The sequence below is a fragment of the Diadema setosum genome, chromosome 2 (assembly GCF_964275005.1).
Source record: "Diadema setosum chromosome 2, eeDiaSeto1, whole genome shotgun sequence".
NCBI classification, from domain to species: domain Eukaryota; kingdom Metazoa; phylum Echinodermata; class Echinoidea; order Diadematoida; family Diadematidae; genus Diadema; species Diadema setosum.
Genome location: NC_092686.1, coordinates 2,170,467 through 2,242,555, shown reverse-complemented (window position 1 = coordinate 2,242,555; position 72,089 = coordinate 2,170,467). Strand labels below are relative to the sequence as shown.

Below are 72,089 nucleotides of genomic sequence, written 5' to 3'. Positions count from 1 at the left end.
AACTTTGCAAGTTGTGTATAATGGTAGCTCCTAGGGTGTGCACAAGCTTCCCTGAGTTTCTTGGTAGCACCATGTCATTACTATGCCTGTAGCAAATGAGGTAAAGGGTGTGTACAGTTATGATTGAGGTGAGGATTTAGCTTTTAATGTTTTGCGAGATATTAGATGTCAAAGAGCATGCAACCCTAAGGGGTCTCAAAAGTTTATTTGATGAAAATCGGTTTTGAAATGGTGGAGATATCCCAAAACAAGGTGAAACAAAGAGATAATAAAAGACGTGGCCTGTCACCTTTTATTGTTATCACTTTTTTTGATATCTCAACCATTTGAAAGCCATTATTTGTTGGATTCTACATCACTGTTTGAATCCATCTATTCCTTAGTTTCTATGGAGGAGTATGTCTGACCACTGATTTTAAACCTTCATATCTTAAACCTTCATTATCAAAATGTCCTGAACAGCAGTTCAAGACTCTCAGTGCTGCTTGTATGTGCATGTTTGTTTGTTTGCTTTTTCCTTGTTGAAGGGCATCATTGTTCAGCCATAGTTCAGATCATAACATCTGGCAAGACATTTGCCTACATAGATTTTCTAGGATTGTTTGTACAGCTTTCAACATCATGTCATTACATGGTAGAAATTCAAGTGAACAGCAGACGACCAGGTATTAATGGCACAGCCAACCTGATCTGCCAGAGCTTTGGAGGAAGTTTTGTAGGTCATTCCCTTATCAGAGGCAACTGAAAGGTGAAGCAATAAATAGTCATGGGGCGGTCCAAAACTTCCAAGATTTCTTCCACGTTAGACTGATCCTTGCTCCTTCATGTTCTCTAGGGCTGCTGGGATCGAAACTCCGTAATCTCTACAGAGTCGTGTATTTAGACGTAAATATCATATTTATGCCCCCGAGGTACTCCAGAAGGGGGATGTGAATTCGGTGAGGCCTGAATAAAAGAAAACCAAGATAATCTGCTGAGAGAGGGTTATGAAGTTAGATAATAATATCATACGGCACCTGTTTGGGGGCTGAGAGATACATGTATGTCTTTACATCGTCAGAGATTACGGAGGCAGACAATGGAAAGAATTTAGACCAGGTTGCTGTCGTCCCTCTATAGTGTCCAGGTTACTGGATGGTGGCTGAAAGGGAAGGAGAGATCCGAAGAGAGGAAGAATTGAGCGAGGATGGGAGGAAGGGAAGAAGTCAAGTACATCCTGTCTGTCTGCGGTCCCTCTGCAGCCAACATGGACTCGCTTTCCCATCACAAGGCATTGAGTACAGTCATTATAAATAGTTTAGCATGGGGAGTTTGGTGATTTGAAATGACTTCAGTATGTATTATGCATGGTAATATGAAAAGACATACTAGTAGTATGCTCAGACCTTGTAATCTCATAACAATTTAATAGGAATATATGACTAAGTGTTTCAGATGGTGAATATCATTACTGTCTGATGCTACTCCTTGCACTGCTGCCAAATACTAAGTTTTTAAATGTATTTAGTATTTTTGTCTTCATTAAAAGTAGGAAGCATGTTTTTGAAATAATCTGTATTTCTAAAATTTGATGTGTCATGCTGAATATGTGCAACTGCCCCATTTTTAAACCATTTTTTTTTCTGTTTGTCAGTGTGCTTTTTCATCTGTCCATGTTTATAACCAAGTCTCTGTGTAAAAAAATACAGCTTTCCTGTAAATTTGTTCAAAGATTGTAAGAGATCTCCAGTACTACACAAATGATATTAGCAGGGAAACTTTAGGCTTTTGACATTGATGTGGCAAATTCCAACATGATGACATCATTGAGAAGCTCTTTACAATAGGCATCTCGTTTCTGTCCTTCGCTAAGAATAAAGTGACTCAACCTTAGCTGTCATCTTACATTCAACATGTGCTGTATTCTCATTTGATAGTCTATTGATGTTGTATTCATCATGAGTTCAAGATTTGTTTTGTTGTTTCATTGGGGCTTGGGGGGGGGGGGGGCAAGAGGATGACATATTGACCACTTGTTTGAAACTTGTTCCCATGCACACAAATTATTTTAAAGGCATTGTTTACCATTGGGAGCAGTGCTTTAAAAAAAATGTTGAGTTATCCTACTTGATGCATATGTGTAGGTATCACAAAACATCACCATATAAAAATTTTGTAATGAAGCCTAAAATATAAGAAGACATCACTGTTTTTCTTATTAAACCATATTTAACTGCAGACAGTTTGTCTAGAAACAATGTTATTACAACTATTGTTCACAGTTTGTATATTTAACAATACTTAACATGGATTGTAATGAATACAATTTCTACATTGGTTGTTTCTATCTGTAATTCACAATTTAGAACTATTTTGAAGCACTTAAGCTGGGTTTTTGTTTTATCTACAAATTGCAAGTAATGCCTTTAAGTGGAATACTGAGGTATAATATGCATAAGAGCCTCCCCCATAAAGAAATCCCTAACAAACAGGAGATATTTCATGTACTGAGCAAGATTAGATAAAAATTGTACATTGACAGTCTGATGTCAAGGTCAGATGACTGGTCAGTTGACTGGCCAGAGACCACTCATTCCTATTGCTTGGTCATATTTCTATCAAATAATCCAGGGTGCTTTTTCATGAAAGTTATCAGTCCTGACAAGTTGTCAGTCTCTGACAGTTACCATAGTAACCATCAGTAACCAATGGAGGATGTTGAGGAGAATGAGGAGGAGTAGGAAAAGAAAGATAAGGAGGAGAACAAAGAGGAGGAAAGGATGAGAAGAAGGAGGAAGAAAGGAAGGGGAGGAAGAGGAGAAAGAAGATGGTGAAGAGGAAGAAAAGGAAAGAGGAAGAGGAGGGCAAAGGAAGAAAAGAAGAGAAGAGGGAAGAAGGTGAAGGAAGAGAAAGATACAAAGAAGATGGAGAAGAGAAAATGAGGACAAGGAGCAGGATGAAGAAAGAAAGGAGGGGAAAGATGATGATTAGGAGGAAAATATCTGTGTGGTAGTGTTTAGTGAATCAGAAGGAGTGTATGAATTCAGCGATAATCGAAGAATAGTTTATCATGCAACTTGTACTGTGAGGATGGTAAAATAGGACAAAATATAGAGTGCAATGACTCAGAATGGTAATAGCAAGGGGGTCAAGAAAGAATGTACTAGAAATATATGTGAGAATAGATAAAATGATGAGGTAGGCTGGTATCACCCACCTGTTCTGCAGTTGGTATGCCAATAACACGTCTTACAATGCAGTGTGCCCGACAGATTTTGATGTAGTGGTCTTACAGTCCACTATGAAATCCTAGCACTAGCAGAACCCTGTATATCAAATGTCTCAGGACTAATCGGATTGAAAAGGTAGTTAGGAGGCAGTTACGAGTTAATGGTTGAGTGGATGTCAAAATGAAGGCTAACATTGTAAGAGCCATCTGATTCATAGCAGACTGGGACTGGACTTCTCCTCATCAGTTGAGGAAATTGGTGCTCTCAAGGGAGACAGTTTAAACTTGACCTTTGACCCTGGCTGTTCCAATGCCATTAGCAACATACAGATGAAGTCTTTGATGCCTTAGTTTTGCAAAAGCAAGGCTACTTATTCATTGATTGAAGAAACCCTGTTAATCTTTAATCTGAAATCATGATCACTTACAGGGTTACATGGGAGGAAGTTGTGATGTGGCTTTTCTGCCACAATTCTTGTGTCAGGTTTTATGGATTAGTTGGTTTTTGTTGCTGACTTTCTTTGTATTATCAGAAGTACAGAATTGGCACAAGAAAAAAAACACTGAATGAGAATGTAGAATGTAGTCAGTGACAGCAGATGTTTTATATATTTATATATGTGCTTGTATAATACAATGAAAAAAAAAGAAACATGCAGGAAATTGCCACTCTGACTCCAGTCTGTTTGGATGGAGCCATGTTTTATTGCAAATATGCTGTGTCATTTCATCGAAATGCCTTTTCTTCTATCACCTCATTGCTAAGCGTATGTTAACCTGATGTGACCTGTATGAAGTGTAGAGGGTAAGTTTGAGTCAGGAGGATATGTAGAGGATTTTCTCATTTCATGGGAAATGGGTTCAGACACAAGTCTCTTTTCAAGTAGCAGAACAATGTTTGGAGAGTCTGGTTTGTTACCAGATGTTAGCTCTCCAGGGGATATTTGACATCTCACAATTTATGAATAATATCTGTAAAAATGTCAGGCATTTATGAGCATTTCTTAAAGATCAAACAATATCATTTTAGACACTGTATGTATGTAGCCTGTGGTAGTGTTTTATTCATTCTTTTTTGTTGTTCATGAATATGTAGTTGTTGTTTTTTTCTACCCTATTTTGATAACTCCTATTCATAACAGATTTATTTGATATGACCATTGATAGGTTTGTGTAAAGTTTTAATGAGATTGGTAAAGAGATTAACAAATTCTTTATAAAAACATGCGTAATGCCCCTTTTAGGAATCCCAAATGCATTGATATTTTTGAAGTGAGGAGTGCAAGTTATTGCTTATAAAAGACAGTTTTTACAATATCCATATCATTAAATATACCCTTACGATGAATTCATCAACCTTCTTGAATTCTTAAAATAATGTTTTTATATCCATGTACTCTTATCACAGGATAGGAAGGCTACAAAATATGTGATGTTACAATAGGGGAATTAGTTTAACAAAAAATATAAAGAGAATTCCTCATATTTTTATTTTTTCTCATATTATGAAGGAGCTCATGACTTGCCTAATAAAATCAAACTGAAATGGGCTAAACCTCCTTCAGAAGGCAGGGGGTAATATTACCCCTAACATATGTCAGCAATAAATGAAGGGAATCCATAATTTTCATTTTGATAAAGATCAATTTTGTAGAATTCTGTTTATATTATCTTTATATCCTTCCAACCACTGTGGCATCATATATTTTGGTAATCCTTGATATCAGTGCATGGATTTGACCATTGAAAGCTCAAAACTTAAAATGGATTGTCTGATATCATTCCTCCAACTTCTTTAATGTGTTCTTCTAATATTTCTGCATTCACTGCGTCCGCAGACATGTACGTAAATCTCCCTTTAAGATGGCATTGGCACTCTGTACTATACAGCTGGCTGAGCTTCGAACCACCATGTCTGTTTGACAATTCCGCTTCACACTCTCTCTCCCTCTTTTCCCTCCCTTTCTGTCACTTCTCCTGACCTTGTCACTGATCTTCCAAGGTCTTTTCAAAGTCTCCCACTGACAGAAAATCCCTTGGTCTGCCAGGAAGATGCTTTCTCTCGCTAATTTTCACATTTTCCGTCAAAACCGATTTGCCTTTCCATGAAATTGTGCCAAGATTAGCAGAGGGTAGTTGTTATGAAGACTCCCTCTTCCTATCCCAATCCCCCCCCCCCCCCCCATAGCACACACTCACACACACTCTCTCTCTCTCACACACACACACACACACTCAAACAAACAAACAAACAACAGCTGAAAAAAAAAACTGTCTTTGAAATATATATGAAGGGTATAAATGCAAAAAAGCAGTATTTCCATTTTGAAAAAAAATGAAACATTTGAGATTGAATCTGTTGAAAAGCAGAGAAAACATATGTATTGAAATACATGTAATAATGTTGATGACATCTTCAAAAATATTTTTTGTATAGGAATGGAGGAGTATCAATGGCAGATATTCATCTGTATTTGAAATGACCTTACTTCAGAAACTTTGAAAATGGCATTTATTTGTTTTTGCATTCAAACTCTTCATATGCTTTTCTAAAGTAAGCCAATGTAAAGCAAGTTTTTAAATTTCTTCTCATTTTTGCACAATCTTTCTTTCTGACACTTAGCATGAAAACTTTTGCCATTGATTATTGTGCAGATGATATGATTTATGATTGTTGCAATTCATTAAAAAAAAAGAAAATCTGCAAAAATTGTGTTTAGTATGCCTTGATGTGGCTTGCACAGATCATTATTATGTCCATCTTTGTTGGATCGGTGTGATTTTCTGTCTAGAACTGAAATATTTTTCCTGAAAGATCATATCATGTCCATCTGATTTCAAAAAGTTAATGCCCATCAGTTTGTTGAGTGCAAAACAGAAGATTCTTGGCCAACTCTCAAACGAGTTGAGTCTCCACGATTTCCTATCATTATCTTCAACTCCAACAGCTACAGCATCATTTTCTTTCTTTTTTTTAAAGCATGAGGGAACCCGTTACATCGGCATGAAAAACAGCTCTCCTGGATAATAGGAATATTTGTTAAACGATGCGATTCCTGGCACGGTGTCAACCATTGTCAATCAAGCTGTACCCATGAGGTGATTTGTAGAAATGCTGACCACTTGAACTATTTATTTGATTACTTTATTGGCTCATGTAGGGCAGGAAGCCATTACCTTCTCAGCTGGCAAAAATAGCTGTAGAACAACTTTTTGGCAATGCCATTCTATGCAAAACAGAAGTATGTTAAAAGATATGGATATTTGTGAGAAATATGTTGCAGAACTTAGTGCATAAATGAAATGAAATGACATGAAGTCATGTCAAGTGAGGTCAAGTGAATTGTAAGAATACAAAGTGGTTTGAGACTTAACTTTTTACAGTGAAATATCAAACATGCTGTTACAATACTGCTGAAAAATTCACAGACCTAATATGTGCTTCAGTAGGAAACAGCTAAGCAGGAATTAACATGTTGAAGGCTGGTCCTGAGTAAAATTGGCAGGTGTCTGTGAGAAATATGTGTTATAGCAAAATAAACATGTCCTCAACAGGTTAAGACTCTATTCTAGTTTCATGGCATCTGATGAAAGCTTCATTGTAGTTGTAATGGTATGATATGAGTGTGTAATATGATCATAGTTATTAACTTATTGCCATCATCTTACAGTATAGGTCCTATATGGTTTCCATGTCAAGCACCTTGAAATATTTTGTGTGCAGGGCTTTATAAAATAATGATCATTGTCAAATTTATATCATGATTGCATCTTTATACTTACAGCAACGAGTATCCCAACAACACAACAAATACTCCTGGCTTTACTTTTGGATCTGTCAACTCTTTTCTTCGGTGTTCCATGTTATGCAGCCATGGGTGTTGCATTTCATCATTTTGTGGTTTTTCAGCTCATCTTGCTGCAAATTTAAGTCTAATAGGGAGAATTTTGTAACTCAGATGTGCCATTTGGTCATAATTATTACGTTCAGACGACAAGCCTTAACCTCGAGGTTAAGCCTGTAGTTAGGGACCGTAGCCACGAGAAATCTTATGGTTTGTGCTCTAACCACAGGCCGGGGGGGGGGGGGGGGGGGGGGGGTCCCACTTGTAGTTAAGCACCATGTGGACACAAAAATCAACGAACTCAAAGGGGCAGGAGCTTAACCTCGAGGTTAAGATTCGTCGTGTGTCCACACGTCGAAATTAGGGGGCAAGAGCCTTACCTCGAGGTTAGGTCCTGTCGTCTGAACGTAACTAATATTAACCAACAGTGCGTCATGGCCCCAGGCGTAGCAACTTACATCATAACCAGTATGCTGAGTCATCCATAGAACAATAGCAATTCATCTGCCTCTGTTGAGAATTTGCCTCTGCCTTCATTCAGTAACACAGTTTAAGGAATGCCAGCTGGATAATGCTTTACAATCCAATTGTCTAACATTCAAGTTGAGGTCTCGGAGCCTCTGGATGCACCCGGCTTAAAAGTTAGGATAACAGGAAGTGACAGCCCCATGCTTGTCTAGTCTTTCTGTCTTTGTGTTTGTTTATTTCAGCAGAGGAAAATGTTACTAAAGAAGAAACTTGGAAGTAGGAAAAAAAAGTGAAACAAAAGCAAGGGACAAGGGTTAAGGAGAGTAAGAGAAATGGATTAATATGACAAAAATTATTGTTGTTATATTGCCAGTGACAAAAAGCAAGAGAATTCAATTCAGTTCAGTTCATTTATTTCATTCTTCTTTTTCCAACAAAACATAACACATAAGAAATCAGGAATTATATCATAAACATAAACATTCAACTTTGCAAAAGATAAACGATACAGATAAACATAAGAATGCTTACTGGCAAAAAAAAAATGCAAAGTTATGCTTCAGTTGAGAAAAAAAAGAATTGAGAGGTCCACTAAAAAGCAAGCTTGTATATTGTGAACCACTCAAGAGTGAGAGAGAGAGAGAGAGAGAGAAATGGCTAAGTATGCAAAAAATTATTGCTGTTATATAAATTCTGTGAATGTATTGTTTATTAAAGCATTCAACAAACACCTCAAAATATTTATGTAAGTGGTATGACTGTAATATCCTGGTGTTAAGGATCTTTGCTTATCTTTTCTGTGCATGTGTGTAAAGAAATTTTTGTCACAAGACATGAACAAAGATATATGCATATTCATGCAAAAATTTGATTGAAAAATGGTACATGTATTGATTAATTTCTTTTGATTCAACCTGGCAACAATGATGCAAGGAATCCAGGGCTGGCTTGATAATCATACTTGAGGAGATGTAAAAGCTAACAATTTGTGTTGTAAATATTGTTTATGATTCCCATAATAATACAGTCACTTTTACTGCCTGTAGTTTAGTCTGAGAAATAGAAATTACCATTAAGAATTTGACAAACCCAAGGCAGTTGATTCAATAAATCATTAGTGGCACCAGACCAAAGTATGTATGTTGGGAGATGATATCAGCATGTAGATAGTGGGAATGTTTTGTCATTAGCGAATAATTGTAATAATGAATGGCCCTTTAAATATAGTTGTATAAAACAGTACCTACAACAAAAACAGTACCTGTTGTATACAGTACCTGTTTGCATTTTGACTAGCACTTTGTGTACTTCTGTCTACATTTTTTTTAAAAAAAAAAAACCATCTCAGCATGCTTTATATCCTACAGTGTAGGCATCCACAGCTCCAGAGAGGACAGTTATTCATGTAATAGTCAAAGCTCATTAATTGTCTCAATGATTTTTGTCCAGAAATGAGAAACAAACTGGTATGGAATCAAAGAAGTAGTCCTCAGCTGAGATCTCTGAGAATTCAAGGAGAGGCAGAATTAACCCATTGAGGACGGTTTGATGTTGCTACAACACGCATTTCCCATAGACGCTTGTCCGAGTATACTCGGGACTCGTCCTCAATGGGTTAAAGGGATGGTAAAGTATTGGTAGAGATGAGAATTGGGCTTTTAACTATTTGCAAGATATCAAGAAACCACTTGTGAAATAGTACAAGCATACCATTCTAAGAGGAATTCAAAGTTTATTTGATGAAAATCAGTTTTAGAATGGCTGAGACATCCAAAAACAAAGTAAAACAAAGGGATCGTAATAAAAGGTGGGTCCCACCTATCATTAGGATTGCTCTATTTTGGGTATTTCAGCCATTTCGAAACCAATTTTCATCAAACAAACGTTGAATTCCTCTTGGAATTATATGTTCTTTCATATGTCCTGAAAGGCTCCTCATTATCCCACCCAAAAATGTTAGAAACCTGAAGTTAAGTCTCAACCAACACTATACAATCCCTTTAAAGGGATGGTACAGTATTGGTGGAGATGAGAATTGGGCTTTTAACTTTTTGCAAGATACCAAGAAAACACTTACGAAATAGTACAGTGCATACCATTTTAGGAGGAATTAAAAGTTTATTTGATGATAATCGGGTTTGGAATGACTGAAACATCCAAAAACAAAGTAAAACAAAGCGATCGTAATAAAGTGTGGGTCCCACACTTTACTAGAATCGCTCTGTTTTGGATATCTCAGCCATTTCAATTTTCGTCAAATAAACATTGAATTTCTTGTGGGATTACATGCTCTTTCATATTTCACAAGAGGTTTCTCATTATCTCATAATTTATGAGATAATGAGAAACCTCTTGTGAAATATGAAAGAGCATGTTAGAAACCTGAAATTAGGTCTCAACCAAAACTATACGATCACTTTAAAATAGAGTATTCAGCTTCTAAATTTCTCTGAGGTCAACAGTGACTCAAAGTACCTTTGTTATAGTATCATTACCTGAGAGGGACATCCGTGAGCTAGAGTTCGTGACAGGTAGCAGATTTTCTCTTCACTCCACTTGAAACCTTGAAGGTATTGTCTCTTCATTGCCAAAGGGATTTAGATGAGACATCTGACCTTCTTAACCTCTAGACCGTTTAAGTATTGGTATTGTAATTTACCAGGATTATCCTCTGTCAATTATGTTGGGAGATGAAGAGAAAAGTGTATAAATTGACTAGTTCATTTTTTTTTTCTGTGGATGATAGAATTCTGTCTTCGTCCATTTATCTCTAGGGAAATTGTTTCAACAAAGCATTATGAGTTATCATGCCGCTCATCTTTCTTCCTGCCATATACCACATCAAACATTGTGGATAGTTGCTGGAAAGAACAGACAATGCCCTAGTGGGCGTCATGATAATGGATCATCCAGTGCAATAACACGTCGTCGATGCCTGTACCTGGGGAACCAATCGCTTTCCCTCAACAATGGCAGGCAAAGTTAATTGTGTTCTCTGGCTCCATGGTTTGACGAAATAGGAAAATGTAGGAAAGCAAGTCGTCTGATACTCAACGGTTGTATAAATCTGTTACACCATGAACAGACACAAACAGCTGGTGTTCATTTAGAGGGGACAATGTAGTACATAAAGATAACAAAATCATTTTAAATATAGTCTTAAAGATAAAATCTATGCCATTATTACATCACTTTGTATGAAAGTGAAAAATACATATTGGTGAATTTTTATGTATAAATGGAATGGAAAGTTGCTCAACGCCTATATAGAAAGTGCAGAGTAGTCAATTTGCTTAAAATTTGATTCAGTCGTATATTAAGAATATATGCCTTGTTTTTTGTTATAATCTGATGTTATGAAAATTAAAAAAGATATATCAGTGATTTAATCTTGTGTAATTGTAAATATGTATGTCAATTGTCTGCATATTTGTCTTGTTCGTGACCTTCCAAAATCTCCCAGTAAAGAAGATGAAAAAAACAAACACATTTGTGAAAGCTGTGAACTTGAAAATTACGAATGGAGATATGGAGATTGTTAGCTCTTGGAGTGGGTTAGAAATTTGTAACTGATTTCAAATTCCACTCACATCACACACAAAAATTGAACGAATGCAGTTACGAATTAAAGTTTTATCATATATATATGATGTCTTCTTTTAGAATCACCAATGGAAACACAACGTGAATGTTTGAATTCTATGTTTTATGACTTCACCAAAATTTTGCAGAGGAGTTTATCACTGTTAAAATGCTTGTCACAGCAAGAAAACTGCTGCAGTAGGCTACATTTCAGTCTTGAAAGTTAAAAAAAAAAATGGTTCTTGATGTGAAAGTATCCCTGATTCCATGACGATAGCTAAAAACTTGTCCTGCTGGTCAAAAACATCCTCTCCAAGTGGAGAAATCGAACCTGGCCCTACTCCCATGGGTTATTTGTGGCATTGTAATTTGAGAATTGAAAATTTCCTGAGATAAGGTTTCATATGTCAGTAATGATTGGTTACAAGAAGTAGAACGGGATCAAGAAGAGTTTGGTCAGCCCAGACATAGTGAAACAAAAGGAGGAAAGGATGACATGATATCTGTGACTGTTGGAAAAGTCTTGAGCAAAAAATAATTGGCTCATGTAAGGCCATTAAATTATTAGAAAAAAAACAAACAAACATGATAAAGAAAATCATATTTAGATTATTAACTTTAATGACTGTTAGATATTTTTTGATGTATCCTTAGTGAGGTAAATAGACATAGCAAATGCCTTTAACTTTGCCCTATTTTTTCCTTTGTGGAAAGGAAATTTTCCTTTGTGGAAAGGAAATTTTCAGCAATTTTAGTTTCAGCCAAACTCTTTTTGTTTTTCTTCATGGATAGTCTATATTATGATGGAGCTAGAGATCTGTAGTAGATGACAGAAGATAAAAATAATGATGCAGCTTTTTTTGTTGTTGTTGTTTGATAACCATGCCAAGTTCCGCATTACTCTGTTGACGTCAAGCGTTACCCCAAGCGTCACCAAAATGATGTAGCTTTTCTCATGCTGTTGCCATGGCATTTTGTCATCATGCAGGTGTGAACCAGACTTTTTTGATGAAACTGACTAATTCCAGTGATGAGCGTGTATCCAATCTTCAAATCTTCTCTTATGATATGTTCTCTCTTGTATCAAAAACTTAATGGGAAAATGGCATCACTTGTAACTCATCACTGTGTAGTGATGATAAATGATCTTCCTCGTGTCAGTCGAGGCCTGAAAATAACATCAGCATTATCTTCCTTACAATCGACAAACAAGATTGTTTTTTTCTTTGTTACCATCATCTTATCTTGTCATGGGAAGTGGGTCCATGATTTTAGCTCATTTTTCTGGCACAAAAGTGAATTTCAGAGGCGACGTATATTTCTTTGTTGTCTTTCCCCTGCACATCCACAGCTGTTCCATATTCAATCATGCCATAATCCGACTCGTCTCCGACTCTCGTCTCCAACACTTGTCTCTGAGCTGGACACCTGACTGACGGCAGTGTCCATGTCTGATGACTGAGTCTAGACAGGAGGGTCAGGATAAAAATAAGACCCCATTCACATGTGATTTATGATGCACATGGCTTCTTCCAGACCCTCTCAGAAGGACCATCAACTTGTATGCTGCTTTTGTCTTCCCTAGTGAAAACCAAATGGGCCTATTATTAGGATCCTAATACTGTGATGTCTGAGTATGTACAGCTTGTACAAGATCATCTTCAGTTAGATCTGCTGGAACTCTGTAGCAGAATACTGTCAGCTGTCAGTGCTTGTTCACACCGCACACCACACACCACACTTCTATATCTCTGCCATTACTGTTTTATTTCATAAGTGTGAATTGGGATCTGGGATGGGTTCATGACCTCCATATGAGGAGAAAAAACACAAGGCTTGCATGATATTACCCTACTTTTCTGCTCAGTGCGTCTCTAACAGACCCGAACCTTTCAGTCCACTGATCGCTATTTTCTTCCAAAATTAGGCTGTTTGTGGCTGTGATGTGAAGAACAATTGGTTAACTTCCCCAGTTGACTGATCTAACCACTGTAAAAGTCATTGTGCAGTGTATGTCTAGTCATTCAGCTGGAATTATATGCATTGATATCAAATATAACAAATAAAAAAGAACACACATACTTTAAGACTTGATATGTTACATTGTGGTATTATGTGTAATTACACATTTTTTGTTTCTTTTGTGCAAATTGGCTGTCATTTTTCAGTTTGTGATCCTTGAAACCAATGATGCAAGACTTTTATGTCATAATACATGTTTATTTGTTCATCTGATGTGACATAAAAAAACTTGTTATTTATCTATTTGTATTTTCTTGTTTGTTAAGATTCAGCACCAACTATGTACAGTGTAGTTTGTATCATTGTGAATGGTCAGTATTACAAATGACTGCTACAGCTTGCCGTCTCATCGTCCAATCGAAAATTCAACATACATGAATGTCCACACTCAAATGATTAAGCAAACCTGCAAGATGAAGAAAGAGCAAGAGGCTGGAGAAGAAATACACAAAAACCCACCTGGACATCAGTTCATAAAATTTCCAACTCAAAATGTTTTTGTCTCTTTCTCTCTTTTTTTTTCAGACTGTGCAGTCTTTTGCACCACATAACAGCAACAGGATTACATTGTGGGTCTAGACTTTACGCTGGACGGGGCATCATCAAATCGCCAAACTTCCCCAGCAAGTATCCAAGCGACATTGGCTGCGAGTGGACCCTTATCGCCGAGGATACGGGTCATGTGACACTGACATTTGAGGCGTTTGAACTGGAAGAGAGCCCAGGCTGCTAGTAAGTGATGACATTTGAACGTGAACTTGAGTCGCTTCACACGTGATAACAAGATGTCTGCAATTTGTTTTCATGCATCACCACATTTCTTCCTGCTCTAACTCCTCTCTCTTCAGTGGTTCTGATAGGAACAACATCATTTATCAAGATTTAAGATGTGTCACTTGAATTTTGTCATGTAGGTTCTTCTTCTCATCTTGTGAATCTCAAGCCCTGCTGTCATAAACTCTGTCAGGTCAAAGCTTAATAAGACATTTCTAGTGCTTCTCTGCCTGGTACTATTCTCTGCATTCAACGAATAGAGACATACTTCTTTCTTTCATCACCACTAAACACATGAGTGAGTTTTAGCTGATAGTTGATGCTTGTTGTTCTGGTGTCATGTGTCACCTGCAGACAGAATTTGGGCAGAGATACCAAATGTTTGCCAAAGAGGGCGGTGCTTTCTTTTTTTTTTGGGGGGGGGGGGAGGGGGAAGGGGCTGGGGGGGGGGGCTGGGAGGGGGAATGGGCAAGGGGGTTTCTCTGAAAGTTTTCAGAAAGCTTCAGTCATGCTCTCAACCTGACTTGAGATCTGCCAGATGATATGTTTGATTTCCTGAACATGCATGCTGGAGAAATCATGTGATGATGGAGGAACTGGATAGAATATGAGATGCATTCTTTGGATGATGTCTTTCAGCAAAAAGGCTCAGATCAAATGTACTCTGTGTTAATGTTATCCTTTTGCTTGAATTCTAGGTAAACACCCAACCCTTACAGTCTGTGAAAACAAATAGTGGACATAAGATTCAGAATATTTTGCTGGCATCACACCCCCACTGTCTGACGATGAGGTATGGGTGGTAGTGGTGGTGGTGGTGGTGGCAGTGGCAGTGGAGGCAAAGGGTGGTTTCAGACTGTAAAAAGAACTCAGCTGTGAATATCTTTAGAAACATGCTTTCATCCCAATTAAGTTGCTTTTGTAAGTCTGAAAGCAAGGCCAAATCACATTTCTCTCTAAATTTCTCAAATCACGTTTGGTCATTTGTTATCCTTAAATTGCTTCTAGTGGTAGTTTTTCATGATTCTTATGTGTTTGCAGTCTGAAAATATAGATCACTATAGCATACTTGAGATTGATTACTTAGATACAACTTCATGTTATATATGCTGATGTATTCAGTTAACTATGGTGCTTTATGTCGGTTTACATGTGTGCATATCAATAGCTGCATATTTGATTGACAAGTTATGGAGAATTTTACACATCTGTTGTGTGGAATGTTGTTTGCAGTGAGCAGTCAACAAGGACTCATTTCAGTTTGTAAAAACTCTAATCATGTCATATAGAAATGGTTGTCAAAACGTGATTACAAACAATGTGTTTTTGTACAGCTGAAACTCCTAAGTGTCTGGAGCGCCGACCGTGATGACGCACATGCCAATTTCTTCTCTCTCTGGTGCCCACATCTGATTGTCATTTACCCCTCGGCTGCGTTTCTCTCTGTGACGAGTGACATTAATGCTTGAACAAGAGTCTTGTGAATAACAGCCCAATATTCCTGGCACAACTGTCCAGTCCTAGAGTTTTACTCTCGTGTTTGAAAGTTCAAAGATTTTGAAACTATTAGCAGGTGTCTTAACAGCAGCATTGTTTTAAATGCCAGATCAATCGTTTCTGTAAGTAGTGTAAACAACCTGTGTTGAATTGTTGGAGTCCAGAGTTTACATTTATGCTGATAAATGAATATTTAATCTTCCTGGCAGAAAATGAGCACTGCATTTAATGTTTACAAAATCATATGGGAATACCAGTTCAGTCATTAGCATCTCTGTCAAGTACCAGAATTTCTCTTTGATGCAAAAAATGTTTACATCTGAAAATGCATGACATATTATGAACAGAGAACTACCTGTCCATGCACCCTTCTAGTCTACCCATCATTTCATCCCACAACTTGTTATTGCCCTTAAAGAAAAAAAATCACTCTTCAAACAATCAAAACATCACATTTTGCTCAGTTTCGGTTGCCAGAAGCCCAATGTCGAAGGCCTGCTAGGGCTCAAGTTTAGTTGCTCAGGTGCAAGCAGTGTGCTAGCAAGAACACACAAAGCTGCCTTATTCTGCAGTAGGTTTCCTGAAAACTTTGAAATCCTGTCATGTCCTTACAAGAGAATATAGAAGCCTCCTGATTTGGTATTTGTTTTCAACCTATCAGAGATCCCGGTACACACTAGCATCTCTTTGATTTCTCTGTGGAGACTTCCTGAGTTTGAATGCTGGCTTCTCCCTGATGATGGGAGCTAGGTAGCCAGATAGAGGAGTGAGGATGAAGGGAAGATGGGTCCTGAAGAAAGGATGAGTACTCAGACTGGTTGTCTGTGAAGTGAAGGAGATAGCCTGTGCACACACTTTCATTCAAACACAGTGTGGTGCAGTCTCATGGCAGGATATATGATATTTGGAGATGCGGGGAGAGCTGCAGGCTTTGTGCATGCTTAACAGAGGATCTGATTCATGTACTCATGAGCGTGGCATAATGGAAAGTGACAGAGAAAGGACTCTCATGTTTTTATGATGCATAAATGTTCAGCACATATTGATTATAAGCAGATGAGCAGTTAAACTACCCCTGGGTATCGTATGTGTTAGTAAGATTCACAAGGAGCTGGCTTAACTTCAAGTTAAGCATCGAGTTAACCAACTTTGACGATAATAAGGCCCAAAGGGAGGTAAGCTAGAAGTTAAGGTCCTCAAGAATTTCTCAAAAGGCCCATTCACACACGTAGAATTATCAGTTTTTGGATCATGAGGCTAAAATCAATCTTATTTGTTACCATTCACTCATAGCCAAGAAACTCATGCACTCTCCTGCTATTTGAAGCATTTTAAATTTTTAAACTGTTCATGCCTATAACTAGAACAGGATCCCAGGCACCCTCATCTAGGGCTTAGAAGACGGGTTGGATCATGGGATTAAAGGGATGGTACAGTATTGGTGGAGATGAGAATTGGGCTTTTAACTTTTTGTGAGATACCAAGAAAACACTTATGATATAGTACAGAGCATACCATTTTAAGAGGAATTCAAAGTTTATATAATGAAAATCGGGTTTGAAATGACTGAAACCTTCAAAAACAAAGTAAAACAAAGCGATCGTAATAAAGTGTGGGTCCCACACTTTATTAGAATCGCTGTTTTTTTGATATCTCAGCCATTTCAAAACCAATTTTCATCAAATATACGTCGAATTCCTCATAGAATTTCATGCTCTTTCATATTTCATGAGAGGTTTCTCATTATCTCACTAAAAATGTTAGAAACCTGAAATTAGGTCTTAACCAAAACTGTACGATCCCTTTAAAAGGCACTGTGTTTCCCCATTTGATCTTGTCAACTCTTATGGGGGAATGTGTATGAATGGGTCTGTAGAGTGCACCAACTTAAAATTATAATGAAGTTCAGTGGATGATGGTAACCACAAGATTAGCAGTGATTATCTCAGATAGCTGGGTAGATAGGGGATATCCCCAATGGAGTTTCGCTGTTGGTGACCCATGTGAAAGCAGTTATCAATGAACGCGTGATTAATCTTGGTCCCTACAACCTCTTAATAACAGATACCTTGGAATACATTCATATAATCTAACCTTAGGTCTATGATTATGTTTAATGAAACATAATAGAGAATTTGATTTCCCTGGGAACAAGCACTTTGCAAGAAACTGGAGTTGTAATTGCCAGCCACATGTAAACACTTGCTCTTTGATAAAAGCTAAAAGTACTGTCATTCGTGATAGGCAATGAGTTAACACAAGCTCATTATTAGTGGATCAATTTCCCTTTCATATCTTAAGATACTGTGTGAATATAGCTGCTGTGTCAAGGGGTAGTGTTGTAGGTTGCTTTAGAAAGAAGAAAAAAAAAAGAGCATGAAATAAGAAGAAATCTGGGAAAATTATTTCAGCCAGGAAACTATATTCTCATGTGATTACAGATGATAGACAGGAAAAATCTAAAATCTGATATAAAGGTTCAAGGAGCGTATAAGGCTGATGATTTTTATGCATGCAAAGTAAAATAAAGATCACCAGAAAAATTGACATTTTGTGATCATGGCAATCAAGCTGATGCAAAGTTAGGTTGTCATTAGGCCCGTTCACAAACAACGAAAATCGAAATTTCAATCGCGATCCAAATTTCGATTTTTTTTTTTTGACCGTTCATACACAGGGAAAAATCACACTTCGCAGCAAGGAAAGAACGATCAGTGGCCAAACTGCGCATGCGCGAATCTTGCATGACCAAAGACTGACCCCGCAGTCCCAATAGAGTTTCGCACGTGCTACGAACGATGGGATTAAAAATACCGATTTCTGAATCTCGATCGCGCTCACACACACGACGCTTGGCAAAATAATCGCGATTATTCTGAAAAATCGCACTAATAGTGCGAGTTGGATCGCGATAAGGATCACGGTAATTAGTGAGATTTTTCTGTCCACACTGGAAAAAATTTCGAAATTTTGATCGCGATAAGAAAATCGATTTTTAAATCGCACTTTTTCTCTTGTGTGTGAACGGGCCTATTATCAAATGATTTACCAGGATTGAAAGTGACCTTGCATTTCTTACTGGTACCATAATTTTTAATTTTGCACATTTTTTCCCCCATAATTCTTTGCTTACTCATTCCTTGTATGTCTTGGTCTGTGATTGACACATATTTCTGTGTGTGTGTGTGTGTGGGGGGGGGGGGGTGTTTTTACTGGCCACATAAGTCCTATGGCAGATAGCCACTATCATAGACAGGTGCCCCTAAGTTGTATTTTGTTAAACTATTGTCCCACATATACTGTTGTAATGTTGTCGCAAAATCAGCTGGCCCTCAGTGGGTTAAAGGAGTGTGTTTTTATATGCCTCTCTCTCTCTCTTTGGCGAGTCCCTTCGCTGTCTAGCTCATGTGATCATTTTTTCATTTTTTTAGTGGCCATATGGCAAGTGGTCACTAGATAGACAGGTGGCCACAAAGGCAGGTTTGACTGTATTTTGTTAAGGGAATGTGTTTTCATATGGCTCTTTCTTTGACAAGTCTCTTGCTCTGTCTGGCTCATGTGATCACTTTCAATTGCCAAACTGGAGACGAGTTACTGTTTACATCAGTACATCCACCTGTTTGACGTAAGGATGATCATGGGGAGACTGGTTGAATGTTATCTGGATGACTTCAAGGTGACATACCCTAGTCTCATCTTCATCTTACCATCTTTCCTTAAAGGTAGGAGATACCTTTTACAGAACTCCCAAAATGCAGCAAAACATTAAATATGAACCTCAGGGGACTTGTTTAGGCCACTGCTTAGAAATTTGAAAGTCAACAGTTATCTACAATTTGAATAATGCACAAAACTCAACTACTCAGTAGTTCTGTGTATCAGCCACACTTAAGCCTTTTTGTTGCAGTCTTCTGTATTTTTTATCTATAAACACAAATCTAAAAGTATAATCTGAGCTGATGTAATAACATATAGAGTGTGTGGCAAGAATGTATATAGAAATGTTTGTAAGTTTTGATGAACTTTCTGCACAAAATATACATGATGGACACACATGCAGTGCATGGGTCTGCAAAGGTAGCCTAGTAATGTACTGGAATTTACGGTGAGCCCCGAAAAGAATTCAATTCAAAATCTAACGGTCAATAAAAATGTAATAAATGTTACCTTCCACTTTCAATACTTTATGGGAGTTTCTAAAATGATACTCTCTTCAACATACCACTGTGTTTATACAACTCTTCATTTAAGGCATGCAAATGGGATTCCCTACCTTTAAGGTATCAAATGGGATTTGCATACTTGGTTTTCTTTCTCCTCTAGATCTTTCCATCACATTGTAATGAGAAAAAAAAAATTCCCACAGTAAACTTTCATGGTTCTTGATCCAGTTGTGCTACTTGATGACATGAGTTGTAGGCCTAGATATGCTGATTAAATTTTTGGCCAATTTTGGGACAAAATATGTGAATATGGACAGTCAAAAGCCACTTAACTTTGGCTACAATGGTATTTTCAGGTGTAATTTCAGTTAAGAATGTTCAATAATAATATAATTTGTTGAAGAAAGGCCAAAATGAATTCATTATTATTTATGTAAAATAAGGTGTGAGTATAAATAGTACAAGGTCAAGGTAAAATTCAACCCATACTTGTGCAACTAAAGGTTCATAATTCTGAGGGTTCATTAATATACTCTTTCTTTTCATTTTTGGAATATCGAACCTTTGTAAAAACAAACTTCATTTTATTATTTCTGGGTATAAAATCTATTTCTGTTAAGTATGGAGGAAGTAGACAAATGATGTGGAGCACATTATGGGTACCTTTTAGGTGCTCTTCCATGTCACAAAGTTAATTTTCAGGTGAATGAAACACTTTAAGCATCCTCTGGTCCACAACCCATCTGGATGGCATCATCAGTCAGATGATTCCAGAGCATCCGATTTCTCCCTCATCACTTTTCAGGCACACATGTTGAAGGATTGTCAACGGGATGATGAGCTTCATGGCTAACACATGGGTCATGGCCTGATTATCACTACCAGGGAAATTGGGGGGGGGGGGGGGGGTCCATTGGGATTATAAAGCCTTATTTTGATTTTTTTTTTTCTCCTCAAAAGCAATGAGTCTAGTTCCTTCCTGCCAGTCTTTTTTTTTTTAATGTGTGTGTGTATTTCATACTTGCCAACTAGTAAGATTTTATCAGATTCAGTAAGATTTTTTACGTTAAAAATAAGCAAAATCAGATTTTCTGTCAGAGAAATCAGATTTTTAAAAAATATTTAGATATACATGTATGTGTACATTTCATGTGTATTTTCTGAAGATTTGACGAAAGTAAGATTTTTAACTTCATTTTGCATATAAAATAAGATTTTTGCAATCCACGAGTAAGATATTTCATCTTGAAATGTTGGCATGTATGGTAATTGTGCTATAGGGCTACAGGGCATATCTGATCATTAGTGTGAAATTATTGAATCAACTCTAAGACATAGAACAATAATGTGTTCTGAATAATTCATTCATTGAATTAGGATAAGTGGGTATTAGAAAGCTGAGTGTCTCCAAACAATATCATTATAATGGCAAAGGTCTGGAAGTGCAACTAACCACACTTGAGGTCACTGTCATGTTTTTGTCTGCAGGAAATTAAAGATGTCCCTCGGTTCTTCATTCTGTACTCTCTTTTTCTTGGCATGTAACGTCACCAAGATGGGTTTCTTGGCAAAGAGTGGCTCCAGAGGTTTCCGATTGTAAGGAAAGGGAAATTAAAGGGATCGTGCAGGAATTTTGAAGTATTGGGCCCTCATTTAGTATTTGCTGATTTCATGTGTCCTTAGATTATGGTCTAGCTGTCATCCAAGAAATCTGTTTATGTTATGTTTTCGAATGTTTTGTGATGTTAACAGTTTGAGTAATACTGCTTCTACTACTAGAATACTGCTACTTTCAGTAACCATAATGAAAATAATAAGTTTTTCATTCTTGTCGGGTATCCATATCTTGCCGTTTATGTGACCCTTTGCAATTGAAATTTGTATAACAATTACATTTACTAGATACAATACATAATAGTTTATTGTGACTTTTTTTGTTGTTGTAAAGATGCATAAAGACATTGTTACTCTCCTTTTGAAGCCCATGCATAGGACACTTCAGTAATAGTCCAGATATCTATATATCCATAGTAATAATTATCACTATGAATATATTACAGATCTGGACCACGCTAAAGTGTGGTCAATTTTTTGCATTCAATTTGTGAATATGTCTTGTTTTTTCATCCTTTGTCTGCCCGGTTACTTTTATAGCTCAACCTGCCAAACTTTTCATCATCATTAATCCTTCCTAAGCTTGACCTACTTTTCTCATGGCTATTACTCAAGAACACTGAATAATCGATGTGTATTTATGTTGATGAAGGGCAATTTGCTGATCAGTTTGCTATAAACAACCCAACTCGATGCAAGAATTAGCAATTTGGATAAAAAACTTGACCCTACTATAGATTTTCAAGCCCACTAAGCAAATAGGTGGACCAGTGTGCCTCAGTCCAACAGAAGGTCATGGTGATACAATTTTGATTAGGGGGATTAGATGATCTCAGTTCATCTGACAATATTAGTTTCCAGCTATCTGTGCCAATTAGTGATAGAAAATACTCCAGCATCTGTGCCTAGTGGTGAACAAAGCACAAGCAGGGTAGTATTATGAGCTCCCTCATGGGGACATTTATTATGAGCTCCCTTGTGGAGACATTTATTCTGAGCTTCCTTGTGGAGTATTTATTCTGAACTCCCTTGTGGAGACATTAATTATGAGCTCCCTCGTGTAGACATGATATTGTATATCTAATAATAATGTTTGATTTGTTTAGGATTTATTATGGTCTGATTTTATGTCAGTATTGTTTGGGGTGAATTATTTTTTTAATAGGGTCCCATTTTTTCTCCTTTTTTCTTTTTAAAACAACAACTGCAACAAGGGTGATATATTGCAAAGAGGAATAATAATCTACTTGTAGATAGGCGTGAGTCTCAAACCATAGTAAAATTGCTAGACTTTCAACCCCAAGCAGTTCGAGCTACCTTGATGAAAGCTTGGAAACACCCAATCAAGACTTGCAAGCTGTGGTATTTGCAGACAATATAAGATACTGCGAGTTATTCTTTTTTTAATGCTAAACAGGTCCCTTGTGTGTTTGTTGACAACATGTACTTTTTTTCTCCTCACAAAGTTACTAAAAACCGCAATTTTAGGAAGTCCTCTTCCTCCGTCTGATATAAAAACTTTGTGTGATGAGGTTTGGCTGTAAGGTGGGGGAGGATTGGAGGGAAGTAACCTTTCTATAAGTCTGACCTTGGCATTTTCCCGCTATACTGACTTGGCTATATTCTAAAGTGTTGGATAAGTGGTGGCCTTGATGCTCCCTCATTTTATACCTACAACAGAATGTAAATCATTAATAGACTGCTACATGCACTCAGGATAAATCAGTAAATTTGGTGTATCTTTTTTAATCAAATGATAAAAATAGTGATAAATGTTTGTAATTAATAATTGTAATTATATTCACTTGTTAATGTCACTATGTTTTAGTTTTAGATTTGTTGCACCAGTCTGTTTATTTCATGTTTCCTAATTATACAACATTCACCTTTGATTTCTCTTCTTGGAAAGGATGGGGATGGAGAAGAGAAATGTTATTCATCCATAATTGCTATAAAGTAAATAATGTGGGACTGTGGTAGTATTGTTAAACTTGAGTGGGCTGTCAGATTGGTAAGGCTTTACATTTAGGGATTATTGTATACCAGGTAGATCATCAGTAGGTGCCCTATACATAGTGATACTCTAAGACTTCTCCAGTAGTTGGCATTTGACTTGATTAAGAAGTCATTACTGCTTTCTAAATGGAAACGAAACATTAAAAGCCCCTTGTAATGTCTAGTCATTTTACTCAAGTTTGTAGGCCTACCTGTCTGTTCCTGGAAATTGTGGACATAATTGTAATGTAAATTTCTTTGTGGAAATGTATGCCTTTAAAGAGATGGTATAGTTTTGGTTGAGATGGGACTTTAGGTTTCTGACTTTTTTATGAGATAATGAGTAACCTCTTATGACATATTACAGAGTGTACAGTTCTTAGAGGAATTCAAAGTTTATTTGATTGAGATTGGTTTTGAAATGGCTGATATATCCAGATATTACTAGGACCACTTTGTTGTGCTTTGTTTTTAGATATCTCAGCCATTTCATAACCGATTTTCATCAAATAAACTTTGAATACCTGTTTGAATTGTATGCTCTGTAATTTTTCATAAGTGATTTCTAATCATCTCACAAAAAGTTAAAATCTGAATCCCCCATCTCAACCAAAACTATAGCCTTTAAGATTAAATTGGTAGAAATATTACTTGAACCGTCTCACATGGAGGAGGAGTTTGCTGGCCATGAATTTGATGAGTTTCTCACTCCCTGTTGCTCAGGGAATGATTGTGTTGCAAGCTCAATCAATTGTGCCAAATTACTGCTTGATTCCTTGACCTATATGATGACGGTAAATAGTGCCGGCAGGGTGAACTGTCAGAAGATGACACTCGGGAACTGTGTTAGTAACCAAGAATTTCTGGTATTAGAAATGTCTGTGAGGTTAAAGATGGAATGCGTATAAGGTTTGCAAATATATTTTCATCAGTGAGTGTATGAAGTGGATTGTGACCAATGTAATTTTTTGCTTTAAAAAAAAAAAATCATGTGAAACTTCGAAATTCCATAGCTTGCTTCTGGTTGCCCAGAGCAACTAAAACCTGCCAGAGGGCAAGGAGTACACTTGCCTATTGAAAATGCGGTGTCATTGCTGGAAAGCCCACTTCGGTAAAGGCCCGGTCCCACTGGCCGACGGACACAAAGCGTATGCAGAAAGGACACAGCGGACGAGCAAAATTTCGGGGATGGCTTCATCCGCTTTCATCCGCTCCAGAAATTGACAAAACTGGCGAAAATTGGCGGTAACAGAACGGAAATGGAACGGACGTGGGTAGTATGTAGCGGGGATGTTAAACGGATGTTCATCGGAAGCCTAGCGGATGAAAGCGGATGGAAGGGGATGACAGCTCCGAAGGGGTTACCGGAGATAATTGCAAAACGGACGCATAGCAGAAAAAGCGGATGCAGAGTGGATGCAGAGCGGATGCAGAACGGATGCAGAGCGGATGCAGAGGGGATGCTTTTGAAATGCTTTATATACGAGATGCATACGCTTACATCCTTTCTATTAACGTGCTATTAACGATGTAAAGACGTTCCACGTACCATATCTTTCCTCCCTCTTTCCGTTTTTAGCTGCAGCGGATGTGAGTTGCGAGGATGCCCAGAGGAAGCAGAGAGGATGCAGCAAACGTTTAACGGATGCCGCACGGACATATAACGTTTGTTGCTCGTATGTCGCGGATTTACATCGTACACAGCGGAAAGTTCATCCGTTCTAAAAATTTTAAGCAGCTTAAAACTTTTTGCGCGGATGAAATCACAGTGGACGGATGCTCGATGGATAGAGCGGATGAAACACGTATGCGATGGGTACACAGCGGATTCGTAGCATTTTCCAACGGATGGCAAGATTTTTTGTACGCTTTACATCCTCTTTGCATCCGTAAGTGCAGTGGGACCGGGCCTTACAGGAAGGAGCAGAGCTACCATGTCTCATGCATTGTGAGTGAGACTCAAGCATTTAGGGTCTGTCTCACAATCTCACGCATGGCACCCATTTTTCTCACGCATCAGGAGCATAGCTTAAAAGATTAAAGTGAGAGTTGCAATTGAAGGCATATTTCCCTTTTGTCTTACAAAATAAGTAAAAAATAGTCACTCAAGTATGCACCAGCTTGCACCATTAAGAGCTAAAAATCGAAAAAGCTCCCTACCGTGGGAGGGCGGACACCACCCTCCCCTCTCAGTCGCTTCTCTCCTTCGCTCACACACATGCGCCCGTGCCGAGATGCCGAGTCATGAAAATCTCACTCACAAAAATTTTTTGAACTTGGCATCTATGAAGGAGATACCTGTTGTAATGCCCTGGTAATGGCAGAATTCAAAGAAAAGATTGTCATGGTCAGGATTTGAAGTCAGGGCTAGCTCATACTGGATTGAGGCCAACCATTTGGCATTTCATGGTATAAAGAAGTGTGCTAAACGTGCCTTTCATAGTGCTTGTCTGAACTAAAAGAAACGATAAATGCCTAGATGGCATAAAGAACAATCTAGAGGAATTATTATCTAGTCGCAAAACATTTTGACATCTCGAGAAACTCCATGTGTGCTACTTTTTGTTCAAATGCAGAGTTTAATTGCCGTACATTTACCTGCTAGATGCAAGGCGGAAGGATGTGTCAAAAAGGTTACAGCTTTAGCACATGATGACACAATAGCAGTGGGTATATAGGGCAGGGATTACATGTTTAATGACGTAATTGTATGATTTCCAAGAGATTCGGGCAGTTTAATGTGATTACATCAAGATTGCCAGACTCAGGCTGATGGTGGCCTTTGCTGTAATGTGTGATTCATTATATGGCAAATAGTTCTGACTGTGATCATGACAAATACTTTAGAATGAAATGTGCAGTTTTGTTTGCAACATGATTTTTAAATAAAATAATTTGACTATTACAACATGCCATGTTTGATTTGTAAGGTGTGTCATTCCTAAACAATATTTTCCTCGAACTTGTTTACATTCCTGTGGAATTTTTTTTGACCAAATATTGACATACATTCCTGTATAGCTGCACATTGTATACCATGTGTTGAATAGTCACCTCACTGTGCACTGTTCCACACATAGTACCTACCTTGTTTCAAAGAGGAGAAATGGATGTGATGAGGTTTCTGTTGGAATTTAGAAAAAAAAAGTTCCCCATTGTCAAAAAAGAGCTGCACAAAATCCTGGTGTCAACACAGCATGAGATTGGCACGTCCCCCACTACTGGTCTTGGCAGAAGCTCAGACAACACACCAGTTGATAGATACTTTTCCGCTGTCGTGCATGATTGACATCTCTCAAAGTGAAATTTGCTACAAAGAGTTTAAAAACTAATACAAGACCTGACCAACTGATCTAACAAATTCTCTCCTGACCTACAATATTGTAAAAGCATAAGAATAGGCATATATAACCCAATCACCATGAAATTCCTATAAGGTCGACTGACCTACTTTGATGTTTATTAGTTGTAACTTTTGCAGACTGTGAAAAATAAAGAAATAAAAACACAAAACCAGCCATTCCAAACAAGGGATTAGACAGCCCGCAGTTATTAGAACTTGGCTTTGAAATTTGAGTGCAATCAATCAATCAATCAAGCTGGATATCAGACATGATAAACAATGGGTCAATTCAATATGACATAGGTACATGCTTGATAAAAACAGATATTTTTAGGTTGAACATACTTTGAAATCAAAGATTTTCATTATCCTATCAATTGTCAGAAAAATGCAAATCACATGTGTTCAGCAGCATTGGCAGGTTTGACCGAGTATGATTTGGGTGACTTCATCAGAAATGCATGTTACAAGCCACACATCAGCTGGGAAGTGACCTTTTCATAATCTTTGTACTTTTGTGTCCTTCAAGTTTAAATGCTGAAACTTTTAATCAAAAGATATCTCCTTCTGGTTGTGATAGATGAAGATGTAGTCTTTTCTGTTTACCTTTTGTTTACAATTTATGATGGATTGTTAAAAAAGGTAATGATATGCAGTGGCAGATCTAGGTGGGGATGCTCCGAGCATGTGCCCCCCTTTTTTTTAATTAAAAAAAAAAATGAACTGAAAAAAAATGATATTGTAACCCCCCCCCCCCCTTTATTGAATTCTTGGACCCACCCCTGCCATGAATTCATAAAGTCAACATGATGAAATGGATATTTTTTTCTCTAATTGACTGTGTGAAAATTCTTCAGAAGAAAAAAAGGAGGGGGTTAGTAAGGGGGAAAGGGCAAGCCTAGCTCTGCAAAATCTGTTACGAGAGGAAATGTTGAACAAAATTCTGACAGGTCCTAAAAATACTGATTTTGAAGAACAGTTTGTCAATTGATTTTGCTTATTTTTGCTAATTCTAATCTACCAGAAGTAGTGCGAGTTATTTGGAAACAAAATGAGACAAATTGAGTCACGAGATCCCCTAATATGTGTGAATGTGCTATGATACAATATGTTGTAGAAACATCTGGTACGTCAAAACAACACAGTGATCGTACCACAAATAATCTTTGCCATCAATGACTGCTATGCAGACTGGTGCAGACATCTCTGCTAGACTTGATCCAGCTCTACCACTCATTGCATTTTCCTGTCTAGGCTCATTTCCAATAAAGTCCCTAGATTGGAAGGACATCTCATGCCTACCTTTTTCACGGTCAGGTCAGAGATATTTTTAATTTTGACCGCATGCAATTCTGTTTTGTGTTTGTTTGTTGTTTTTTTTTCCAATGGAACCATCATTTGTTGTCGTTATGTCATTTCCCCTGGTAGATAAAAATATACCTTTACCTCAACTTGGAGGGGGTGGGGAGTCTATTGGTTATTTAATATGTAATGGTATTGGGATGTTGTTCTCATTGCCCCCGCAAAGAGGGCATCACCCCCCCCCCCCCATAATCATCTGGTATAGAGCAGAATTCTGTCTGCAGGAATTTGAAAGAGTTCAAAGCCAGTTCAGTGGATAGTCTGGCGTGCTGGGATGGTCATGTGATGGTAAATTGGAGGGGACTGGTGGTGGTAGCAAAGTGCAAAGGAAGTTTAGAACTATTTGTTTTTATGCAAGTTGATTTTACACATGCAATGTCCAGCAATGGGAGATTGCAGTAATCTTCTTTGTTCTCTTTATCTCTCCAGTGAGCACCTCCCTGATCTCTCTTTGCCAAATTGCTAATTTGCTAGCTTTGAGTGAAATATTCAGCTTATAAATTACGTTCAGACAGGAACCCTTAACCTCGAAGTTAGGAAACTTCGAGGTTAGAGCTTGTAGTTAGGGACCATGAAGACGCACTCGTAGTTAGCAAACCTCGAGGTTTGCTCGATGTTTCGAGCCACGAGAAATCTTATGGTTAGCGCTCTAACCACGAGCTGCGGGGGGTCCCCACTCGTAGTTAAGCACCGTGTGGACACAAAAAACAACGAACTCGAAGTTAACAGTGACCTCGCCGTAAACTCCAGCCCCCACAATTTCCCTCTGCTTCCGGGTCAACCTCCCAAACGTACACCACAAATACACTACACGTGAAAAATCTATGACGCACGACACAACAACATCATCATCTTTTCTTCCCATGCGCTTGATCTCTGAAACTGAACACGTCGAACTCGCTACTATATTCTATATTCTTCTCCGACGCTAAAAAAATGTTTTCGACAAATATCTTCATAAAGGCATAAAGGCGTAAAGTCATCAGTGCAGTGCTATCTCTGCATACCATGACAGAGAACTGTACCTTATCTGTTTTATCTTACCATAATAAGTTATCTGTTTTATTATACCATAATGAGTTATCTGTTTTATCATACCATAATGGGTTATCTGTTTTATCATACCATAATGGGTTATCTGTTTTATCATACCATAATGAGTTATCTGTTTTATCATACCATAATGGGTTATCTGTTTTATCATACCATAATGGGTTATCTGTTTTATCATACCATAATGGGTTATCTGTTTTATTATACCATAATGGGTTATCTGTTTTATTATACCATAATGAGTTATCTGTTTTATCATACCATAATGGGTTATCTGTTTTATCATACCATAATGGGTTATCTGTTTTATCATACCATAATGGGTTATCTGTTTTATTATACCATAATGAGTTATCTGTTTTATCATACCATAATGGGTTATCTGTTTTATTATACCATAATGGGTTATCTGTTTTATTATACCATAATGAGTTATCTGTTTTATCATACCATAATGGGTTATCTGTTTTATCATACCATAATGGGTTATCTGTTTTATCATACCATAATGGGTTATCTGTTTTATTATACCATAATGGGTTATCTGTTTTATTATACCATAATGAGTTATCTGTTTTATCATACCACAGTGGGTTATCTGTTTTATTATACCGTAATGGGTTATCTGTTTTATCATACCATAATGGGTTATCTGTTTTATCATACCATAATGGGTTATCTGTTTTATCATACCATAATGGGTTATCTGTTTTATCATACCATAATGGGTTATCTGTTTCATCTTAATGGGCTATCTGTTTTATCATACCGTAATGAGTTAAAATCACTTTGTGACAGGGGTATGGTTTCAGAAAACAGTTTGGTTCATAATGTGTATTGTCTTTGCTGGCATATTTTTGTTTGTGTGTGCAAGAATTGAACTGATGTCACATTTTCCAGGAAAAAGTGTTTTGCATTGGCTTTTTGCAAGATGTAACTTGGTCATGACATATACACTAACAACAACTACAAAATCACTCTAGGGTAATTGTCCTTCATGTGACTTTAGTCTGATTAGATTGATTTTTATCATAATTCTGTCATATTTGTGTGAAAGATAGATGATGAGTTCTACATGAGCTTTATTGTTACATGAATGAAAAATACAATTCTGTGGTGCCTACAGAGCACCATGTGTGGTACCTTTTTAAAAAGTAGACAATTGTGACTTTTTCTTGCAGATTCATATCCTCACTTCTTCACTATTAAAACATGTTGCTATTATGTCATTGCTCTTATGCACAGGAACTTTGCTTGTCAGAAAATGTCTCCAGCACATACCAAAGTTTGAGTGGCTATTTGCTATTTCTAGAGTTTCCTAATTATTGAGGTCTTACTTAAAAGTTTGTTCCGCTCCCCTCTTCTTTCTTTCTTGCCCATCAGCTATGACTATGTGGAGGTTTATGATGGAGACAGTCAGAGGGAGCCATTGCTTGGAAAGTTTTGCGGGATGACCAAACCGCGGATCATCACATCGAGCTCGCAGGCTCTGTTCGTCCGCTTTGTCACTGATGCATCCATTGAGAGGCTGGGCTTTAGTGCAAATTATAGCACAGGTATTTATTTCTAATTACTCTAAAGCAAGATTTTTTTTTTGCGCCATGACATTTTCGTGGCAATGCATATAGTGTAGACAAGAACTTTTGCATGCATTTTAATTTCGCAAATCTTGGCTCTTGCGAAATTCACAAAATTAAAATGCACGTGAACCGTCCTGGTTTTACAGTTTGGTGTAAGTAAAAATCTTGTTCTCTAAACTAAAAGATGTGCAAAACTCACCATTTGTTTTTGTATTCAAGAAAGCCGCATAGAAATGGTTGCCAAATAGTCACATACGTATAAAGGTCTTCTTCTTGCTATGCAAGTGATACTTCATCACCATGCATTTAGTGTGGCTCCATACTACCATACAATATGGCCACTAATACAATTGTGTACTACCACATCTATTAGTGCTAACAGCACTATTACTTCTATGACTTACACTACTTGTTATTATTATTAACTTTGCATAAAATTAATAGTTCAAATCACCTGCTTGAACTGATTAAAGGGAAGATAAACCCCAAAAGCAATGTGGATTGAGTGAAAGCAGCAACATTAGTAGAACACATCAATGAAAGTTTGAGGAAAATCGGACAATCGATGCAAAAGTTATGAATTTTTAAAGTTTTGGTGTTGGAACCGCTGGATGAGGAGACTACTAGAGGATATGACGTATGAGTGGACAACAATACAAAGAAAATATAAAGGAAATTCAACAAAAATTCACTTTTCTGGAATCATGAAAGAGCAATGGACCAACCTCTTTCAGAAAGCAGGGGGAATAATTGCTACCCTTAACATATGTCAATATCAAGTTGATGGAATTTGTAATTTTCATGAAAAATGGATTTTTGTAGAATTTTCTTTATATTTTCTTGGTATTGTTGTCCACTCATACGTCATAACCTCTAGTAGTCTCCTCATCCAGCGGTTCCAACACCAAAACTTTAAAAATTCATAACTTTTGCATCGATTGTCCGATTTTCTTCAAACTTTCACTGATGTGTTCTACTAATGTTGCTGCTTTCACTCAATCCACATTGCTCTTGGGGTTTATTTTCCCTTTAAGAGCACCCAGGTTTGATGAGCTGTGATTCAATTCATATCTCCTATTTAAATCTTGCCTAATCTAAAAATCTGTATCTGGCATTTCTATTTCTTTTCTTTTTTTATGCAAGGTCACATACTTGATTTTTTAGAAGCAAGCCAAATGATCAGTTACACACCAGGCAGTTTTGCATAGTATGCCTCATGATTATGTTCATCAATGTGTCTAATTTGTTGCATTATTGTTGTAAAAATACCACAGCAATCAGAGTTGAACTGTCTATCTTTGTCTGGTGACCCTGACGGCTCTTCATGGTCAATGAAGTATGATGACATGATAGAATGCCTGGATCTCAAAACTCACGATAAAGTTGAGAGGGAAATTCCACAGACACTACTTCCCTCTCACACGCACAAAAATATGTATGTCTTCAAGTGGTATATATTCATGTATATATTATGTGTACACATCTGTTACCTGTTTGCTAGTGTCTGTCTGTATTTACAAATGCCTCCACACACATTCAAATTTGTCCAACAAAGTTGTCAGACATAATGCTTCATGAAATGCCCCCAGCTTGAAGGATAGAAGTATAGGGACAATCTGCATGAAAGGTCAAACTTCAAGGTTAAGGTCACATGACCACTCCTTCCCCTCTTAAAATATTGTGTCCAGCCATGATTTCAGCTGGTAAAGTCAAGTGGTAATATGATTTGATAGGAAATGATATAAGTTAGTGGGTAATTATGTGGTCATAATTCTTGTAAGTGGGATGAAAGGGTAATTGACTGCAAATTGCTTTGAATACAGTTACCCTTTAGCTAACATGATGGGATTTTGAAGTAGGCTTGACAGCTAATCAGCCAAAGAATGGTACAATATCTCTTGGTAGCATTAATCCACTTAAAGACATCATTCTTGTGGTTTGCTGTAACAATATACATTCTGCACATTTTGCATTCTTTCATTTTTGTTTTTTCTTTCTTTGGTAGAGGGAGTGTTGTGCCCGAGTGGCTCTGTATAGCTCCCTGTGAGACAAGCATTGTTATGACATAAGGAATGTCTACTGTTCATGCATTGTTTGACTTAAGGGCTTTTTACACTTGTGTTTCTTAACCCCGGACTTTCTCTGACCCAGGACTATCGTTAGTCCCGTACCAATTTTTTCAGCTTTTTACACTCGCCAATTAGTCCCGTACTATCTCTTGTCCGGGGCTAAGGAGAAAACTGACCTTTTTACACTCGTATTTCTTAGCCCCGGACTTTCCAAATCACATGAATATTCATAATTACGCTGTGTACTGTACACGTACACGCACGCACCGGCAGCACTTGATTACCTCGTTTCTGATTGGTCAGTGAGGGTCAGACTTCGTCTCCGTCGCTTAGCCCAGGATTATTTTTTCGTTCTGTTTACACTCACTTGCTTGGCACCGCAATTGCGGTGCTAACCCCTGCTATTTTGCAGGGCCAGATAGTACTGTACTATCGGTGGGGCTAGCCCACTTTGGCAAAAACGAGTGTAAACAGAAAGTGGGCTAAGGATAGTCACATACCAACGGTGGGGCTAAGGCCCCCCCTTAGCCCCACCGTTGGTCCGAGGCTAAGCAAAATTTTACAAGTGTAAAAAGCCCTTTAGTAGGGGACAATGAACTTTTCTATTATTTGTTTACCAAAGAGAAGTGACAAGGCAATTAAGCTTGCCCCAACTATTCCCACTGAGGCATTTTGGTATTGAGGAAGCGAATAATATGACTGGCATGTCTCAGTGATATTTGACAGACAGAACCTTGCCCAGGCATGATTGATACTGATCAAATAAATCTTTCGCTCTGTTTTCATTTTGTTTTGGGGGAAAAATTTTGAGTGAAGTTTGTCATGGGTGGAGCCGTGTAATATGTCTGATTACACAATGATGTGATAATGAATTAACACATCATATTGAGAAAAAAAAAATAGGGAAAGAAAATAGAAGTGGATAGAGTGAGAGAGATGAAGAACACTGATTGTGTGCTCATACTTAAAGATAATATAAAGTTTTGGTACCTCAAAAGTTTCCCTGAATTTCCTTGTCTTAGTTTGTGTTCATACTTAACCACTAGCTGCTCCTATGATTTTATACTGCATGTTGGCATACATTAGATATCAATCTTTCTTTAACTGGTAAAAACTTGGTTGTCTTGATGCATGATTTGTTATCACATCTTACTCTAAAATTTCTGCTAACAAGAGCCCCTTCAGGTTACCCAATCCTCAGACACTGCTCTTCAGTGGACCCTACAGTAGGGTCCATGGCTCTTCAGTAAAGGTGATGAGAGAGAAAGGTCTCCCTCGATCCTGGCTCTTGCGTGCTAATATCCATTTTGTGAGTCATAACTAATAGCACCTGAAGCAAACAGACAGCAGCAGATCAAACCTATTCTTGACAGCCTTCAAAGGTCCTCAATCTGCATGACCCACTGATTTTCTTGAGATGTTATCTCTCTATTACGCAATGACAATCAGCATCTGGGGGGGGGGGGAGGAGACCAAAGAGAAAGAAAAAGGGATGAAGTTGGTTTTGTTTCAAGCTTTGCTTCATCTGCTAAGATGATAAAGTGAAAACAAGCTATCTTACTTGCAATGAACCAGAGCAAAAGAATCCACATGTTATTGGACACTTTTTCTGCGAATGTAATCATTTCTTACCTTATTCACGTATATGAGTATGTTATTCAAGTGCCATCAAAGTGTCCCATAGTGTTGCATTGAATGGAATGATTTGATTTATTGCCAGTTGAGTCATAAGAAACTACAATGAAAACCTGTCTCTGTGAAGTCGTATTTTGAGTTTAGAGAACCACAGACCTTTGAGACATTGTGTTAGAATTATTTTCTGGTCTTCTTTTAGAGGTGGTGAATAGATAGATGTCTTGCTGAGATACTTGCAGGATTAGCCCACATTCCTTGGCTTGCCATCAAAACAGGATTACAGTTGTGACCGCACCACGTAAGGATCAACATTAGTTCAATGTGATTAAAGAATGAAGCCACAATAAGAATGTTTGCTCAGTTTAGTGTATATTCATCACATCATAGGGTAGGTATCATTTCTTGGAAAGGAGAGCTCTGCGGTCTACCAACTTTTTTTTTTTTTTTTTTTTTGGGGGGGGGGGTAGAGTTAATGTGGACCAAGCCAAAGAGCCTTCACCTGGGTTACAAATTATAAGATTTTTGTTGTTGTTGTTGTTGTTTTTGTTGTGTTCTGGGCAGTGTGTAAGGAATGGTCAACATAACTTCTGGGATAAATGCAAGGAATGTCTCTCATTAGTATCGAGCATTGTCAAGAACAATGTGTAATCACCTTCTAACCAAACCACCACAATTCTCAAACAAAAAGATATTGCACCTACATACCCCCCCCCCACACTTTTGCACCACCACCGTCTCAAAATACAAGAAAAGGAAAAAAAAAAAGAAAAAGAGTAGTTATAAATGCACACAAACTTTTTGCAAATACTAAATTACTCAAGTGAGAATATTGGAAATTACTTAATGTTAACCAACATTTATTTGTTTTGCTTAATGCCAAACTTAAAAACAGGAATACAGTTTGTGAAAAAGATATAAATGGCAATGACAATGCATACACATAACAGGGAAAACAAGATTAGTTAGAATGAAGGTCCCAATACCACCATTTGGTTCAAAACTGAGATTTCAGGGAGGGGATAAAATAGGGTTTTGACATTTTTCTTCCCATTTGTTTCTTTTTTTTTCCCAAGAGGATCTGTGCTTTAACAAGAGGAAACTTGGGTTAAGCCTGAGTAATTCTGCAATTCTAAAGAGTTCCTTTATGAATTCAGTCTACATTTCATTTCAGTGTGCCTGAAAGATGAGATGAAAATGACATTCATGTACACTTAAATAGGGCTGTCTTTGTTGCTTCGATAATCTGTGGGCAGTTACAAAGGCATGCTGTCTATGTGAACTAAAACGTCGCCATTCACACGAACCGACGAATCACTCGATTTTGGGTCACATTTTCGATTTTGAGATTTTCAATCATTTCGATAGTAGACATTCCATACTACATATTCTGAAATTCTCAGTGTGTAATTCGGTGTAATTTTTACGTAGTTATCACTTTTGTAGAAGTATGTAATTCCATTTGTGAAAATTATTTGTTTTCCCCATAGACACGTGTGTTAAACAATCAGGCGATTCGACGGTTCGGTGACCGCGCATACTAATACGCAGTCACCGAACCGACGAATCAGTGCGCATTGACTTGCGTGTAGTTTTTGAGATTCAACAGTTCATTGACCGCGTGCACAGTGCGCGTACTATGTAATACATGTGTTGACAATGACAACGCTCAATGTACATGTACATATGGACACACGTGGAAAGTAACAACGTTCTTTGCAGACCGAAAATACATGCATGCAGCTCTTTGACGATTTTCCGCTTATTTGTTAACAATACAATTCGATAAAAACTTCACAAGTTAGAACAAGAATTGAAGTCTGATGTACTACAAAAATAATTGGAAAGTATAGACATGAAAGTGTAGCAACCATAAGTCAAAAATGGGTTAACTTCAAACGCGATTTTCTTGAATTGTCATTCTTACGCAAACCTGAGGGATTCGTCGGTTCGTGTGACTGGCGACGAAAAGACAAGTATGCGCAGAATGTTACATCTGCTGTCCTTTTGTTCAGTGGATTTTTTTTTTTTGGTTGTTTTTTTTTTTTAAGGGGTTCTTTACTGATTGAATGATAGATAACTGCTTGAATCTGTTGTTGCTTTTTTCTGTTTTTATCGCATAATATTTCACAGGTAGATACAAAATCAGATGCTGTGGTTTCAAGGTTTACTTTTTTGTATATTTTAGAAACAAATATTCATATTGCCCTGATGGAATAACTGAAGGTCAAGACTCAGATTCATATTTTCACAGGGCATGGATGGATCCATTTACACAATCATAGTGTAACCAGTCACAAAGAGGCATTCTAAATTTATCTGCCAACTTGATTGGATGCTGCTACAGGAACTGGCAAAAGCACAGCACTAACTGATCAAATTCTATATGAAATTTAAACAGTGTAGATTTGAATGGCACAATAATGTCAACTGTATATGAACTATTATGTCAAAATTTAGATGTATAACTAGCTAGTGCAGGTAGATTAACTTTTTGTGAACCCATGTACCTTTTTGTGAACCCATGCAATTGCCTCTAACTTGACACAATTGTCATTTAGAGAGTTCCCTTCAGACTTCAGCTAGATCTACCTAGGTGACAAATAGTACAAGGCAAAAACAAAAATAGGCAGGTGTAAGTATGCACACACACAAAATAAAAATCATTTTCATTGACAGTTCATTATCAGGACATCTCAAAGGATGTGCTGATATTGTTTTTAAGATATTATACTAATAAGCTCATAAAAAGAGCAAGGTGAGGGTAACCTAATAAGGCAACTTCTGTTTGTGACTCTTCTTCGAACTCATTATTATATGTATATGTTGGTTTAGTTTTTTTTTCTTTGTTTTTAAAAAAAAAGTAGATTTACCAGGAGTTTAAAAGTTCATTACCATGAAATAACCATGGACAAGAGTTCAGCACAGAATTCATGTCACAGGTTTGTGGTACGACCATGAAGGGCTCACCATTGTCGTTATTTGTTTCATATCACTTGGGACATTCAATAAAGATTTTCTTCTTGATGGAATAGACCTTGATAAAATGGTGTCAGCTCAAACAATCACAACAGTAAAATTCTCATCCACACCTGGCTGAGAGAACATCAAATGTCAAAGCTTTACTTGTTTCATTAAATACTGATGATGGTCCATTCACATAATTATGCAAACTAGGTAAAATGAAGATGTCTAGTCCTGTAAAAGACTCAAACACACTTGCATGTGTATCTTAATCAAAATTTCCTCTTTTTTTCATCAACTTTTGATGAGTTTTAGGACTGTTTGCTTACCACTAATGGAATGTCACTTCATGTTTATGGCCACATGGCGGAGTGCCACGTGCGTGTTTACATGCAATCGGCAAACAATTATTTTCCAAGTATATGCCTATAGACATTAGAATACAGCACAGTATGCATGATTGATTCCATTGTTGAGGTATTTCTTCAGCACCCTAGTTTTGTTGCCTATTTTTAGAAATCTTGCGGTGGAGTCAACTATTGTTATTTACAACAGATTGCCAAACAACTCAGTCACGGTATCATCGGCTGAGCACTCAGTTGGTGCACTGAGGGTTTTACGATGTTTATTGGGGAAAAGAGAAACGTCCTTTGTTTCAAAATTTTCAGAACTTTAAATGACTGAGCAATAATGATGTAAAGTGGAGGGAGGTCAAAATTACTGAATTAGTGACACCAGGAAAGACTTGATGATATCATAATGAACAAGGCAGCTTGACACCTTTACAGAGATGGCATGATTACCCTGTCTAACTTGCATAAAGCTGTTCTGGGTGTCTTAATGCGATCTAAAGAATTCTGAGCAGAGACACTGTGTAGCAGAGAGATTCACATATAATCATGCTATCTTGCAATTTGTGTGAAATCCACATTTCACAACACTTATGATCAGACTGTTTTTTCAAAGATGTTACCACTGCATACTTTGTTTTTATATGCTTCCTCAAAATTTCAGCTTTAAGTGATATGCACCACTGTTCCTGCGCAGAATTTACATGTAGGTTCATACTGTTTATATTTGCAGGTTACCCAGTTTGGGAAAACAAATTGTCCTGTACATATATGGGTAAAATTTAATTGTTGTGTAATAAAAGACGATCAAGCATTCTGGAATGTAGGCAGCTAAAAATCAAGGACAGAGCTAACAGTGGAAATTGTTTGTGATAAATGTTTGTTGATGCTGCATAACTTGAATATTTAATAAAGATGTGTGTGTACACGTGACCTGTCAATCAGTCTAATTATTGGGGCTTCCTGCATGAAGATATGTGTTATCAAAATTGTTTACACAAGGATGGGAATTTTGATATCTTCCCTAACTCCTGTCTGAATTTCAAACTTTTTTTGTTTGTTGCCTGAATCGTGTTTATAATGTATTTGGAATTGACCAATTATTTCTGAATGCCTTTTTATTGCATGCTTGTATGCAGCACCTTTGCCAATTTTCTCAAAACCATGTTTAATTATCAGATAGCAAGCTCTCATATCACTTCTGTTTTAGGTTTGTGGATTTAACTTTCAAGAAGTTGTGTACATCTGGAAAACTTAAATTTCAATCTGCTAAAAGTAGAAAAAAGAGAGAAAAGAATCAATATGCAGTGCAACTCTTTGAAACATTCAGGGTGATGACTCTGCTACCATGAAAGGTCCAGACCAATTCTATTTGCAAACATTCAGTAGGGATAATGTGTCTGAACATTGTATTCTCTGAATTGATAGGAAAATACAGTGTGTTTTATTACAACTAATAAGCACAGGTCACCGAATCACTTATTTCCGTGTTTCATTTCGGCAAAATCATCATCATCAGAGCATAAAAATGGAGCAGGCCTATTCTTCTAAAAACTAACACAACACATGCAGACTTCTACTATGTCAGTTATGTCCTTTTGGTGGCTTCTTTTATTCAAATACACAGACATACAAAGTTAGTCTTGAGTCTTTCTGAAACTTAACTTTGTGTATTTAATTAAGAATGAAAGTAAAAATGTCATGGAGATATTTCAGTTCTGACTGTCAAGTATAACATATTTTCCTCCAACTCAAATATATTGTTGTATATGTTATATAAATTCATATATATGAATTCTCCCTCACACTCCCTCTCCAACTCTATCCTGCATTCTTTCTCTCTTTCTATTTCACCCGTCTCTCTCTCTCTTTCTCTCACTCGCACACCCTCTCTCACACCCAACGTCTGTCCAGGATGCTCCCGGACATTATTCGGACCACGGGGGACGGTGACTTCGCCAAACTACCCCGGCAGGTACCTCGACAACCTCAACTGCATTTTCAAGATCGTGGTGGGGAGGCACAAGGTGATTCGGCTTATTTTCCGGGCCTTCTCAGTAGAGGGCGGTACAGCATACTGCAGCTATGACTACCTGGAGATACGAGATGGATCCTCAGCTGGTAATTTAAGCAGTGCTTATGCATGACAGTATGATGGTGGGAATCATTTTGTTGTTGTTGTTTGTTTGTGTTTTTATTTTTTTGGGGGGGGGGTGGCAGTGGGGAGGGTTGTCATGGAAACCATTGAGGAAGGTGTAAGGAAGTTTATCAACCTTCAAGACCAGCCATCTGAGGTATTTTTATTGATAAGCATGAGAGACCCTGGATGACTCTTTTGTACTGCAAAATTTGCGGTTATGGGTGAGACAAAAATAGCTACAAACACACACAAAAAAAGTTACGGATGACTGTGCATTTTTTAACAGGCTGATTTCGCAACACATTATTTCTTTCCATCAAGCCGTCCAATTATTAGTAATTAGCGATGTCTTCAGGCCCATCCTAGATGTGATATAACCCACCTGACAGGTTGTGTGCTAAGAGTATGGGGGTTTTAGATTTTTTTTTGTGGAATGGGTTTAGTTTTTATGAAAAAGTAATGTAGTATTGCAAGAGTCAGCCCTTCATTTGAAAAGTGTCTTCAAGGGTCTGAAGTAGAAATGGACTCCATAGATTCCATCTCACGTCATCTATATTCTAAGGTAACAATGAGAAAGTGAGACATAATAACCCAATTTGGACAATTTCTTTCTGAATGTAAGGAGTGTCTGTGATTGGATGACATCCTCTGGGAATCTGTTCCAGCTATCTGCCACTTGTTAGCAGAAGATCTTCTTAAAAAAAACAAAAAAACTCTCTTTCTGACTCCTTTTATGAAATATCAGTTTCTGCCAATGCAGCGTGTATCTTTTGATGAAGAAACTTTAGCATAGTTGGGGAGAGAAAAACAATGTGTTGGGAATTAGACCTATAGTGTTCCGTGCTTTCTTAGCTTAAGCAAGGGGTTCCTGTTTGCCATTGAGGGAAGTGCTGCGGGTGTTATTTTGGCCGTGGTGGAAATCATTGAGATCGGCGCCGCTAATGCCGGAAAGAGGGAGGAAGTTATTCCAATCGCAGAGATTGGCACAGCGATATGGCATTCTTGTTTGTTGGCGGCCTAGAAAACTGTGCTGTCAAGTGGTGTAATTGTGACAAGGCTGTTAACATTCTCAGCTCATTCTTAACCAGCACATTCTTTTGACATATTTCAGTTTTGACCAAAGCTTTATTCCCCCTGTGATCACTGTAAAACCAGATGAAACTTCGCAAATTGGAACCAACTGCCCTTTTTGCAGCATGAACCTTTCGCAAATTTTTACAGTATTCAATGCCTTGGATAGACAAGCACTTTTGCATTCATTTTACTTGTGCAAATCCTGGCTCCTTGCAAAAACTTGTGAAAAGTTTCATGCACATGAAAATTTCTGGTTTTACATTAGCCATTGCTTCTCATTGTAACCTCTTCAATGTTTTATATATTTATGAGCCAGTATTTGCAAATCACTGATACAGCTCTCAAATAGTGACAGGTTATTAATTTTGGCCCATAACTTAAAAACTCAAAACAGTGTACGTTTGATTATCAGGTCACAGCCATAATCTCAATGCCATTCATGTCAAGTTTTGACACGAAAAAAAAAAAATGTGCAGATTTATAAAGTCAAATGCTGTTGAGACAAAATTTAAAAGGAAACTTAAATGAGTAATTTGCTTCTCAGCTCTTACTTAAAAGGCATTATTATTTAAACATTTGGAGCTTATGGATATTTATTGAAAATTTATGTGTTTTGTCTCTCAACATTCAACTACTGTGAGTAAAACATGAACATGCATTCTTTTTTAGCTTTTGGATCAAAGGGCACATTTTCTCTTTATATTTGAAGTGAAGTGCATTATATCTTATCGTGCAGTAAGACAATAATTGCAGTGGCGGATCCAGAGAGGGGTGCATGGGTGTGCACCCCTTCTTTATTTTTGGTTAAAACAAAACAAATAAAAAGAAAAAATGGGGGTTGCGTGTGCCCCCTTTAATTTTGCAAAGGCGCCTCCCCTTTACGGAATTCCTGGATCCGCACCTGAATTGCGCATTCCATATGATTCATCTCTGCCCCTGTCTGTCTGTCTGTCTGTCTGTCTGTCTGTCTGTCTCTGCTTGTATGTTCCCCGTCTCTCTCTCATCGTTTGCACTCTTGCATCTCATGCTGATTTTTATGACTGGCAGAGTCAAAGTCGATAGGCCGGTTCTGTGGGGAGGAGGACCCGGGGGTCTTGGTATCCACCGGCAACACGATGATGCTGAGGTTTGTCACCGATGAGTCTGTCAAGATGCAGGGTTTCATGCTGGAGTATGAAGCAACAGGTGAGCGGGCATTTTCACCTTATACACAAAACAAATTCTGTGTTTGATGCTTTGTGTAAATACTCTACTTCTTTTCGAAGTACCTTCAATATGATACAATGAGCATGCATGCTCAGCAGGGGTACAATTCCCCCCCCCCCCCCCCGCCCCCCTTGCTTGAAGAAATGGGTGGTAAATGCAGGCGGCTTTTATTCTCATAAAAGATTTCTTAGTGAAAAAGTAAGCATTAAGAGATCGGATTCCATCAAGATTCTGTAAGGATTCCCAAAATTTATTTCACTAAAAATTTATCATCGCTGGGGCGACAAGACCTTGTATCTGAAATTTTGATGAAAATGACTTTTGTGGATTAATGGTCAGATAATCAGTTATGTGATGTCCTGTCCAAATCCTAGCTGTCTTACCCCTAATAAAACCACCATGGCATGTCAGAGGAAAGGCTCTCCCATTGGATACAGTACTTTGGCTGCCATGTTTTTTTGCTCTCCTGAACATTTGACATTTTGTATAGATACAATTAAGGTCTTGTCGCCCAAGAGATGTTATGTTCATTTCTTGTCAGTTCCACTCTTGTTTGCTTTGATTCCAATCAAAATTTCATCACATCGCTGTTTTAATTTATGTCCAGCAGCAGTGAACCCGGCTGCCACGGATCCCTGCATGGTGGACAACGGCGGCTGCTCAGGGTACTGCCGGGTCGACGGTGACGGCAATGCTGTGTGTGATTGCCTGGAGGGCTATGAACTAGACTCCTCAGGGAAGGACTGTGTAGGTGAGGAAAACTAAACAGAGAAACAAGACTTCAAAGACTTTAGAGATTTGTATTGATGCAGTGGCTCTTTTTTATGGGGGTATACAGGTTTGTAAGGAAGGGGTGGAGGCTCAAACCAATCCCACCCCCTTCTTTACAACAACTTTTGATAAAGTATAGACTACAAACAGGTATTTGGGGGAAAGGGTTTTTGAAAGTTTTGGAGGCAAAGGGAGAGGTGTTCACCACCCCCACCCCCGAAACAATCGTGGAAAAAGAAATCAAACTTGGTAAACTGCCTATGGCCACTTAGGCAGATCATTTGGGCCCATACCTCTACACACTCCCACAGAAGAAACTTAAAAGAAAAAGCAAAATATGTTGCAAATAGTAACAGATTGCCGATGGTTATCTGTGGTGAGACGTTATTATTCTCATTATCATTCAATCATGTTGTATTGTGGGGAGATAAGGTCCAATATACATGGATCATAACCTAATGGGTGTCTTTACTCAACTTTGTCATAACTTATGTTCTAAGCATGTTAACCCATTAGTCACAGTAATGCCTGAAACCACCCATTTTATTACTCCCTAAAACACCCAAATCCACCTGTTCCTTTTTTTTTCATAGTTTTATACTGTATAATTTTTTTTTTCCGAGTAGAAAATAGGATTGTGTAATTTGAAAAAGGTCAAAGGTATGTCAGACTTACTTCTGTGGTACACCATTCTCTTGGTAAACTCCTAGTTGGCTTTCAAATAAACATAACTTATATTAGATGGAAGAAGAATAAACATGCAGTGAGCTACTTTACATCATTTAGAAAGTTGTCAAAATGAGAGCAGTATTGTTGTAGCTTCCAGGGAACCATAGGCCATTATGTACAGAATCTTCAGTTGCTAAAGGGGTAATGAAACCAGAGTAGTCCTTCCACATGTCTGTTATTTAAATACTTTGAATCCTCCTACCACTTGTCTGTCCTCTTCGGCAGACATTGACGAGTGTCAGAGGAGCGAAAGTTGCCCCCACATCTGTGTGAACCTGGAAGGAAGCTACCGGTGTGAATGCCTCCAGGGGTTCCAAGTCTCCGCCAATGGCAAGGCTTGTGACGGTGAGGTCCATATTTAGCTTGATGGGTCACACATGTTTCATTCGTGCATCAAAACAAATCACGTCATCTGGGTGCCCGAGTAGGAAAAGCGATTTCCCCTCGTATCTGCCCGCGTGACAAAGTGTCGCGCAAAAGAAGAGGAGGAAAAAGCTTTGGAGCTGACCACATTATCACGAAGGGATATGTCAAACAGTGTGAAAATGAGTCATGTTAATCTTTCGTGATGTACTTCAAACATTGCACACCACAGTTTTACATAAATTTGCCATAAACAATTGAGGGTACTGTGGTACAGTGGAAACGACTCTTCACTTTGAAATGAAGGACCTGATTTTTAGTCCTACCAAGTGCTTACATCCTGAGAAAAAATATTTTTACCCACCATGTCTTGGGTGTAGAAAAAAAAGAGGGTACCAGACAATGCTGGGATGATAATAATGGCAGGTCCGTCTGGTAGAGCAGTGGTAACACTGAAGAGGCTACCCTGGGTAAAGAAGCTCATTTTTATATATTTTAATCATTGTTATGATTCATAAGATCTTTTTTAATTCAATTATTTCCTTTTTTTAATGAAAATAATCCAGGGATAACCCTTAGTGTAGAGTAATCGGACAATTGAAAAGTAATTCCTTTCAGGCTATCTTCTTCTTTTTTTAATGTTTCCCCCAAAGCTAGTCCAAATGTCAGGATTGAGCAATATTTGGGTTATACAAATATATCTGTGTCATTGCCTTTCTCTTAGAGTGCACTGAACTTTTTGGCCTACTAGAATATATATGTGTGTGAATTGATATGTTGGGTTGCCAATGTAGCAAACTGTATAGGAGTAGTGGTAGGTCCCATATCTTGACTGCATAGTAAAAGTGATCGTAAGTTCCTAGACCTTTTGCAGCAATGTTCATCTGTACTGTAGTAGATGTGAATGTTTAAAGGACAAGTTCACCTTCATAAACATAAGGATTGAGAGAATGCATCAATATTAGTAGAATACATCAGTGAAAGTTTGAGAAAAATTGGACAATAGATGCAAAAGTTATGAATTTTTAAAATTTTAGTGGTGGAACCGCTGGATGAGGAGACTACTAAGGCTCGTGATGTCATATGAGTACAACAGTATAAAGAAAATGCAAAGAAAATTCAACATATTTTCACTTTTTTCGCATAATAAAAGAGCACTTCACTTGCCTCTTTCTAAAGGCAATGGGAATAATATATTACCCATAACATATATCAGTAACGAGTCAAGGGAATGTGTACTTTTTTCAAAAGATGACATTTTGTGAATACTCATACACTCCAGTAGTCTTCTCATCCAGCGGTGACTGCACAAAAACTTCAAAAATTCATAATTTTGAACGGATTGTCCGATTTTCCTCAAACTTTCAATGATGTGTTCTGCTAATATTGCTACATTCTCTCAATCCTTATGTTAATGAAGGTGAACTTGTCCTTTAAAATGCCAGATTTTGTCATCTTTCATTGTAAGATATTCATTATGGGATGTTACAAGAACTGAGTTAAAACACAAGTATACCTTGCATTATTCATTTTCCAACTGTCTCTAAGTTGTTGTTAAGTCATAACATGTAGCAGTCAATTCATTGAAATTGGTGAATATAAAATCACTTAAAGATGTGATGGGTCCCAAATTCGGCTTGCATTGCTTTCAGTCATTAGTTGTAGTAGTAGGCCTGTATATGTTTATATCAATCTACAAAGTATATCTTTTTGTTTAGATGTATGTGTGTACACCGATAGGAATATTTACCTGTCTGTGTAAACATGATATACAGTATGTCTATATAATGTATATGAAGGTATACATAGATTATAATACGTAGATAGATATAGATATGAATTTATATGTTTGATGTTTATATGTGTATATGTTTCACAGATATCAATGAGTGTGATACCAGCAATGGAGGCTGCTCCCAGCTGTGTTTCAACACCCGAGGCTCCTTCTACTGTGGTTGCCAGGAGACAGGGATGATCCTTATGGATGACATGAGAACCTGTGCTCCTGGTGAGTTCATCTGCCACATTATCAGACACTCCAACCCCCCCCCCCCCCTTATGAGGGGGGGGGGGGGGGGCAGTTGCATTGTCATAACTCACCTGACCCTTAATATATCAGTGACACTATGTTTGTTTTTTATTGCTATTGATATCACATAATGATCATGTTGCCTTTGCAATAAAACCTGTTGTTCAGCAAATTTTGAAGTATTGATGTGGACAGAATATTTATTTTCCCTGTCATAGAATATGTGCTTCATGCAGTTGTGAACTTAAACCTCTTTTATTTTGTGAGCATATCTAATGACACTTGTTTTGGTGATATCCACAATCTATTACTCCGTATCGCACTCGGTAAAAGCCAAGCAAAGCACATTCATGCTACTGAAAAAAAATGCCCTCCCTACCCCATTTACTCCAATACCATAACTTTTTTTTTTTGCTTTATGCTTCTTTTCTGAAGAAAGACTTTGAGTTATAAGATCTGTGTATCATGAAAGCTGAATTAGCAATGACTTGCTGTTCCTTCCCTGATGTAAATCTGGCTATACTCCAGGGATGACTTCCTCGTCATATTTTCAAGTTTAATGAAGCATGTATTATGTTGACGGAACTTTTTCAAGGAGTTCATAATTCGTACTTTGCGTGCCAGAACTTGTTTAAATTGATGAATATGATAAACAGCATGACCGTTGCCAGAACCACTGGGGAGGGGAGAGGGGAGGCAATAGAGAAAATGATGATGGAAGGACATGCATTCAACATTGATAAACTTGTTTGTGAATCTGCTTGAAATGCATCATCTTGATGTTTCTAAGGAGGATCCCACTTTTACAATGATCAGGACATCACAAAACCCACAAAACTTGCATCGACAAGAATTTCCAGTTTGCCTAGATATATGTGTTTCAGACTAACATAGTTGATTTTGTGTGCAGGGGTAGTTTTTAAAAGAGTGAAACTGTTTCCATGTATATCTTCTGGTTGGTTTCTTGACACAAAATCACCTCTCTTGTTACGTATAGTTGTTATAATGTGAAAGGCAGTAGCTTCAATCACAAAATTTCCTTGTATGCTTTCCATCACAAGTTAACCCAGGTTTGAATGAATGAAATGTGACACATTACTGTTCATTGTTTTATAACCAAAACAAACACTAGCTTAGGATCATTGATGCTTTATTTGATGATTTTACCATCTCATACAGAAATAATCGAGACAAGTTGCCGTGACAACAATGGAGGATGCCAGCAGGTGTGCCACGAGCGGGTTGGAGGTCACTATTGCTCCTGCCATGCTGGCTACAATCTGGCTCCCAACGGCATCAACTGCACAGGTAGCCAGCCTTTGTTTGTTTGTTTGTTTGTTTGTTTGCATTATATTGAATGTGCCAAGTTGATGACACTTGCTGACTCTTGAATGTCTAGTTGGGTGACCCTCAAGGGGTTGGTAGTATTTTCACCTGTTTCTGTTCCTTTTTAGTTTTTTCATCCTGACTTTTATTGCCTTTTATTACCTGTGAAAAAGAAAATGTACCAGTGTGAGAAAAAAGAAATTGTGAGAGAAAAAAAAATATGAATGAATGAATTGTCTACCTTACCAGTGTGAAAAGGTAGTTTAACTATATGTAGAACAAATACATATAGAGAGACTGTCAAAAACCTCTGACTAGAATTCAGCATGATATCATGATTATATATGATATTGGGGTGAATAAGTTTTTGAGTAGTTGTTACTCAGCTACTCAAGCTACTAAGTAAAGTCATTATTGTCACATTATAATCACGTTGATGTAATTTATCCTAACACATTTTTGTGCCGATAGTCTTAGGAGAGTATTTTTTTTGTAACACTCAAGGATCTAGTAAAATATTTCATACTTTTCACTTTTTTTTTTATGCCTCCGCCAACGAAGTGGCCGGAGGCATTATGTTTTCGGGTCGTCCGTCCGTCCGTCCCGTTTTGTTTTTGTCGATATCTCAAGAACCGTGTGGTGGTTTTACATCAAACTTGGTATAAGGGTATTTCCTGGGGGGATAATACTTTGTTTGGATTTTAGGGTCAAAGGTCAATGGTCACAGGTTATTTTGTGAAAAAAAAAAGGTTGAAAATTCATGTTTTTCTCCATATCTCGCAAATGGTTCAAGGTATCTTCATGGAACTTAGTTTATATGATTGTTCCAATGGGCAGTGATTATCTAGGGAAGTTGGGGTCATGGTTCAAAGGACAGGGGGTCAAAGGTCAAGGTCAACTCCTCAAAATATCACTACTTTCCTTATATTTATGCAATGCCTGAAGGTTTTTTTTTTTAACTTGGTGTATGCATGTATTACCCAATATATATTCTGTGGGAAGTTTCTTGCCAAAAGGTCAAAGGTCAAGTGAAAGTGCTGAATTGCATTTTTTCCTCCATATCTCAAAAGTAACTCAAGATATCATCATGAAACTTACATATTTATGCATGTTCAACCTAACAGTGATTCTCTTTGGAACTGTGAGGTCAAAGGTCAAAGGCCAGGTTTAGATAATGCTATTTTTCCATTTAATACTGAAATTATACTTTTTCTCAATACCTTGAAAATTACTCAATGCATAAACTTATAAAAGGGTCAAAAGTCAAGTAAAAATCATCAGTTCCCCAAATACCTGCACTCTGACATTTTAATCATTCATCCAATTGAACCTAGTTCTAGGAAAGTGAACATTCAGCACATTTGTGGCAAACCTGTCATTTTATTATTTTGCCAATTGTGTGAAACTGTCATCACACATTGTCAAGACATTGTACTATAGACCTATTAGGAAAACCATGCATTATGGCGGAGGCATATCAGTTGCCGTAGCGATATATCTAGTTTTGCATTTGAATGGGTAAGCATGCAAAGTTGAATGTATTACTTTCACATTATGTATTTGTATTCTATTTCTCTCTCACATTCCACCCCACCCCCCCCCCCCCCCCATCTCCATTGCATTTCCCTTCCACATTTCATCCTCTCATTTTCTTCTCATTTCCTCTGTTCTCAGATGTGGATGAGTGTCTGACTCCAGCCACGGAGCAGTCTTCCTACAGCAACCACTGCAACCAGCGATGTCTGAACACGCCCGGCAGCTACTACTGTGACTGTGACGAGGGCTTTGAACTCAGCCCTAATGGCAGGGTGTGTAAAGGTAGGATTGGCAATATTGTGCAACACATACCATTTTAAACCTAGCAGTACTTTTCAGCAAAACCTCTCATTTCTAACCAAACTTTATTTTCAGATTGTCTTTGGTAGCAAATTCCCAAAAAGCAGGCATTTAGCTGAGGCTAATGATTCAGATTCAGATTCAGATTCATTTATTGTCCATTTAGGAAATTCTTTTTGTTGGCATATGGGTGTACTCATAGGAATTCTACATACATACATACATACATACATACATAATTCATGCACATCTATACATATATAAATGAATACAATCTTCAATATATACTCAATTATACAAGCATAATTTATACTCACAATACGGTAACACATACATCATCACAAATTTATAATTCATTACAATTCATTATATTTACCGATCAACAACAAAACAAAAAAGTTAAGAAAACATGAAGTTTGTCCTTTCCGAGGAAGTGCATCTTTTAAATAACCTTTGCACACACCCATACACATGGGAGTATCTCTAGTGAGCAGAGTAACAGCATTCCCTCGGTTGTCTTGTACATATTTTAAAAAAAGTTTTATTTTGACTTGTGCATCTAGTGTCTTTGGGAAACGTGTGTCGTAGCGAAATCAAACCATCCTCAGTGGGTTAATTAAGAGATCAGAGACTTGAATGAATGAATATGGTGATTAATCATCATGATGATATAAAAGTGCAATGAAAGCTGTAATGTTTGATATCAATTCTTGCTGAACAGATGTCGATGAGTGCGCCACGGAGTTGAGGTACCAGTGTGAACATGACTGCATCAACTTTCCTGGAGGATTCCGATGCCAGTGTTTCCCTGGTTACCGCGTCCAGCCCATGGCCTCCACCATCAAATGTGTGGACATTGACGAGTGTGACCCACCGATGGATGACTGCCATGTGTGCACAAATTTAGAAGGAGGGTAGGTGTGACTAGAATGACAAGATCTTTAACATCGAGAATACTTATCAATTTCACTTTATTCACAGACTATATCAATTTGAACAGTTCATGATTTTGATGATGTGTATGGTCAATCTACTCTCTTTGAAGCATGCAGCAAATTTTATATAAGAGATGACACAGCATAAGTTGATTTAAGTTGACTCTCTTTCATTTTTTTTTTTCAGAAGCAGGAATAGAAACAAGTAGAAACTGAGGTCATTGCTTTGTTTCATGAAATTTTCCCTTGCACAAGCCTCTGCAAAAAGAACAAAATCAAAAGTAAGTTTAATTGAGTATGTTTCTTATTTTTATCACCGATGACTGTTGCCACACCTGAAGCTTTGAATGTGGGTGTCGTGAGGGCTTCGCCTCCAACGAGAACCGAACGGGTTGTCTGGACATCAACGAATGTGACATCAACAATGGCGGCTGCCAGCAGGTCTGCGTCAACCTGCCGGGGTCGCATGAGTGTCGGTGTCGCAGCGGATTCCAGGGAACCGATCTCAGCAACACCATCTGTGTAGATATAGACGAGTGCGCGGCAGACCGGAGTGGTCCTTGTGACCACCTTTGTAGCAACTCACAAGGTTAGTGAAGTGTACTATGTACAGTGCATGCCCATTATAACGAACACGGTTATAACGAAATTCCGGTTACAGCGAAATAAAAATCTGGGTCGCAAAATTATCGGTTCTGTGTTTTTATTGTTTATTTGTTCGGTTATAACGAAAGAAAACTGCCAGTCCCGAGGACTTCATTATAATGGGAGTCCACTGTAGTACCAAACTCATTACCCCTTACTGTGCACTGTATGTCCAACGATTGGCACACTGTAAAAGTTGACTAACTTTTCACACTCGGCCCCATAAAGAGAGTTTCTTGTGTATTTAATTCCCTGGAATCAAGACATCAAATACTGGAACATATTGCAAGCAAAAATATTTGCGTGCTTTTAATTTTTGCACTAGTTTCTGGTTGCGCAAAATGCGCAAAAATTTCAACACCGTGAAAATGTCCACTTTTATACAGTACATGCCATATATAAAAAATGTTCCTTGCTGTGGCCTAGCCACTATGCATCTATAGATGCCTCTGTTGTTGTTTTTTTATGTCTATGATAACTCTTTGCTTATGTAGACATGGCACCTTAAGTTTTCATTCACTCAATGACAGGAGGATCATTCAATTTCAGCATGATAGTAGTCTTGTTCTATTGATTATGAATCATTAGAGATATATATGTGACCCACTACAACAAAATGATCCTAAAGTCGGGCGAGGTCGATTATTTGAAAACTGCATGATGTAATTCCCTAATCTTTCTGCTTTAAATTGATATATAACACATTGTATAAAAATAATCGGCTGCGGAGATATCGATGTTTAAAAGAGAGCATGTCGAGACGTCTGGAAAATCACTGTTTCGAGAAAAGCGCCCTAAAAGTCTTCCTTTCGACGCAATCGCGATCAAGGGACACGCCAGTCAGCTTTCACCTCTGGACAATAGAAGGTAAGCCCTAGCAACCCCCGAAGAGTTCATTCAAGCACATCAGCGTCGGCGGTCTCTACACCAACCAATCAGTGACCAGGATGTGAGAAGCGGCTGAGCATAGCGCACCCCGCCCGCGAGCACCAGTTGACTGGGCAGTGTGCGAGCTTCACGCTTCGATTAGCAGCAAGCAGCAAACTGACCAATGAGATCACTCTGGTCGTTGTTAGGGGCGGAACTTATCTGTGGCGCTCAATCCAAATTTTCGAACCAGTTTCTGCTTCGTTGAAACGCCAAAAAACATGGCTCAGAAAAACGCTATTTTGGGGTCTTTCCTTTGATCATTTTGCTTCAAAATTTCGACAGATGATAGAAGACATGTTAGACTCCAATAATATATCAAAATCAGAAAATCGTAAGTTTTGACGAATTTTAATGCTCTGACTTCAAACTCGATTTTCACGGCTTCGACCGTGCGCGACTTTAGGACCTTTTTGTTGTAGCGGGTCACATATGTCTTTGTGATTTATATAGGGTGATGCTCATTTGCACCAGCATAATCCTTCTCAATTTGAGTTAGAAGTCTGTTTCATATTGTAATGGCTGGAATCGCCTATTCCAGGCTCTTTTGAATGTACATGTAGGAGTGGATTCTACCTCCGAGAGGATAAACTGACCTGTGCTGATATTGATGAGTGTCAAGACGGACATGGTGGTTGTAGCCAGCAGTGTATCAACACACCAGGAGCCTGGACATGCAAGTGAGTCTGTCATAGCATCCACTATCTGTAAAAACTTTGTCCTTTATTGTGAAGAATTGTTCTTGCAGTCTATTTGTGTTACAGTTGTAATGTAGCAACTGCTGCAGATCCCATAGTGGCCCCTTTAGCCACATTAAAGAACTGCCAAATAACTTCATTTCACCTACATGACATTTTGAAGGGTTTAGAAATTCAACAAAATTAACAACTAGATCTAGTCAGATAATCGTACTAAAATTGTACATAACTAACAGCCTGAAAAGGGAGCGTAGTCAGTAGCTGTTAGGTGTTTGAGAGCAGGTCGTAGTTCTTCATGTTTTAGCCAGACAACAGATATTCTGTTTCGCTATCTTATTGGTCTTACATCAACATCTTATTTTCCTGCTGCAGGCATGAATAACCTTTCATCAAAGTGCATGCTTGGAATAATTGTTCATGAGAAAGTTCAGACTTGTCTGATAAGATCCTACAAAGGCAATTTCAGGACAGTCAATATCATACAGATATTGCCCTAATTGTGCTAACGAGTTTGCCTGTTTCACATAAGGCAGGATCATTAGCAGTCTTGATTCTCGGAGAGGATTTGATGCTCATGTTTCTGCCTAATATCCCAGGTGCTTTGACGGTTTCCGGGCACGCAATCCCGAGGTTCCAGACGCAGATGTCTGCGTCGACATCGATGAGTGTCGAGAAGACATCCACCGGTGTGTGGCATCAGAGGAGGCCATATGTCAGAACACTGCAGGAAACTACACGTGTAGTTGTCCTAATGGGTTTGAAACTTACGAATGGCTCCATTGCAGAGGTGAGTATCCATGGCGACCAGTCATTGGCCTCATTATTCCTCTGTCCTGTCTTCTGTCCATTTGTTTCTATTTTATAGCTCTTTAGTGTATTGGGTATACAAAGGATTGATATGTGCTAGCTTTGCTGACAATATTATGTCATGTAGAGTACTGACCATAATAATGTGTTATCATATGTTCTGAAATATGAAGTTTATTTATAATATGCAAGCATATAAAGATGTAAGAAAAAACATATCATCCCTAGTGGTAGCATACACAGGTTTCTCTATGGTATGATTATACATTGATATATGGAAATGAAATGCTTTGAATAAGTTTTGTGTCCTTCAAAATTTCAGTATTCATGTTTGTCTTCAAAATATTTGATTTACTAGACATGACTTGATGTAAAAAGTGAGATCAAGGAGACACAAACGTGTCGCCCTCAGTGGACTTCTGAGTTGATGAACAGACATGGCAGTGCTCTGTGTAGAGGTGTCAATCATCTGTACCAGACTATGATCTACCACTAGAATCCACAGAGACCAGTAGCAGTATTATCAATCAGGGAAGAATGTTGCCAATTTACCCATCTATGTTTCGAAAGACACAATTTCAGTTATCCACCATAGTATGACAGTACTAAGCATGCTGAATGAGAGCATTACATACAGCCTGAAACATTTTTTTTTTGGTGTATTGCATGATGATTTAGATAATTTGTTGTACTTTGATCAGATATCGATGAATGCAGCGAATCCTCTCTCAACTCTTGTCAGCAAATCTGCAACAATACACTGGGAGGGTGAGTGTCTATCACTGATGCTGTAGTATCTTCCTTCTTTGTGGCAGTTCTGATATTCGGTAACCTAAATCAGATCATGAGCTACCAACTTGCTCACAATGTCAACTAAATTATACTTTATTTCAGTCCATTAAAAAGAAACACAATACAGAGTATACATTTGTCAATTCACATTGTTTATATAATTATATAATGAGAAAATGATACATACTTTCCAAACAGAATTAGATACAGCAATTGAAAAGAGTGATCTACTGAAATAGTGGACCACATAAAAAAAAAAAGCCAATTACATATACATGCTAAATCAATCTAAATTGTATGTACCATTGGAGCATTTGATAAGTGATACCTTTGATGCTGATGATATAAAAGAATATAGTAAACAGGACTAGTGTTTTATGTGTGGCAGTAAGCTGTATGTTACATTCAGCACTATTTTTTGGAGAACGCATCTTGTGTTGAAAGACGTCATGCAATTTCTTTACTGAACTATCATGTCATTCATGAGTGACTGTAAACATACTGTGGTCATGAAGATTCTAGAATTGAACTAATCTATCCACATCTAGTAAACAAACTCCAGCTGTGTATATGTTTGTGTTTTTATGTGTTTTTTGTGTATGTGTCTGTTTGTGAGTGCAGAAAGGGTACCTATGCTCTTGTGATGCTAATTCTATGTTTACAGTTCCTACATTATCACATAATTGTTTCATTCTTCTCCTTTTCAGACATATATGCACCTGTGAAAACGGCTATGTACAAATCAATGAAACACATTGTAGAGGTAGGTACTACGTTGATAAATCTATGCTGTATTTTCATAATTACTGTGTAGTAAGTCACAGGTTTCATATTCTGTTTGATTTTATTCCCTGTTGGTAAATCAAATAGCATTTAATGCTATGTGTTTGATTCTACTGCAAATTTTGTAGATTTATCATATTGAATGTTACATATCATATATTTTATATATACATTCATATAAAAGTATCAACAAACATGTGGAATGTCATAATATAGTTAAATTTTATGTATGTGGTGTTTACCTCTTGCAATGAAATACACATTGTAATCCATTTGAACTGTGTTGATGTAAGGTTTTTCTCGTCAAAAACCTTTTATTTGTTTTGTCGAATAATACGAGAAATCACATACATCAAGTCATTTTCATAATAGGACCATAGCAGATATTTACATGAGAACAGTGAATGATACATAAAGCTGATGTCTGTTTGAATGAGTGCTCATGAATTCCTGTGTGATGTTATTTTTCTTCAGCATGCTTGAATGTACATGATAAAATTAATTAGACTTTTTGTTCACTAAAAGAATGAGCTGTGGAGCAGAGGGTGCAAGCAGAAATAAAATTGACAGAAAGTGGTGTCCCTTTCCCAGAGCTTCTAGAGATATTATGTCTCAATATTGTGATTAGGACTTCAAAGTTGACTGGCTTTCAACCCACCAACTTCTGAAGTTTGGAGGAAGCACGAAGACTACACAAATTCATTCTTCCATTCCATTCCGCAGATATCAATGAATGCGACCTTGGGATCTGTGCTCACAACGACTTGTGCTCCAACTCCAACGGCAGCTTCACCTGCCGCTGTCACGAGGGCTTCTATCTGACCTCAGACGGAGTGTCGTGCTCGGACGTCGACGAATGCAAGGTGGACAACGGACACTGCCAACAGATATGCATCAACGACAGAGGAGGGTTAGTGTCATTATGCAGGGAAGATACTCCTTTCACTGCTATTATTCTGGCTGCTGCTGTCAGAAGTGACGGCCTTATACAAAAACTTGGGACCCTACTGTTGTGATATCAATGAGTAATCAAGAACTTCAGAAGATAAAATACCCATCCCTTTGAAATTTGGACAGGTATTAGTGGAAATATCAATGATTTTCCCCAATGTGTCAGCATATTTGTTTTTAATAGGCATATTACTGTTAATCTGCATTGCTCTTACTTGGTCTTACTGTTTTAAACTCCATCAGGGTTTACGTGGTGGAAGGTCACATATGTCTGAGCCTCAATGCATGACCTTTGACCCCTTGAAGTCACTAGTTGTGTGCTATTTCACTTTCATGAGATCTGTTGTGTTCAAACTTTTCATGTCCAGGCACCGATGTGACTGTGAAGAGGGATTTAAGTTGAAGAAGAACGGACAGACGTGTAAAGGTGGGTCTTTTAAACTACGAGGAAAATGAAACCTGGCCACATATATAATTGGATTGACGGAATGCAAAATAAATATATAGTAGGATGCATCAGTGAAGTTATGAGGAAAATCAGACAGTTCATTCAAAAGTTATTAACTTTGAAGTTTCAGTGCCCCCGTCCCTGGATGAGGAGACTATTTCACTTCGTGATATCATTCTGGACAGCGATCTGGCCTATAAAGAAAATATAAAAATAACTCCACAAAATAATATGTTTTGTGAAAATAACACTTTCCCTCCTCTTGATACTGGCATATGTTACAGATAATATAACTCCTCCTGTTTTCTGAGAGAGGTAAGTCAAGTATAATGCTAGAAAAATGAAAATATGTTTATATATCTATCTATCTATATATATATATATATATATATATATATATATATATATATATATATATATATATATATATATATATATATATTTGGGTTTCCTTCTCCTTTAAAGGTTATAGTGGTGATGGCTAAACTTGTTACTATGCTAGCACTGATGTTATGTTGTCGAGGAGCAACAACATATTTTTAGTTTGAACTTCACATTGCAATCAACAGAATGAGAAATACGTAACACCCTTTTCAGGAGAAATATTAAAGTGATTTCCCAGCTTGGAGAAGAAAACATTTCATTTGTATCATGGGAGGCAATATCTTAAAGGGTGTTTACAGTTCTAGTCGAGGTGAGGATTTAGCTTTCAACGTTTTGCGAGATATTCAGAAATCACTCTATGAGATGTCAAAGAGCATGCAGTTTTAAGGGGTATCAAAAGTTTATTCGATGAAAATCGGCTTTGAAATGGCTGAGATATCCAAAAACAAGGTGAAACAAAGAGATCCTAATAAAGTTGTGGCATGTCGACTTTTATTATTAGTAGTTTTTTGGATATCTCGGCCATTTGAAAACCAATTTTCATCAAATAAACCTTGAATCCTTCTTAAAACTACATGCTCTTTCATATTTCATAAGAGGCTTTTCATTATCTCACTTAGGAAAGTTCAAAACATGAATCCCCACCTCAACCAGTACTGTACAGTCCCTTTAACTATAGGTGTTAATATTTCACATCAGTTGATTACAAAAATTGAAACCACCAGAAAGTATATTGTGTAAACAATATTCATTCAGTGACTTGAAGAGAAGAGCTACTTCCTATCATAAGTCGATCATCATCATCCATTATGTTTTTGTTTGTTTTGGTCTGTTTCCTCTTGTGAAAACAAGACGTCAATGAGTGTGAGACGGACTATGCATGCTGCAACCAGATGCACAACTGTGTGAATCTCCCAGGCACTTACACCTGCAGCTGTGATCCAGGCTTCTACATGGATGCTGATAACTGCACCTGTCTCGGTAAGTTGGCTAGTATGGAGAACTTTCACTACAGTATGTTTGACTGGCAAACAGGATTGATAATGATTGTAGTTGTGGTAGTAGAGTCAGTAGCAGAGGTAGTAGCAGTATAAATTGTAAACATAGAAGTTGTGCTAATAGTAGTAGTAGTAGTAGTAGTAGTAGTAGTAGTAGTAGTAGTAGTAGTAGTAGTAGTAGTAGTAGTAGTAGTAGTAGTAGTAGTAGTAGTAGTAGAAGTAGTAGTAGTAGTAGTAGTAGTAGTAGTAGTAGTAGTAGAAGTAGTAGTAGTAGTAGTAGTAGTAGTAGTAGTAGTCATATTAGTAGTAGTAGGAAGCAATTTATAAAAGACATTGTTGAAATCTTGTTTTGATGAAAATAGTGCAACGTGTACAGTATTCTCTCCATCTGATCTCTTGACATTTCATTCACATTTTGACTCATTTTGTACATTAATTCATTGATAGCATGACTCCTTTGCTTATACTTGGAATGGAGGCAAGGACCTAAATACTAGTAGATGAACCACTAATGAAATATTAACTTTTGATTTGTCCCATTCCTCCAGATATTAACGAGTGTGAATTGAACAATGGAGGCTGCGACCACATATGCACAAATTATGACGGAGGGCACAAGTAAGTGTGAATTTTGAGAATACAAACTGTAATGACTTTTTGCCAACTAGTATCGAGACTTATCTGGCCCCAATTCTCCTTAGCATATAAATGTCAATATTTTGTTGCAATATGCAATAATTGCATGTAATTTTTCTCTTTTTATCATGACTTAAACATTGTCACTTCACAATAGCAATGCATTTTTCAGAGCTTATAACCTCAGTTTTCTTTTCTGAGCATGTCACAATTGCTGAGAAAACTGGAAAACTATGGTAGTTTGGAGACAGAAATGGTGCTCCATATTTTTCAAGTAGAGCTTGCAATGTGCACTGTTACAGTGTGTACTTGTAGGTGATTGGTCATAATGCAATAATCTGACTCATGCAGTGAGGATTGATATCATTATTGGCGAGCCGTGGTGTCGCATCTGGTAATAGAATTCCAGAATTGATTTGTGTCATGGCTAGAATAAAATGATGTTTATTCATGTAGACCATAAGATATAACAAATATTGCCTTCAATGTCTATTAGTATACAAATGATGCACAGGATAGAGTGTGTTAGTGAAGGTGCGGCGCGCTCGAGAGTATTGACAATGGTGCGACATGCACGAGGCGCAGCCGAGTGCATGTTTGCAACCGTTGTCAATACTCGAGAGTGCGCCGCACCTTCACTAACGCCACGAAATAATCCTGTGCATCATTTGTTTTATAAAATGGGTCGAAAACTAACAGCATTATTCACGTACCTTTGTGGGTCAATACCAGTCAGCTACATGTAGCACTCGCTCAAAAGTCAAGATGTCCGAAGATGTTCGTCCCAAACATTTACGCACGTCGCACTCGGAAATCCCGCACGTAAGTACTGTACGTACGTATAAGAGTATACGTACGCCACGTACTGTTATGCACAAGAAAGGCCGCCGGCCGTTGTGGCAGCCCGCTGCCCGAACTAGAAGTTGTTTACAGGATTGACAGCGCGTATAGTAGCGCGTGACGCACTTGTAACAACTGATTGAGTGCGCACTGCTAGTGTAAACATTGTGACGTACGTCAGGCCAGGGAGGTGGAAGAGAGACTCTTCTTAGTGCATACCTGAAGAAATTAATGCACGCACACGTGACTCATTTCAGCGTTTCAATTGGCTACATTCTTGAACCCATTTTATAATGTAATATAACACTAGACACTCCCTTGGGAGATATATTTTCCTCAAGACAGTAATATATACTATATGAATTATGATCCCTATTAAATTAATAACTCCTGCAGGGATGCCAAGTGTTATATGATACAACACGTGTTACCCCAGGGTACCGTAGTACCCTGGGTAACCACGTTGTGCAGCGCCACCTCACGTCCACTCGAGGACAGCCAGAGAAAAATGCATGCACTGTGTGTGCGTGTACATAGTCACTCCCATGCCACTGCATGTTATACTATGCGTGCATGGAAGCTGCGATACCACTAGCATGTGCTTTAGTGCAGTGCAGTGCAGAAGCTAGCACGCGCTAGCTCCAGCACCAAAGTAATTTCCTCTTTTTGGCACCCAGGGTACAACCGTAAAAAAAAAAAAATAAAATAATAATTCAACAAAATGGCTGATTTTTGTTTGGTACCCCGGGATACCATTTATGTCATCATATATTACACCTCTAAAAAGGCAGTATTTGTATAATATAATCTTCAAAATGTGATCTTTTTCTTTACCAGAATTAATTTCTTTCCATCTTCTTCCTCACTCTCAGCTGTTCCTGTCATGAAGGCTATGAGCAGCACCACATCGCCTCAAACAGGTGCAGAGATATAGACGAATGTGCTATGGTGAGAAATATCTCCAGCATTACGAACTCTTTACCCACAAATATGCAGACCTTAAAATGATATTTATCTGGTACCAAGTGATGGCAGGAGAAATGCAGGAAACTCAAGCTTGCTTTAGAATAGAGACTCATAAAAAAGAAAACAAGGTAACTCAATCTACTTTCAAAGTGTGCCAAAAAATTAGATGGACTCTTGATGAGGATGTCCCTCTTTGTATGGGGAGGAGATTAATTCAGGAGCTATTTGTGGGTTGTAGTTGTCGTTTGTATGTTTTTCTAGGTCTATTTTAATGATTACAGTGATTATCTCATTTTCTGGAGAGTTTCACAAGGTTCTGTGTGCCATAATAAATTCAGATGTTTTTTCCCCAGTAAGTTAATAAAATGACTAAGAAGGCTGCCACAAACTAGAGGCTGTATGTGGTTTCTACATCATAATGTGAGAGAGGTTGTTATTGGGATGAAGAGCTGATAAAATTGGTGGAAATGTAGCAAATTGGACATGGACTTCAGACACACACAAAACAGCAATTGTTTGCATCACATGCACTTGGCAAGGACCTGCAATTGGATTACTGGCACTTTATCATCACACCAAATGTCTTCAAATACACAAGAACAGAGTTAAACTCAGTAGTTGTGTTGTGTCACAATGTTGTGTCACAAAGTATTTAAAGGCAATCTAATAAAATGTCCGGGTATATACGGATGGGGGCGGGATGGTCTTTATAGGGGCAAGTCCTTCAATATATCTTGATTGCTGAATACATCGAGTGTGTTGTTGATAACTGAAAATGCAGCTGGAAAGATTTAACACAACTTGGCATGCACAACACTTGGACCTCATTGTGTCAAAGCTTTTGTATCATTCTGTAGTGGATGACAATGTTTCACTTTGTCTGATTCATACAAAACTTTGGAATGTCTAAATTTCATTGTTTGTACAGTAGTAAGCCTTCTTATTCTTCTTTTTTTTTTCATATTATGGGCAATTAAATCTAGTAACTAACACCAGCATCATGATGCAACCTGCTCTTTCTTAAATTTCACCTCTTCTGAGAAATTCAGATGGACAGCAGCTGGGCTGTGCTGCACAGAAAGATTCAATCAAACATATGTCTCAAAATCAAGCATAAGTGTCAGGTTCAGCCAATCGGCATTTAGTATTCAAAGACATATGTTTGATCTCAACTTTTATGAAGCAGGGCTCTGTTTTGAATGAGTCAAATGGAAAATATACCTTGAATACACAAGTAATGTAACTTTGATGTCACTGCACTCGCTGATTATGATGGTGCCAGCGGCATTTCTTTAACCAACAGTCCTTAATTTGATCAGTAGTGTTCATGGCAAATGGATGACACACAAAAGCTATGTCTCCTATGCCTCTGTATTGCACACATCTTTTGAGCAGACAAGGCTTGACCTACTTACATCTGTTTTTAGCACATCTGTCAAAAGCAGTTATTCAAGTCCTTATACATGATTTGGGGGTTGCTATGTTTACACCAAATTTTTAAATCTGACTTGAATTACACGAAATCAGATGCCAAACTTTCTCTCACTTCCGAGATACAGTGGATGGGGATCTTTTATTTTTTCTTTCGGCAAGCCTTTTACTCTGAGACAAAGGCATGATTGTGCAACATTGCAGGGAAATCATTGATACAAAAATACCAGTTTATACAAAAATACCAGTTTTTAACAAAATGTGTGATGTGTTTGGTTCACAGGAGAATGGAGGGTGTGATCACTTTTGTTCCAATTTCCCTGGTGGCTTTAACTGCTCCTGCCAAGCCAACTCCAAGCTCGGTATTGATGGAAGCTCTTGTAGACGTAAGTTTTTCTGGAGCATGTTTGTTTGTTTTTTTTCCTTCAATCTTGTTTCTGGACCTTCTTTTTCTTCTGTGAAATTAGCAAAACTTTAAACTTTCATAACTTTTTACATTTTCATCCAACTTCGATCAAAATTTTCACTGTTGTGCTTACACATTTTACTCTTTCTTCTCAGGCTAAAGTTTACCTCTTTTTTAGCATTAGATAAATCAGTTCAGCTTGATGTAGCCTGAAGTATTCTTACTAAATTTCTTTCTGGAATTATTTCACTGTGATTAAGCTGTGAAGTCTTTTGTACTCTGCTCACAAAGCAGTCCATGATAGGCAATGTGACGATGTGATTCTTACAAATTGGCAACACATTTCATAAGATTAAACTTCATTCTCTCTCTCAAGATTCTTTATAATTTGAGTGAATGATAATGAATTCAACAAGTTCTAATAATCTTGATACAAAATACACAGTGAAATTCAGGTGTCAATCTGACGATGACAACATGATAATATCAGTGATTCTTCCAGGATATGATGGTACTTCTTACATGCTCTAACTAACTTCAACCTGTCCCCCCCCCCCCCCCCCCTCCGTTCACCAACAGCCTGTCCCACATGTGAGAATTTTGAGGAGATGCAGGAACTGATAACAGATTTGATGAAGAAAGTGGACTCCATGACCAACACTATAGAAGAACTGAGGCGCAACAATACTCGCATGGAAATCAGGGTAAGATTGGGGTCTGGGCCCTGTTTCATTACCATGGGAACTATATCGAGTCAGACAATAAACCCAAAAATGGGACAGATTCACATCAGGTCTAGTTAGGAAGGATAAATAGACATTCAAGATGTATTGAATACGCGATATATTTAACTTGCCTAATTTTTGGCAAATCAGGACTTTCCAAAAGTTTCATGAGTAGTTAGATTTGCAATCATGGTGTACAGAATTAATGAACAGAGAAATGTACAAATGCATGTTGCATCCATCTTGAATTCAGAGTTGATAAATTTGCTTGTTGTTAATTTTGCAAAGAGCACCCACATGTGAAGTTCACAAAAATAAAAACCTTGCAAAGTGGCAAGCATTGGCAGACGGTATTGATCCCAAATGATGATAATGATGATGATGATCCACAGCATTTGTATAGATCTGTTGTAGAAACATTCAGATGGCTTATTGAAGCAGTTCCAAACATGTTGGGATTGACAGATCCCAATCTTGTCTCTAAGATCAGTTCAATTGAACTTAACAATTGATTTTAGAGCTTTAAGAAACAGCCCCTTGGTGATATTAGTTGTAAGAGGCACCAGTCCACTCGCACCACTATCCATAGGGATGGCTTTGAAGAGGTGATATAATTGCAGTATTTACAATGTACTGCAGAAAGTAACATTTGTTTGTATTTCTTGAGGAAATTTCACCGCTGACAATGAAAGAATTTATAAACATGCAGGCAATTTGATAAGTTATCACTTTGAGACTGGAGACCTGCATCACAAACTTGCATGATTTCTAAACATGTATGTCTCTGTAAAATGTAGACAGCTTTCAAGCTAAACAGTCTAGCTTGCTCAGCAGCATAATCTATGCCACTAAAAAGAAATTGTGCAGTGAAAAAGTGACTATTGAAATGTTTTGCTTTACCTAGAAGAAAACAGCATACATTGTATTTCCATATCTGCTATGAGATAATGGTGATGACTTTCTTCTCTCTCACATTTCATTCCTACAACAGTTACGACACGTCGAAGACTGGCAAAGTGGTGTGATCGAGGACAGAAAGTTTCCAGGGAACATTAATGTCATAAACTGAGGAATGCCTCCCTTGGAACATCACTGTAAATACATTCTGTATGGATAATATAAAAAGCTATTTAATTCACAAGAAGTGGGGAGGGATGCCAAATAAAGTACATTTTTTCTTTTAAATTGCAGGAGGGTTGATAATGAATGAAATGAGTGCTTGTGTCTCTAGTGTGAAATGAATGAAAAACATGAGCCTTTTGTTGTGAAGTTATTATTTTTCTTTTTTTTTTTCTTCTTTTTCTTTTTTAGTTTTGTTTTCTGAGCAGTTTTGTCAAAGGAATGATTCAGGACCATAACTTTGAACACAATGGTAGCCCTAAAATAACAGTAATGAAAGTCCAGGTCTATGTATCTGTAAGTACTGAACAACAATGCCTTAATTATCCATAATCTTGTAGCTTCCTTATTTGGACTTTCTATGCATTCTACTCTTTTGTAACAGCAGGTTGTCTACAATGGACAGAATTAGCATTAAAACTTTATGCACCAAGTTAGATGACATAGATAATTCATATTTATATATAAAATGTGTGGGAATTTAACATATAATATGATTTGGGTGATTGGTCCTGACTCTTGGTCTTGTAGCAGGGAGCGAGGGACACATATTGGTGACTTTAGCCAAAAGAAAGAGTTTAAACGGTAAAATTGGGATTAGAAACTTTGTTTCTCATACACGTCTTTCCAGCTTGTGAGTCTTAGCTGTGTATTTGTGGTACATTTGTCTCATTATGCTAGCATGATAGAAACTTCTCCCCTTTCTGGGTTTTATCATTGTATATAAATATAAAAATTTTCAAGACTTTTTCTAATCGCTATGAAATTATGTATTTTTGTGACGAACTACGAACAAAATGTATGAATTAATCAAGAATGTATTTCAATACTTTGGAGCATAATAATATGTGTTAATAACGCTGCTAAGCAGCAATATAATACTCTTTTCTTCTTTTGAATAAAACTATTTCCAGGATTTAACAGGGTGCTGTGGATGTAATGGTAACTTGAAGAACATTAGCAATGGCATTTTTTGTGTGTTAAGCAATAATACAGATTGGTGCTACTAAACCTCAGTGCTGCACTTGTGTGTTAAAGGGATGGTATAGTATTGGTGGAGCTGAGAATTGGGCTTTTTTTTTGCGAGATATCAAGAAACCTCCTATGAAATAGTACAGACCATACCATTCTAAGAGGAATTAAGTCTATTTAATGAAAATTGGTTTTGAAAAGGCCGAGACATCCAAAAACAAAGTAAAACAAAGCGATCGTAAAAATTTATAATGATCGGTCTGTTTTGGATATCTCAGCCATTGCAAAACCAATTTTAATCAAATAAACGTTGAATTCCTCTTGGAATTACATGCTCTTTCATATTTCATGAGAGGTTTCTCATTATCTCACCCAAAAATGTTAGAAACGTGAAGTTTGGTCTCAACCAAAACTATACGATCCCTTTACGGGGGAACACAAGTCTGCATTGTTTTACAGTTACTTTTACTTTATCATCATCCAAGTCTTTTATTTGTGATGTCATGGTGGCTTGTTTTTGTAATTGTTTTTGCTTTTTTTTTGTTACAACGAGCATGTAGGAAGTACTTGTCAGAAGTTGACTTATATTTCTTGTTCTTTAAAGTGTAAGAAAGAGTCCACGGTTGAAAGGGGTACATCGGTGTGTGTTGATAAAAGCAAGTTAGTCTTTTATTTGTGATGTCAAGGTGGTTTGTTTTTGTAATTGTTCTTGCTTTTTTTTTTTGTTACAAAGGGCTTATAGGAAGTACTTGTGAGAAGTTTATATTTTTTTGTTCTTTAAATTGTAAGAAGGAATCAATGGTTTAAAGGGGTACATCTGTGTGTGTTGATGAAGCATGTTTGGTTCTCAATAAGTGCACCTTTCATCTTGTATGAAAGGGATTTTCATTGCCTTATGACAGTTTTTTTTTTCTTTGAAGAGAAATACAGTTCTTCCTTTGTGATTATTTGGATCTTGCGACTAGATATTGATATTTTGAGCAAGCCTTGAGTCCCATTTCATATTGGGATTTTTTTTTAATATATTAAAACTGTTCACGCACAAATGTCTGTGAGGAGTCTCCCCCACTAACAAGATTTTTTTTTTTTTCTTGAAAGAGCATGCTGCCCCACACTAAAAGGAAACCTGTTGCACAAAATCAATTTCATAAAGCAAGTTCTGAACCCATATTTTTTTTCAATGCTGCTTTTGCCTTATGAGGATGTCATGAGGAAGCAAATAGTAGACTTTGCCGAGTTTTTAAAAAAAAAATATTTTAATGCAATATGTCATTGTACATATGTTCATTGTATGTCCCCACATAGGAGGAGCATGAAAACATGGCTTAAAAGTCTCAATTCAGTTTAAAATTATGACTGATCAAAAAATGTTACAAGGAACCCCCATCTCTAATACCATTAACTCATTTGCCTTATCTGCAGCTTTATAGCCGTAGCATGTATCACAAGAGTATATCAATGATGGTACTATTAAAATTGAACATATCAAACTTACAAACTTAAGTTTTTAAAAGTTGTTGGAAACTGCATTTTTATTCTTTGTAAGCAAGTTTGAAGCATATTGGCTGTATGATGGTGCTGCATGGATTTGATTGTGTACGGGTAGATACTGAAGCTCTGCTTGTCTTATTTATGCCTTTGTTTAGAGTGGAAGTATGCAGAGCAAAGTTTTGTTTGCTATAGAACAGATTTGGTCCAATTATGGTAATTCATATGAAATGATTTTGAGGAATCAATAGATAGAGTGGGGACCATAGGTTATTCCTCATGTACCAAAACCGTTGTCCTCAAAATTTGCTGAAAGCCTTTGTGTGGAATTGTATGTGAAATAAATTTAAGATTTAATTATTCTCAAATACGAAATCTAAATGTATGTAATGCTTTCCTTTCATAGGTGTTGATAACAGCATCAATGCAGAAAACTGTTAAAATATATTCTCCTTTACATGTACATATGTTTGTTTGTTTTTATTTGCCACTGACCCTTTGTTTTCCATTGGGTTTTATGTAATTTAAGTATTATGCATAAATCTCAACTTGTACAGGAAAGCTTTATCAGAATTCAGTTGGAAAATTTAAAATTATGGATGGAGGATGTAAAATGGTAATTTCATCAAATTTGATACTTTACTAATTCTCAGGATAACCACAATTAACTCCATGAATTTGTGAAAATCAACACAAAATGTCAAGTTGTAAAATAAGTGTTCTTGCTGCAGAAGTTGTTTGGTATAATGCTACAGGACAAAAGTATAACTCCTGTACCAGTCTCTGTAAAAGTGGAAATTTTTGTGCGGGTAAAATTTTTATCAATCCATAGCAGAAAGATAAATTTTGCTTACTGGTTCTTACTTTTGCAAACTGCCAATGTGTTATCGGCACTACTAGTTCATATACTTTTTTATGTTTGTCATATTGAGCTAACATAAATTTCTACACTGCAATGAGGAATATTCCACTTATTGTGCCTTCACACAGTGCTCAATTTTTCTGATGAAGATGTCTGGAGCAATTTTGAAAGGGGAAGTTATTGTATGTGTTGTGGTGTAACAATGTTTGTCTGTATGCAGAAATGGTAAAGCAAGGTGGTTATGACAAAGCTTTTGCTGCAACTTATTTTTTCGACTACATGAGCGATATATGTATCTAGTAATCCAGAACAATCTGGTTTTTATTTTTGTTTTTAATCCTACATTTGTGAAGTGAGCATTTTAGTTGTTGCATGTTCATGGCAATTATTGTAACTTTGCCTTATCTAAGCACTTGGAGACATTAATTTCCCTAGAGCTTTCAAGAATTGTACTGTAACAAATTAAAAAAAAAAAAAGAAGAAATTACTCTATGTTGTCTCCTTTAAATTGGGCTTTGCTACTCTGACTCCAAGACAGTTGTTTCTTACAGCCAGAACTTATTCACATTAGGTTTGTAGACATTGTGGCTTGGAGAGGCACAAGGCTGAAAGACAAATTAGTTCTAACTTGGCTAAAACTTGATCATACTAGTGAATAGAGGCCTTCCAAAACTCAAGGTAGCTTCCAGAATATAAGTCAACTTAGTCTGAAGAAGACCTGGTGAAAAGCCTGGAAGAGGAGGCTCATATACTGGACCATGGTTTTATCCTTTTTGCAGCACCTAGGCAAGCTACAAATATTATGTTTAATACCAAGTGTGGAATGAGAATGAAAGTAACTAGAACCGTGATCTATGCACTTGCGTATTTGCAGAACTGACAAGGGCACAGTGCCCAGTTTGTGTACCATAGTGTAAATAGTTGTACTCTTTACTTACAGTGTAGATTTATATGATTTTATGGTGCTTTTTGTATTAAAACCTGTGATGTGATTATACTGCTGGTCATCATTGTAGTGCTTCTGTACTTGTGAATGAGAAATATCACTGGTGATGATGGTAGTGGCGATGATGGTTTAGTGAAGATGATGGTGTTGATAGTGATAGTGTGATGATGGTGGTGTTGACAGTGGTGGTGGTGATGGTGGTGGTGATGATGGTGGTAGTGGTAGTGTTGGCGATGGTGGTGGTGATAGTGGTGGTGGTGATGATGGGGGTGGTGGTGATGGTGTGGTGGTGGTTATGATGGTGGTAGTGTTGGCGATGGTGGTGGTGATGGTGATGGTGGTGGTGATGGTGGTGTTGGTGATAGTGTTGGTAATGGCAATAGTGTTTGTAATGGTGACAGCATTTGTAATGGTAGTGTTGATTTAAATGTGACAGTGATGATTTTAGTGGCGATGTTGATGCTATTGGCCATGATGATAGTAATGGTAGAGGTGTTGGCAGATGTTAGTGATGATAAAGACATGACAATCATGAGTAAGTGATTATATCATTACTGCATGTGCATCTTCACTGTATATTAAGTTTGTGGAGGTTAACAGGAGAGTGCGGCACAGGGTGTCACCCTCCGACATGAGGGAACTTAAATTGCAGTTTTTTGATTGAAATGTAATGATGTTCTGCACACTAGGTGGAATATTTAATAAATTTTCAATCAGACATGTTCAATCTTTTGAACAGGTTCAAAGATACAATTTCTATAAAAAAAAATGCTCAAAAACATAATAAGGTAAGAATATTAAGCTTTTACAATGGGGGGGGGGGGGGCATGTCCCCCATTCCTCAAGGAATTACTACTCCTCGGGTGGTGGTAGTTAAAGATGCTGATAACCCCTTGCAACAGCCTCTCAAAATGAGTGTTTCTTTCTCGACCCATATCAGTTAATAAACACGGTAGATACCTCAATATTTAGTTATTAGCATACTGACAAAGCATCTATCGTCGGCTGAGAATGAGAAGGGCATGAAAGTGCCTCAAACACTATGGCTTTAGTGGCAACGTAACACCCTTATCATTCTCAGCCGACACTATATGGGAACATGGGAACATGATCAGTCAATAATACTTTACACACACGCTCTTTGGTTGGTTTTTCCAATAATCTTTATTTGGTTTCAAAAATATAAAATTCATCATCAATGTACGTATAAAACAAAATACAATCAATGATATCACTGGAACAATGCATGTTCTGTACAACAAAAATATCACTGTCACATCATTGTCTTCATCATCACACATGCAAATGTGCAGACATACACAAATTTAAGCCACAATTGACAGTGTGGTTACAGAGTAGTCACTGAAGACCATCATAGTTCATGCATAGTAGTAGTGACAGATGAGCAAATGTGAAGGCATATTAAAAGAAAAATTAGTCTAAGTTTAATACAAACTCTTGGAAAGCATGCATGCCACTACTTTCAATCAATACAGAGTACAGTGGAAACTGGATATAAAGGGACCCAATATAACAAAATACCTGATATAACAAATTAATTTCTACAGTCCCAACGAGTTTATTTCCTTTGTTTAATATTGTTTACTGATGATTGATATAACAAATACATCTGATATAAAGAACAAATTGTCTTGGTCCCAAGGATCTTCTCTACTAAGTTTCCACTGTATTATACAAGTGTATATCGTGTATTGATTCATTTGTAATTGTCGTACACATGTACGTGTATTCTGTCTTCTGAACAGCTAACTCGATCATCATAAAGTCTACTCCAAAAAGTACAATAAAAAAAAAAAATCAACAGACATTGCAGTATATGGTTCAAGAGAGCTCTTACACAAATGATATTGTGCACATCACAACTGTTTAGCAATGCAGATTTACACTCCTCAAGATCACCACCATAAATACAGTGCTGCGTGATGAGGTTTAATGCATGGCAACAAACAGGTTTAGTACTGGTGAAAGCGCTATTAAAAGAAGCAGCTAGAACATAAGAATTAATCTTGAGCTATTTCAGACACAAATGCTATGCTATGGAAATGAACAAGTGCTTTTTACAACTAATGAAAATGTTTTTTATTAAATTGATATAATTACTACTCTAATCAATTTCAAGATATGTGTCCAAACCATATGGCAAGATGTAATGCAACATTGACATCATCAAGTCACTTATTTGCATACTGAGTACCGGTATACAGTATATTCATATGCGACCCACCACAACAAAAGGATCCTAAGGTCGTGTACGGTTGAAGCCGAGAAAATCAAGTTTGAAGTCAGAGCATCAAAACAGGTCAAAACATGCAATTTTCTGATTTTGACATGATTTTGGCGTTTGATGTGTCTTCTATCATCTGTCGAAATTTTGACAGTCGGGACCACTTGTCGAAAACGGCAAGTCGCATATCTTGCCAGAAGTGGCAAGAATTTCGCACTGCTGCCCGTTAACGATACTACTGATGATATCACTGTCACGAATGTACATGCTTTGTCTATGGAAAAATATTCTCCGGGGGGAGTCATTGTATATCGCTGAACAATGTGAGCGAAGTAACGGACTGTGTATTTCAAAATTCTCAACACAGCATGTTACATAAATAAACTCCTTTCTCAATTATTTAGGGAAAAATCACCACTGAACCATCGGTGAAATCGTTTAAAAAGCATAGCCATGATTAGAAAATATTTTCGAACACAAAACAGTCATTTTCCGAATAGTCTTATTTGCCAGTTGTCTAACGAAAATATACAACTTTGTATGTGCGTCACTTCGTATCGTACATTGTATGTGTGCGTGCGTGTGTGTGTGTATGTGTGTACCAACGACCGCTAACACACATAGTACACTCCTGTATGAACAGTTGTTGTGCACTGGGTTCGCATCGAACACTCGTGTTGGTGAATGCGTGTGTGATGCTTGGCTAGTCGACACGTTACAATGGGGGTGGTGCCTTACCCAGCACGGTGCTGTGCGTGGAGGGACATTATTGTTTACCTAGATCCCCACGTAGTATGTTGTGTGTGTATGCGACAGAAATCTGGTCAAATTTGCAGTTTAAATGTAGTTTAAGACCTCATGATCACTTTACAACTTTACTTCATCACTATCAAGCAGTTAATTACCTGTGCACAACACGTGTGTACAAGTGCGGGACTGCACAGCAGGTGGCAAGTGACCGTTGCACTCATGCAGTACATTATTCACCTGCGAAGGAAATGCACTAGTCCAGCTATAGCCATCATTGCAAGAAGAGACGGAAAGTGGAATTTCTGTGGCTGTTTCTGCTCCAAAATATAACAGTTATTTTGGTCATAAAGGCTATTTTCGTATAACCAAATAATGTCTCACATACATTGTACATAAGTAGGTCCCTATCTGGGGCCGTATTCTGAGGGCTTATTAAGTGTCTGATTAGCACTTGATTACCGAATTGGTATTCTGAGAGCTTATTAAGTAGGGGGTCTATTAACTACCACGACAACAAGTGTTTTGGTGGGAAAGTCTTGCGCGCTTGAGCATATTGATGCGCGTGCACTTCTAAGAGGACTTAATCACAGAGTTAATTACAAATCGGTATTCTGAGTGTGTGATTAAATATGGAAGTTAATGGAAAACTTAATGATACCAAAGAGTGTCATTAACTACTCTGATATCATGCATTACAGCGTTTTTTCTGATATGCAAAGTCTGCAAAGGATATTTTTCAGTCTCGTTGTGACAGTGCAAGCACAAGTGAGAGTGACAACTCTCAGACTGCCGGCCCATCAACTAGTAGCAAAAGAACTGAATCTAGTAGTAGTAGTAGGTACCACATCTGGGAGTACAACAGACACAGTGTGTATAACTGGCAAAGTCATTTCTAGCACTTCTACACAAAGCACTGTACTCTCTGTATTGGAACAGTTAAAAGCATTTAACACCGAAGAATTGGCTGAAGTCGCCCAGTTTTTAGGTCAAAGTCAACGTAATGCAGTGAAAAATGACATAAAACAACTTCCTGCCAACAGCGTTGGAGAATTATGTGATTTAGATGTGAAGAAGTGGAACAATTCCAGGAACCCAGTCGTAACTGCGTTTCTGAAAGGCCTGTCAGACCGTAAGCATACAGTTGACAATGGTAGACAAGTGGACCTTGCTAAAGCAATTGAACACATTTATCATCTCCAGAACAAGAAAGCAGTTCTTCCTCTATCTTTGTCAGAAAATCTTGTGTCATACTCTGTTGCAAGGAGTAAACTTATTTGAAACACCAATGCTTCATCATCACCAGCAGGAAGTCACACGTATGTCACCAACTGGCTGAAGTC

The 72,089-nt window shown here is 37.6% G+C and overlaps 1 protein-coding gene and 1 pseudogene across 1 annotated transcript; both read left to right on the top strand.

Annotated features, from left to right (window-relative positions):
* The first annotated feature begins 13,722 nt into the window (after window positions 1-13,722).
* Window positions 13,723-64,610, top strand: LOC140238853 (uncharacterized). Its single transcript, XM_072318751.1, has 23 exons — window positions 13,723-13,857; window positions 30,310-30,482; window positions 39,436-39,642; window positions 41,783-41,920; window positions 42,552-42,692; window positions 43,667-43,786; window positions 45,684-45,812; window positions 47,013-47,141; window positions 48,834-48,977; window positions 49,717-49,909; window positions 50,272-50,519; window positions 52,044-52,182; window positions 52,797-52,987; window positions 53,709-53,775; window positions 54,507-54,562; window positions 55,306-55,492; window positions 55,902-55,960; window positions 57,218-57,346; window positions 57,912-57,981; window positions 59,712-59,787; window positions 61,520-61,622; window positions 62,222-62,346; window positions 63,359-64,610. The coding sequence occupies exons 2-23, from the start codon at window positions 30,377-30,379 to the stop codon at window positions 63,434-63,436; spliced, it is 2,835 nt and encodes a 944-aa protein (XP_072174852.1). The 5' UTR covers window positions 13,723-13,857; window positions 30,310-30,376; the 3' UTR covers window positions 63,437-64,610.
* Window positions 64,611-71,460: 6,850 nt separating this feature from the next.
* Window positions 71,461-72,089, top strand: part of LOC140246366 (uncharacterized) — a 1,988-nt pseudogene continuing 1,359 nt past the window's right edge.

Bases quoted from the DNA above. Each gene is read 5' to 3' on its own strand.
- LOC140238853 (XM_072318751.1), top strand. From the start codon at position 30,377: ATGACCAAACCGCGGATCATCACATCGAGCTCGCAGGCTCTGTTCGTC. The intron at 41,921-42,551 runs GTGAGCGGGCAT...TATGTCCAGCAG, and splicing joins GCTGGAGTATGAAGCAACAG to CAGTGAACCCGGCTGCCACG. The intron at 53,776-54,506 runs GTGAGTGTCTAT...TCTCCTTTTCAG, and splicing joins TGCAACAATACACTGGGAGG to ACATATATGCACCTGTGAAA.